Source organism: Centropristis striata, chromosome 18 (genome assembly GCF_030273125.1).
Source record: "Centropristis striata isolate RG_2023a ecotype Rhode Island chromosome 18, C.striata_1.0, whole genome shotgun sequence".
In the NCBI taxonomy this organism is placed as follows: domain Eukaryota; kingdom Metazoa; phylum Chordata; class Actinopteri; order Perciformes; family Serranidae; genus Centropristis; species Centropristis striata.
Window position 1 is genome coordinate 24,903,305 of NC_081534.1, and position 72,089 is coordinate 24,975,393.

A 72,089-nucleotide genomic window follows, 5' to 3' on the forward strand; every position below is an offset into this window, starting at 1 on the left:
TGTTATATGTGTTTTAAACTGTTGAACTTTGATCACTCATGGCTGCTACTTATAATAAAAAATCTTCAAAAGAAGCCTTAAACTTGGAGCAGTGAGAGAGTCCTTATAAGCCCCTTTAGGTAACATGATCCATGTTTGTATTTGCATTGTTGGCATTCCTCTGAGACTTTCACTTATGTTTCACACCAATGCTCACATTGTATGCCGTCCCAGTCTGATATGAGGCGGCTGTCTCGAGCAGTTAGCTTCTGTGTGTGTGTGTCAAGACTGATATGATTTATATTTTAGGGCAGCGGAGGACAAAGTGGGTGGAGAGTTTGTTTAAGCTGTCGGAGCTTTCAGTAATTTAGTGAACATCTCAGTCCATTTTTGTGTTGTTTTTGGGAGAAGTCAGTCCTGGAATGTCTTCTGCTGAAATTCAGCTACCCACATATTTGTATGTCAATGTGTTTTTCAGGCATTTAGGATTAGATAGACTCAGATCTGCTGCTCATCTGCACTTTTTTCCGCCTTTGTGCGTACGCCAAGATATTATGTTATTACTTTCCTGCAGAGATTGACACACTAATGACTAACTAAAATATTCCATTGAAGCAAAAAGCAATCTGCGCATCCTTAGGGTACCTGCAGCATGACTTCATGCATTGCAATGGGTAAATTCAAACCCAGATTAGTAGGAAAACAGGTACATCTTGCAGTGTTTTCCATGGCCTGCTGTGATAAGCCACTGGGGCTTCACTGACTGTTCTAAACTCAGAAAGCTGAGAGCAGTGAGATCATTATTCATCCACCATCCAGCAGCCTCGGTCAAACCAGAAGCACGTCTAAAGTGAACCAGAGGACAACCCGAGGTCTCATCCTTTACATATTTAAAATAGATCTTGTTTTTCAGGATCGTTATACAACACTGTGATCTGGTACTGCGCTTCTTCCTCTTCTTTTCTTTTTTTTCCTTGTTGCACAAATTCAAAGTACAGCTGTTTTACTAGCAGGAAGCGAGAATTTTAAAGGGTAAGCTGAGAATGACATCACTCTGATTGTTATACAACTGGAGAGTCAAGCTCGGCTAATAAGCATCAGCTAGATAACGAGGAGCAGCACATACAATTACATTGTATTTATTTATTTATTTATTCATATAAACCTTTATATAACCTTTATATATATATATATATATATATATATATATATATATATATATATAAATACACACACATTTCTGCAAAATGTCTGAAAGTACAACAATACAAGGAAGTACAACAGTGATGACATAGGGAAATACAACAGAGCAAAACAAGAGATTAAGAGCAAAAGAAATGCAGCAATTTTATTGAAAAGGTCTGGACCAAATAAACATGTGCCTGAACAGATAACATGGTTATAAAACAGAAAAATAATAGCGTGTGTTTTATGATTAATTCCAAGATTTTTAGAAGGAACCATTTAGTTTCACAGCAAGACTGGAAACAGGGAGTGGCCATTGGTCCAACAGAAGTTAGGGACCAATGGGTTCTAAGATTGACTATTCATAATATGAAGCATGAATAAAACAATACTGCAACACATTATTCAGGTTATACTTTAAACATAGTTAAAGACCCTGTTAAGTAATTGCTAAGTAAAGAGATAAGTATGTTCTAATAAAAAAGTGTGTGCGATGTCTGCAGATTGCAGCATAAAACAAGCAAACATTAAATTCTGGCAGCTTGGCCTGAGATGCCCCAGATTTAGAGTATAGCTGTGTTTCACAGTTTGTAGGAGGTTACAAGTTGTGAACAAGTTATTGCACTATACCTTGATTATTGCACTATACCTTGATTGTTTGCTTTTACTCTTCCTGCAAGTCGCTTTGGATAAAAGCGTCTGCTTAATGACTCAATGTAAATGTAAATGTAAATGTAAATGAACAGTGGTGGAGGAAATATTCCGATCCCTCACTGAAACAAAAGTACAAATACCACACTGTAAATATACTCTGATACAAGTAAAAGTCGTGCATTTAAAGTAAAATCCAAGTTACCCAGAGCCCAAAGTGACACCTTCACAATGTTTGTTTTGTCCAACCAACAGTCCAAACATCAAAATTTTTACAACTACATTTCAATCATTACCACTATTGTGAAGCAGAAATGTTTTACAAGAAAAATTATCTAAACGACCAAAATACACTTTTTTTTTGCTTCTCTACATGAAATGATTGTGACAAAGGGATTTATCATGGACAGATAAAAGTGTATATCTTCTCAAAACATATCACAATGAAAATGAAACCACAATTAACAGAGGATTGTGTCTGAAAACAGAATTATTCCAACTTTATGGGCGACCATGTAGTTTATTATTAATTTCCTGACAATCAGTTGTATTTATTGCCAGGTATAGTAGTTTATTTGATAAAAAAAAAAAAAACATATTTAATAAATTTTTTGTGTGTTCTGTTTGAAAAAATCTTATTTTTAACTAGTGACTAAAGCTGTCACATAAATGTATTGAAGTAAAAATCTCAATATCAGCCTCCGAATTGTAGTGGAGTAAAAGTAACACAAAATAGAACTAGTACTCAAGTACATCAGAATTGTACTCAAGTTCAGTACTTGTGTAAATGTACTTAGTTACATTCTACCACCGGTGGGACCATACAAAAATAATTATCCAACAAAACACATGTTGAAAGTTGGATTACCTGTAGAAACGTTTTTAAAGAGTTGACTCAACTTCAGCACTGTGGGAGAGTCTGTGATTGGCCTCTCATACTTCTCCCTAGATGACTTGAACTTTTAAAAGGTCAAAGGTCAGCATGTGCTGGGTTGAAGCTGAAATCCAATTATCATAAATTCTACACCACGCTTCGTTATTTTTGGGTGCTCCGACGTAAACCAGCGGACTTCCTGCGGGGAGGCACAGAAGCTAGAAGCTAAATCATGCATCATAACAGGGTGCCATGCTCTCTGTCCTCTCTTTATGTTTCATGACATGAGGCTGCTGACAGCACGGTGACGGCCGCAGTGTGCCCGGGTAATGAGCAGCCGGGTGGTCCACGCCCTCCGCCGTCCCATGGCAGCTCATTAGTGATCATTTTCCAATGACTGCAGAACATTTGATAATATAACTACGATACAATGTTTTAATGAACGAAGCATGGAGCCAAAGAGTGACATGATACAACGAGCAGCCAGAGCGGCTTTTCTTCTCCCGGTGGCTGTAAAACGCATGAATGAGGGCTTGTTAGCACAGTGTGTACATGTCCAGAAACATGCGAACATACACACAAAACATATTTCTTTAGTGTGGGAACTCTTTTTTTAAAATGATTGCTCTCATAAACTGCCACTCTTTCATCTTCTCTCCCAGTATTAACTATGTTTCTGTGGAAAAACGCTGTTTGTTGTTTATAGTTTTGGTTTAGATTAGGAAGTAAAGGCATCCAGTGACTCACAAGCACACTCGTTAAATGTGTGTGCTCTGGACATGTGTGTGTTTGTGTGTCGGACTCGGACATTGACCGAAGAGGAGAAGGGCCTCCAAATATTGACGATGTGTTACGTCACATTTTCTCAAAGGTCAGACCTCACAAAACCCTGGTGCTGCTTTTAAAAACCTAAAATAGCCCACGACTGCATTCCTGTCTCACTCCTGAGACTCACACACACACCAGACATAACAGGGTTTTAACTGTGCATTGAAAGAGGAGGGGTCACACTTTATCAGTGTGTGTGTGTGTGTGTGTGTGTGTGTGTCAAGGGCGGACAAGTTGTGGGTGTCAGTATATTAACATCACTCTGGGGTTTTTTTTCCCCCGAGAAGTAAGTACGCTTAATTATTGCTCAGTGAAAATAAAAATAGAGATAAAGCTGCCATTCAAACTGTTATTTTATTTCATTATTTTAAACACTGTTATCTTATGCAACAAGAAGTCATGCTCAAGGACTCTTGAGCATGCTACATTGTTGCTGTGTCTTAATGTTATGTAATTACAGTTTAACAAAAGGGAAATCCCATTCACATTATGTGGGATTTTTTACAGGCTTTAGTATCTCCAGCATGACATCACAAATTGCAGAACTCTGTCAACAAAAGTCATAAAAACAGCAGCAGACAAAGGTATGAAGGTAGGAAAAAAGGCTTGCACATTCCATATAAGTTTTTATTTTATTTAGATGATACAGATACCTGTGTCTGTGTCTGGAAGAAGGTCTGAGGGCTGAAAAATCGTCTAAATTAATAGAAATGTATGTGTAGTCAGAGTGTGCAACACCTTTTCGTCTTTCAATGATCAGCACATCACTACAAGCCATGATGTGTGTTACTTGTCTATAATTTTATATAGCAGTCAAAGATAAACTGCCTGATATTGTTTTAGAAGTAAATTGTGCCCCAAACTCCCCAAATTTCCCCAAAAGCTCATCATTAATGTTAGAAATAAATAATTAATTTTGCATTTTTATCCACACTGCAACAAACGGAATTAATGAGATCTAAGAAAAGACAATTGTAGCTCATTAAAGTCCTCAATTAATCCACTCTGCCCTATTTGAAACAGAATTGGGGGTGTGGTCAGTGGACTTTCAGGGGGAGATAGCAGGTCAGCAGTAGATGAAGTAGTCACATAGAGGTGGTGTACATTGTCTGAAAGCTGGAAACTTGAAGATCAATTTGAGATGCAGCTTACCACTGTGTGTCAAGTTGTTCTTGTCATTAATCTGTAATGGAAAATAATGAATGTATCAATAAATCAAGTGATTAAAGTGTATAAGGAATTAGAGCATGAAGATATGAGTATATGATGTCAATTTTCTTTCCTTAATTGTGTCTCATTAGTTGTTGTTGATACCATTTGTTCCATTTATGGTGCTAAATAGAAAAATCCATGTTGTGATTTGGCTTCAAAAACTTTTTGGAGATTTATTTTTTTTCTTTTCAGCGATTGAAAGCCGAACACATTAGTTATGGAAACTGCTGAGGAACCCCTTATTGTCTTATCCTAGAGGCCACAACAGATATTTTATACATGATATTAAAACATGTTTTTAATCCAATTAAATGGCTCCTATGGAGACTTATATTTAGGGACAATAGTATGTAGAAATATTCAAATACAATAGGGGAAATAATAACATATACTGCATTAAAAAGGGGAAAAAAAGGCATGCGTGTAAAGATATAAAGAGGAGACTTGTGGGTACTCATAGAGCACATTTTCATTTAGATATCTTGAGGTCAGAGGTCAAGGGACTATGTTAAAATGACCAGTGTCATTTTTTTCCCCTCACTTAGATCTTCTTGTTTCATATGATAGCAATATCATATGAAACTAGAAGGTTAAAGAAGGTTGAAACCACTTATATATAAATACAATGGAAATGTCAAAGAACAAGTCTGAAACTGTTTTTTAAACGCGTGTAACTGAATGATGTAACCTTAAACTAAAACGATACAACAATTCTTTTGTCTCTTTATACCTATCAATTAAGACTCTGTGAACATCTGTAGGTGTGAAGAGCAGGTGAATTCCTCTGAGGTTGTGTCACTGTGGCGGCTTGGTATCCAAAATACAGCAAAACATATTTATTTTATTCTAGAAGTCATCCTGGCTGTCAGCACGTCTTTATGTCGGTCCTATTGCGAGAAATCATTAGGTGGGAAGATAAAACAGCCACATAGTGACTGACAAATCCACGTCTGAGCTCAGAGAATAGAAGTTCAGGCCTGTCAGATCACGTCCGCTGACAGCTCCGCGCTCTCTCAGGTGAAGTTCGCCATAACAAACACGTCATTAACTAGTTTTCACCCAAAAATCATTAGCACTTTCTCTGTCTTTGCTTGTCTTCTGTTTCCTCTAGCTCTGGGGCGTGTGTGAAGCTTGTCTCAGGCGAGAGAAGTATCTGCGCCTCCGGGGGTGAACATATTTCTCAGATTTAATATCTCGCCCACAGCATCTGCGAGATAAAAGGCTATAATGAAGGGTGAAGCAGCTGGGAGATAATCTCCAGCACCATCTCTTTGCACGCTGTTTATGGCTGAGGGCATCACATCCAGGCTTGTCATTGAACACACTGTACAAATTAACATTCAAAGGCACACTTACTCCGGAATTCTGGGTAATTACTGATGTTACTTAGCAGCTTTGTACATCACATTAGTGCTCCAAAAGGCAGCGAGAGCACTTTATTACCTCTGTGTTAAAAGCAAAGTTGGCATGAATTTATTTTTTCATCTGTTTCTGCAAACACGGAGTTTACTTAATATTCTAAGATAAATTAACAACTATTACAGCACTTTCTATGACAAAATCTGCCTGTCTACTTGCATATGGACTCTTCTGCTGATCTGGTGATGTTTAAACCCTCTATTCTCTGCACTGTAAAACATTTTACTGGTTACATTTTACAGTAAATTCCTGGCAGCAGTTTCGCCAGTAAGTTACTGTAAAATTTACAGTACATCTACTGTATTATAGAAACACAGGTCCGTTTACTGACAAACTGTCGCGTAAAGAAGAAAAAAAATAGCGTGACGTTTAAATGTTTAACTCTAAATTATGTTACAACTAATCCATGAAAACTCTATATTAGTATTACTGGAAAAACAACACATTGTGATTATTTCAGCCCAGACAAAAATTAAATAAAACTTTTCTTCTTTTCGAAAATAACGGCTTTATTTTCCCGACATGCTCAGCTGAAATATATAAAATATAATTTTGACCGTTGGAATGCCTGAGCAATCACGATAACTCCCACAATGCATTGTTTTCACAGCAATATACTGTACAATCATAATACAGCAAGTTACTGTTAGAATTTGACTGTAAATTTACAGCAAAGTCTTACAGTGTGATTATAGGCTGTTTTCAACAGGTGTCAGTACCCCAACATGTTGTTTATCATGTTAAAATATGGATGAATGGAGTGCTTGTGCCATACTTCTTCTTTGCATCAATATTTGACTTTTTCAAAAAAGTTTTCCACTGGTTGCTGTTTTGTTCGACCATGCAATCACAGCCTCCGTTTTTCATTCTTTCAACCACCTTCTTGAAAAGTTTGGCATTGCGATATTTGCGTATATACAAAGACCTGATGATATCCAGGACGTTCATAGTGGTTAAAAGATGTGTATCTCCTCCTGATGAGAAATGTGGGGTTTTCCAAGCATGCATCTCTACCCCAGTCTTGCAGAAGTTTAGTTTGGGCTGATCGTAAATAGGCAAGAGGTCATAAAAACCGTGCAAACTGTGGTAATAAAACCAATTGAGTTGCATATCTGAATGCGCTGCATTATACATGTTGCTAGAATACTCTAAAACCCAAATATTGTCAGCATATCCTTCATGTATTTAAGCCTTTTTCATGCAATTAATTCAAATGTTAAGATTTTTATTTAGCTGTTCTCATTAGTACTTTCACACAGAATGCAAATATTAAGAATCAAAAAAGTTGATTTTTTAAGGTTGACAAAAAAAAACATTAAATAATCATCTTGTGTAGTTAACTTATGAGGATTATAAAACAATAACATATGGACAAGGTAGTAAACTTCGACTAGAATTTATTTTAATCTTGACAAGAACAACTCATACCAGGTCCTTTCCTATTATTCGTACCTTTCACAATAAAAGCCTTACACATTTAGACTGTGTTAATGTTTACCAGAGGGACCTCAAGTTCACTCAGAACTTTCTGGTAAAAGGAATCTCAGTAGCTGAGACTGCAACAATTATATGCAAATGTATTGAATAAGTGATGCAACTCTCACTAATTCGTATCGCTGCCGGGATGAATACTTTTATATATAATTTATAATATTTGCCAGCAAATATTTTCGATTTTCATGTTGTTTACTTGTCACAACCCTTGTGTGTTTAGGCCTTTAATTGTAAAATGCTCCGTTTGCAATGATGCTTAATTCAGAATATCCAAATGGAATTTGTTGTGTACTTCATCTGGATCAAATTGGAAATGTTGCAGAATAATAGTGGAGTATTAGTGTGCGTGTTAGCATAGTCACAGTGTCTTTGAATGAGGATTTCTGTTTTCCAGAACAGAACCCAGGAGTTCTGCTTGAATTTCAGCAGCTTTTTAGTGTCTCTTCTGACATTAGCGAGGGATGTTCTTTATTTCAGGCAAGGCTGCAGGCCTGCATAAACCCTGTTTATCATCTGCACAAGTTGGGTAATTTATTTTGCAACAAGTGGATACAGGCCCCAACAGAAAGCTTTGCATGTTATTGCGGTCACATTGCTTTGCTGGAGTGTTATTTTTATCTCTCTAAAAAATACTGCTGTCTTAATGATTGATTTTTTCTTTTAGAATTGAGAAGATAATAAGAAAACAATAATGAATATTATCTTTATAAACATTATTAAGCTGTTGTTGAAGTAGTCCTGCCAATGTGGGAAAAAATGGTTGTTCTGATGAGGTTTGTGCAACACTAGTGTCTAATTAGAATATGCAGATATATTAATTGTCGTCATCCCCTTGTTGCCATCATTTTAAGAGCACTTGTGCATAATGTTTTTACGAATCTAGAATAATTAGAGATACAGTTCTCCACCTGTAGTTGTTGATAACTGAAGTAAACATTCCTCCTGTCTTGAATACGAATCAAAGAGTTACCAGGTGTAACAAAACTTGCACAACTTTTTCTATATTCAGCTGTAAAAATAGATGATTTGTGTGTGTTTTGATACAGTAGTTGACTTCACAGGTGATAAAACTGTAAGACAAGTCACGCTGCTGCTTATACAATGGTGTCATCTGAAGATTGATTGATTCTACGTCAGGTCTTCGATTCTTAGAAGTTAAAGGAGCCGTTCCGGGCCGGTTCACTTTTATCACTAAAATGTCCTTGGCAATCCTCGGACGTTTCCAGCATCTCACAGCGAGGAGGTCCATGAATGAGCAGCTTTGAGAGCGTGCCAGCAGAAGATGGAAAATACTGTTGCGTAACATCTTGTTTTTCTTTGACCCTTAAAAAAATGTAGATTTCCACATTTCAGAAACACATTCATACTCCTTATCTATCTCGAGCCTGAATCTACATGACCTTGACAGTCATCTGAAAGCAAACTAATGAGCTGTAACACAGATGTCATGATTCCACCTCCCTGGTTTAAGGTTTTGTTTTGAGCCTGAATCACACGTGCACACATTATGTAAAAAAAAGAAAAAAAGAAAACAGCCGAGCAACACCTGTTCACCTTAACAGACATTTTCTTTGCTATAAATATCTCGTGGTGCACCTGTGGACATTTTTTGCAGTATTTTTTGATTTTCTGCCCTTATATTTCACCCAGTTTGCATTCTCTGAGGTGTTATCTGCTTGAATTTCTGCCTGGCCCCCTGTGAGACTGATACTCATGGGAATATCGGAGGATCTCCAGCAGATGAAAAGCATCATCATCCCCCCGTGGCATTGCTCAGACTGTCTGGCTCTGTCTTTGTCCCCTCTGACTCACTGTCATCACAGTCATCCAGCCTTTCCCCGTCCGCTGTTGCTCTCCAAGCTTCTGTCTGGAACCGTGCACGGCTAAGCCTTACTGGGGTTTGATACATCTGGGTTGTCACCACCCTCCAAAGTGAAATACACTGGAATCCGAGCGCCGACTTCCAGTTAACGGCCTTTAAAGCTTTCCCACTACTCGAGCCAATAAACAAACAACAACACGATCGCGTTTCACAGATGCGGCCAAAACCTTTTCTCTTAAAGTTGAAATATGATGCAGGAAATTCTGGAGCTTTTACACGTTTTAAACCAGCGCCCACAAATCCAGAGGAAACATGAAGTGTAGACAGTGTATAATCTGGGATGTCACGCTTCATGGAAATCTAAGTGAAATCTTGACATTTCCCGAACATTTTTTTCCATGAGGACTTTTCATTTTGACGCAGCTCTCCTCCATCATCTCCCAGTCGTGTTTTGAAGTGGAACTAACTGCCGACGGCTGAAGCTGCAGTGGAAAAGCTGCGATGCTGTTGCAGAACGAGCGTCTCCTTTCTGGTTACAATTAAGTGATTTATAATCTGGCTGCTCCTCTGCTGGGTGTCTGGGTTTCTTCGTCCTCTTCCCTTTTCCTCTCATTCTTTCCCTCGCCGACCACTGTAAAGTGGATGAAAGTGGATCTGTGCAGTTGCCAGTTCACAGACTTGTTTGTCAACTACACCGGGTCATTTTTTAGCTTTCCAAATGTCTACACCGGAGCACTTTGCAGTCCAGTTATTTGATCAAATGATTCAGGAATGTCCCAGAACAACAGATAATTCAGCTCTTTCTCCAATTCTAATTGGACCACATTGTTCAGATAGTTGAGATGCATCCCTTTAAACAATCAAATGCAAATTAATGGAAAATAGGGAAACATTCTCTTGCTGTTTATTTGCCAACCCTGCATTCATATTAAAGTGTTGGTGTGATTTTTCTTTTTTTTAATAACAAATTCCAGATGCAAAACACTAAAATTAAATTTATACAGTTGTTTTGGATGCTCTGTTTCTTCAGACATTCATCCTGTTTAGACAGAAGAAGTCTTTTCTTCAGAAAGACGCAGGAATGTTGTTTCCAAGACGTGTCCAAACCCGGTCTCTGCAAGTGTTGCGAGTAAACCGTGAAATAGCCAAAGAAACAAAGAAAAGAGCGATTTCTACAGACATTAAAGCTTCATTAGCAAGTGCAGAACTCACCTGTAATTACAGCTGATCACCACAGGTGTCGCCAAAGAAAACCAAAACAGAGATCATTCAGCTTTAATGTCAGCCCACATTAGGAGTTTGTGACAAAACGGGAAAAAACTGTTTAATGAATCTTAAAGCCACTGAAGGAGTATTATGTGATCTTAACATCGGTAACACTTTACAATAACCATAATTTATAAATGGTAAACAGATAGTTTATTAATGTTTAATCATCATTTATAAACGTATTTAGGCCATTTAGAATGGTAAATACATAATTTATTAATGTTTATGATTTTAACTAAATCCTTTATAAATGGCTGATAGATGGTATATTAATGTAAGTTTATAGTTACTTTACCATTAACAAATAATTGCATTATACTTAATAGTTTATTAATAGTTTTAGTTGCACTCATTATAATATTTGTAACACCATATTAAGTATGTTAATGATTTTGAAATTATTCATAAACCTTTAAGAAATTGGTTGAAAACATTTAAAGATTAAATATGTATATCACTTTGTAAATGGTTAATAATTGGTTTATAAACCATCTATAAACATTACTTAGTTGGTTATTGTAAAGTGTTACCTTAACATCTTTTAAAGAAGAAAGCGTTGCTGTCAAGGGCAATGCTTACAGAAAAATTGCACTTAACTTGGACATTTTCAAATTTTAAGTACTTTAAAAACATCTGAAATCTGTGATGTATGGGTATTTTATGCTCTTTTGTGAATTTATGATAATAATAAAAATAATAATAATAATAATAATAATAATAAAACACAGTTACAAAGTACATGTTTGAGATAGGAGCAAAAAACATTTCAGGATTACAATGGAATAAAATTACACAATTACAACAATGCAAATTAAAATGGGAATAAAATACCCAAACTAATATAAAAAAGGAGAAGGCAATAACATTAAAAAGATAAGACATGTTTGAAGTAAAATGATTTGCTTGAATTAGTATTTTCATTTGAATGGCCTTTGCAATGCAGGTAACACAAGTTTAATTTTAGCTAGTTGTGATAATTGCACGTATAAGCATCCTCAGCAGTTTTCTTATGGAGCGAGACCTCTGCAAACAAACTCTAACTTTCACCCTCAGACATTCTTGTTTTTCTGTCTATGTTGATTCTGTGCATCGAGTTGCAACCTGTCAATCATCAACCATGTTTGAGGTCAGCAGCAGGAAAAGAGGTCATATAGACGAGCTGTTATCTGCTGGAGGAGTCTGGCTGCCGGGCATTTTTTCCGTAGGCTGCAGAAGAGATGTTTAGCACAGCAGTTGTGGCGTTTAGTCAAAAACGGAAGCACTCTTCCTTGATCGTGGCCTGAGCACAGAGTACTTGGAGACTGATAAGACGTTCTCGCTCACTATCAGATGCAGCCTAATTGCTCTGGGGTTATTATTGTGTCTGAAGGATAACTGCTTTGTCAAGGCATACCGATGCTGATTTACCAGGGCAGCTTCGCCCCAAATATTTGGTCAGTAGATTCTGTCCGAGAACTCTAATGATAGAAATTCAGCCCGATGTTCCCATTGGTTTTTTTACAGTGACTGGAAGTCCAATTTTCCTGTCTTAATATCATAAAAATAGGCCAAATCTCACATTCTTTTACCTTTTAATAGCTGATTCTAATATTTGGTCTTCAGGATATCCAAATCCACCTTGGCCTAATTCTGTCAATTAGGATTAAAATGTGATGGAAAACAAATCCCAAAGAAAGTAAAGATGCATGCTTTAAAACTCCCTTAAGCTGTCTAAAGTGTTGTTGCATAATGGGCCCTAATGCATCACAGGAGCTGGAGAAAATCACTGTATTACTGCCCAGATTGGACAAGTATGCCTTTGATCCGTGGAGAGTGCCTCTGAGAAAACGAGAGGCTGCAGGCACAGTCAGCACTTTAACTGACCTGCCTGCTACTGTGTTGTAAAACTTTAGCATCCCTTAAGCTTTTCATGACTATCTGTGAAGCTAGTTTGAAAATCTATATACTGTTAATTTTTAATCATAGCCGAAAAAAGAAGTGGATTTAGCTGGTTGCATTGTTTTGTGGACTGTTGTTTTAAAGCTTCCAGCTGGAGCCAGAAATGGCCATATTTGGATCTGATAGAACTATAACTGGCCGTAACACATGGTACCGGCCCAGCAGTGCAATGCTGTTGTTCCAAGGGCCTAATAGTCCACCAGTCTTCCCAGTGGACCCATATGTCCAACGGGCCATTATGTTCAAAAGTCTCCAAAGCCCTATTGCTCTGAAAAGTATCACTCTCCCTGGGCTTTTCTTTTGCCCTCATTATTTTAGCATATTTAGACACATTTGATCATTTGAACCCAAACTTTCTTTCCCAAACTCATTATCTTTCCCTAACCTTAACCAAGTGCTTTTTGTGCATGTAACTAGGAACCTAACCATTCCTTAACCACAGCAAGGACACTAAATTAGTCATGGCTACTTTAAGTAGTAAGGCCAGCAGTCACTGGACTCCAACAATTTCAATGTGTTGAACATCTGCACTGTTGGGTCTTCAGAGCAATGGTTTTGTTTTTGACTATAGCTCATGTGTTAGATCGATCGCCTACTGATCGGAAGGTTGGTGTTCGATGGCAGTCTACATGTCCAAGTATCATTGGGCTGATGCTGCATTATCAGTTTTTGTGAATGGATAACTGACAGAGGCATGTGGCACCTTGTAGGGTAGCCTCGGCCACCAGTGTATAAATGTCTGTAGTGTAAAAGCCCTTTGAGTGATCATTATGACAAGTAGGGAGCAGACTAATATAAGAAATGTTTTCTTCTTGCTGCTCCTTTCCAATCATGAAGGTGTAGAGTGTGTCTCTGTATACATTTTGTTGTCCACCTTCATGAAAGGAACAAAATAAATAAATACAAAAATAATGATAATAATAAGTTCAATCCATTTACCAGTTTCAGTATAATGACCTGTTAACTAATAGGACTTAGGTTCAATGGTGAATTTGTCCAACTATTGGGCCACTGGAACAATGGAAGTTTAAACAATGCTTGGCTAGCAAGTCATCAGAAGGTTCCTGGTTCAAAGTGTCCTTGAGGCCTTAAACCCCTGTAATCCCTGCTTTTAATGGCCCTTAGACCAAGACACAAAATTATAAATGACAACATATTAAACAGTATTAAACAAGTAAACAAGGACTTTGTACACTGGACAAGATGCAGATGAAACATATAAAAACTTTGAAAACAAAACCAGACCATTTCAGATCAGGGTGGATTTTTTTTTTTTTGTCACTGGTGAGAAACAGCCATTGGGCTGCTACAACCCAAATTTCTGCCTTTCTTTTCTTCCTCACCAGTGGACTCAAACAGGGCTTGTACGTGTGTGCTGGCTGATAAAAAAGTCTTCAATAACAGGCTGGACTGTTGTGGTACTCCCTGTTCTCCTGCACAGAACAAAAGGAAGGAACAAGTAAACTTGATGCAGCTGTCCTGCTCTGCCTTGTAAATTGTACCTGGTTACGTAAAGGTTACTCAAAAGAGAACGCTGCAGCTCAATATAGTCATACAAAGAAAGTTATGTTGATTGTTTTTATTATATTTTAAGCATTACATCTGTGTTTTCTGCTATTTAAAGTTTTATTTATTATTTTGTTATCTTCGCATAACCTCTTATTTTTTTATCTTTGCTCTTGATTCTAAAATCTTTTCATGTTGCTGTAGTTTGACTTATACTTTTGCAACCAAAAAAGGTCAACCCGAAGCAAACAAAGGTTAAATATTACTTCACCCTTTATAAAACATGGAAATAATAAGGTTGAACTTAGTGGAGGTCGGTCAGTACAGTCTCCAGAAGGCTTGAAAGGATTGTTAACGGAATAATTGCATGTAGCCTGGTGCCAAATACTCCTCATAACAAGTTCATAAATTACTTGTTATTGTTTCTACATAGTTGAATTGAATAATTCCGACATTAGTTTATACATTAGTCAATTTAAACAAACGTGCCAATTGTGGACTGACATTTATTACGTCTCATTATCCAATAATAAAACACTGGATTACGTGTGTACATGCGACTCCGTGTGCGAGTTTTAAAATGGATCAAATTGACGTAATTCATTCCTTCATAGTTCCGAAATGTCAGGGTCACCGCAGAGGAAGTCAGCTCGCCTGTCAGCTCTCCAATCAGGGCCGCGGCATACAAGAAAGTGTCCATCTGTCACAGAGCAGACCTTGCAGAGCCACATTATGTTTCAAAATAATCTTCAATTATTTTCAGTTGAGCCAACAGCTAACATCTGTGAAAACCAGCAGACGGAGCTTCAGGGCTGCCAGACAAGAAGGTCAAAGGTCAAAAACTGATAGAGCCAGGACCTGCAACCTTGGAGCAGGTACAGATTAAATTTTTCCTTAGTCAAAGATAGATAGATAGATAGATAGATAGATAGATAGATAGATAGATAGATAGATAGATAGATAGATAGATAGATAGATAGATAGATAGATAGATAGATAGATAGATAGATAGATAGATAGATAGATAGATAGATAGATAGATAGATAGATAGATAGATAGATAGTAGGGTTGTCACGATACTAAAATTTTCAACTCGATACCGATACTCAGGAAAATATTCGATACTCGATACCATTTTCGATACCACAAAGATAAAAACAAAGACCCTAAAATTATTAACAAGAATAATGCAACTTGTAAAAATTAACAGTACCATGGGTTAAATATTTATAATAAAAAACAGTTGTGCAAATAGAAACTGCAACTATGATAACAAGCTTCAGGTCTGACGTAGTGCAAAACATGAATAAATACAATAAACAATAACAATTAGAACAATATTTTGAGGTTGTGTGCTGTGCACAATATTAGGCAAGCTTGATAAGTCGATTTTTCTCTGCTTCATTCTGGGACTTCAAGAGAGAAAATAACACTTTTAAGTCACCAACATTTATGTAAATTTATTAACTCTATGCTTATGTATACTGACACTGTGTCAGTAAACGTAATATGGGCATACTACGTGCATGATTTATTTTATTTATTTACGTTGTTAGAAATCATTAATGTGACGTCAGCCTTTAATTGCTAGCTCCGGCTAATGCCTAATAATAACACGGCCAACATTAATGCGGGCCACCGGCCACGATAACGTCAGTAATAGGTAAGTTTCAAACGAAAGGTCGGGGGGGGGGTATCGGGGGGATACTTTTGAAAATGAGTATCGTATCCGGATACAACGTTTTAATATCGATACTTTTTTGAGTATCGATACTTTTGACAACCCTAATACATAGATAGATACATAGATAGATACTTTATTTATCTCGAGGGAAATTCAAGAATCAAATATTGTTATAAATTATCTCAAAATAAAAACTTCTAACTTGTTGGATTACATAAAGCAACTTCCCTCTATATACGTAGGAAGCATAAACAGTTTTTGGACTACACTGTAAAGAACAATAGACTGTTTCTACTGCAGACATTTTGACTCATCATTGTATAAGCAAGCACAGGTGCAATTAATAACAGCAGGAACAACAGTGGCTCATTGACATGAAGTGTCCCAGTGAACTATTCCAGTGACTCAGCGCCCTTATTACCAGGCTCATTATTCAAAAAATCTAATTTATTTCTCATTACTCTTTCCGTTAGTATTTCCCAAAAACGAAAAACTTTTGTACAATAGTCCCAAAAACAATAGAGACTACAACGTCATTGGAGGAGCGCAGAACAAATCCAAGGCCATGTTCTGTCTCACAGTGTTAACAGCAGTGAGAAATGTTTTATGTATCTGCCTCGTGATTTCCAAAGTTTAATTTGTTCTTCATTGGACCACGCGTCACTCCTCTACTAAGTTGCAGGAAAATTTGGCCAACGCACAAACTGAACTGAAAACATGATCTCCATTGCGGAGGTAATGAACGGTTATTTTGGAGGCTGCAGTTTGTCGCACTGTGGAATTCTACTGAATTCTATATGAATAAAATTGCATTATTCAGAACTAAATGTGTGTAGCAAATGGTATCAACCCAAAACTGCTGCAACAATGGGACATAGTTGAACATGGAAATGGGCTTCAGAAAGCGTCCAGTAATGTTATGACCCTTAATACACCATAATAGGTTTCAATAAATAAATAATGAATTCATTATGTCATTTTTTATTTGATATTTTTGACCACAACAACTTCACACACAGTGCTGTTGAGCTGCTATCTCCCCTAAACATCCACTGCCCACAACCACCAATTCTCAACAAAAAAAGGACCCCGAATGGTAACTTGTTTTGTCTGAAAACAAAATTATTCCAACTTTATGGGCAAACCATGTCTATTACCTAAAAGCATTTTATGTACTTTTGTACTGTAAAACAAACATACACTTTCATTTGGTCTTAATCATGTAATAAACTTTGTCTACACTATAATAAATTGTTCTGTAGTCATTTCATTTTACTTAATATATTTGATAAATTGTATTAAATATAAATGCGTCCTTGATTTTGAGGCAGTTGTTTAAGTAACTTTAATATGAAAATGTTTGAGATAGAATCTACTTGTTTTGATCACATTAAATATAATCTTTATATGTATGTAATTCTAAATCAAGAGAATTTACACAACACAGAACACAATAGAATAAGTCTGTTTTTAATTGACAGGCACTTCCTGTTAAGTTGTTTTTAACTCAACTTGTAAAGTAGTTAGATTTAATAAATAAAATTGCATGCAATCTGTTGCCTTAATTTTATCGAGTAGATATTGTTATCTTTTTTTACAGTGTATATGCTCTGTTCGAATGTTTTCTTCCGGCTGACCGACTGATTAGTGCTGTATGTGAGTTTAAAGTTTTACCTAGAAAATATAATATAATTTTTACTTTGCACAGTCAGTAGATGTAACCTGAACTGCTCATAATTCTTTCCATTCGTCTCAAGCAGACATTTTATAGGTCTGTCCCACTGGGACTTCAGACATCTGTTATAGAGGACATCGGAGGGACAGATTTGTGACTTTTTACTGTTTCTAATGTTTTCGTGTCTGAGCAGACATGGGGATGTGCAGGCCCCTGGAGCAACACTGGGCCCCTCTCGTTTTCACTTTGCTTCATAGAAAAAGTGAGAGGTGGACATGTTACATAATTTTTTCCATATGGAAACTTATTTCTGGCAAATTTGCAGATCATCAGCTTTTTTTTTTTCCTTTTTAAATCCACCTCCCACTGCATCCAAAGGTTGGACAGCTTTAATGGGATTTTCCTTCGTAAAGTTCTGGACCATTTGCTCCTAATTTGATGACTTCTAGCACCTTCTGTTCCCACTTGCTGCACTCTTCGTGCTGTTTATCATGTACCGTAAAAGCCACTTTTCTCCGGACTGTGGAGAGAAACCCTGGAGAGGGACGTATGACTTCATTGCTCAAAGAAACAGATTGCCAAACTTGTACCTGGGTTGAAGATATTTTGACAAGCTGTGCTAAAATGCATGTATGTGTTTATTGTTACCATGCCACTGCTGTAAATATCCTGCTGTAAAATAACACTTTATTACTCATATTATTATGTATAAAAGTCAGGAAACATCTTAATCTTAGTTTTTATTTACATTTTCTTTAACAAAAATACAGCTGTCGTGTACAAATGTTTCTCCACAGAGGTCGAAAACAGTCTGAGGAAAAAGGAACAGTCCTATTTTAGTTTGAGACTCACATACCATGTGTTATTTAGTCTTTCTTTTCCAAAAGTGTTTGTTGTTTGAGCAGATCCCACGCAATGTGCCTGCACATCTGGCTCTTGTGTATGCCACTGTTCTGCTGCCTCTTGGCGATGGTTGCATGACGGGAGCTTTTGCTTTATGGCCAAACACGCACACTTTGTAGTTCTGCTGTTGCACTGTTATGAAGTGATAATGAGATGGTTAAATATTTTGAGATTGGGGTTAATTGGCACCATAATTATGTCCATATTCCCCCACTGTAACACTATAACAGCCCTGTACACATCTTTGTTGTACACAGGACACAGTTATGATTATTGAAAAATGTCTATTAATAAACATTTTGTCTGACTTCCTCCAGAGTGGATCTAAACACATTTACACTGATAGTGCAAGAAAAGATTGTTGGGTATATTGAGTTCAAGAGACGAAGGTAGTCTGTGTGAATAAGGAAGTTTTTCAGCTGCCAATTAAAATTTTGAAAAAAACCAACATCCATAACGTCCTGCTCATAGACTGTATATAAGAAGTGGAGGCAGCCATTGGTTTGTGTGCTACTGTTTTGAAGCTTCGTGTTGGGCATTTTGGCCATCGTCATTTTGTTTTTGGGAGCCAGAAGGGACAAGAGGGTGGAGCTAAGTTTTCAGCTAACTACTTCTCTAGCTAACCTGGTTAGTAAGGTGCACCCATAATTCAAACTGAACAGCTGACTCCTTTAAGCACAATTTTCAAGTACAATCAAATGCTGAATTAACTTTCATGAACTGAATACACACTTTGATGAACAAAAACATGAAAACATGCTATACTAGTGAGCTATCAATCACAAAGTAGCCACATCCTAGAGCGTTACCACCCTGCTTTATCGTCAATTTTACTCTAAAAGGGACCATCATTTGAGACCATGAAGTCATTAGGAAACTGTTTACTGAAGTAATAAATCAAGTGAGAATAAGGGTCATACAAGTGGACTTCTTATTGCAACCAGTGGAGTCGCCCCCTACTGGCCATTAGAAAGAATGCAGGTTTAAGGTACTTTCACAGTGTGGTAAGCCTTTTATAGATTATTTTATTATAGCTGCCTTGTGTATCTCCGTAACATTAATACTTAACTTATAAAAACAACTCTGCATTTTCCGCTTAATTTTTATGATAATGCAACAGTGATATTGTCTATTTTGCTTCAGAAGTAGAGAATTTTCACAAATCAAAAAGGAACACTTAACTCTCAGGTTTCTCTGAAAAATTGAAGATCCTTTTACTTTTGCTTTTACTATAAGGCAACAATATGGTGCTTGAAAATGCTAGATGTGTCCTTTTCAATAAGGTGCAGCAGCTGACAAATACTGATGCATCAGCAACATAAAAATGAAAACTTAAAAAAAAAAACATCAATGAAGACAAAATAATATTTTAAGATTATTATTATTATAGACATCACGTAAAGCAGGGCTACCGGTCATTTCTTCATGTCATCACTTTCTCCATCTGGTAGATTCAATCTCCTGAAAAACAGCCTCAGGTGAAACAGCTCACAGCGTTTGTGCCAGATGAGGATGCCTTGGATTACAGACAGCTGCTGCGTGAAAGACTACCGAGCGTCTGATGTGGACGGAGCAACAAAGGAAGGAAGGAAAACAAAGAGCACACTTGAAGGAACAGCATGAATCTTCTTTTATAATAGACGACTTTGGCTTGAGATTAAATGTGAATGAAAGACCATGTTGAAAAGATTTGAGATTAATGGCTTAAAAATGTTGCAGTAGTCAAATGTTCGGCAGAATCTGACTGTTATTCTTGTTGTGTGGGCAGACAACCATAAAGTTTAGAGGAAGCCTGTTTTCAATGTCTAGTTGAAAAGCTAAGAATACTTTTTAATCAAATTCAGTTACCTCTTTGGCCACAAATAAATATTTTCTATATTGACAATGGATCAAATGATGAATCCTACAGAAAACACCCAGCTCTGCAGTCCCCAATAGCTCTGCTGAGCCCTTTTTATCGTCTTTCAGCTTATTGTTTTGGTTGTACAGTCCGTAAATACTTCTCTTATCAACCCTGTTTCCAGTTGTAGCAGGCAGCTGTTTACAACTACATACCAGACAGCAGACTAACAAAGACTAGTGAGGAGCAGTTGGTGAGTAAAGAAAGAAAATAAATTATATTTTGTTCAGGAGTTGGTGGAGACAATAGCGGAGCTAGAAAGAGAAGGAATGTTTGACAGATTCATCATGTGGACAGAAACACAACTCTAAAAGACTGATAATGGAGCTCAATATCATCTGAACCCCGATCTCGCTACTTGTGATTTTCCCAGGAATGTCACCATAGACCCCTAGGTTTTTTTTACTGTAAATTATGCAAGGATTTTTATCATGGGGCCATAGGCTCGATAACCATTGTCTTTCCTCATATGGCAAAAGATAGTGACTAAACAGACACTTTTATCAATGAAAAACGGCAATAGTGTTACTTTAAACAAAAGTTAATAGCACGTTTGCTGGGCACTATAGTTTAAATCATGGATTTGTTACATAGGAAGAGTATTAATGGCAGTAGGATGGTGTATGTGAGATTGACACCCAATAAAATATAGTTCCTGTGTTAATTGTGAGGAAAAGCATAAAGATTTATGTTTTTTAGGGACAAGAATGGTAAAAAAAGGGCAGGCTTTGACAACATATAATTTACTTAATAGTAGAATCATCGTTGGTTTTGGTCTTTGGTCAAAAGATTTGTTGACAATGATCATCATATATTATCACCAGAATAATTCACTTTAAGTCTACATTGATGACACTAGCACCAAGGCCTATTTTGATTATGAAACAATGGACCAAGCTACCAAGGTGTCATTGCAGCCCCTCAAATTCATTTTCTTTTGATCAAAGAGTAAACCAAACCAAAAAAATCAGGTTCCATTCATCTTGAGAACACACTCTTCATTACTTCAAAAACCAAGCAAACACGTCTATTTCCCCATGCTGAGATAATTGGCTGTGGGCTTGCTGCGTGGAGCCCAAAGCAGGAAACTGCCACGCTGCTACCAGAATCTGACAGAGTTGGGTTTGTTTGGCGGTGCTGTGGGTGGCCTGAGCAGGCGGGCTGAGCTCTGAGGCATGTGTGCAGGATGAGAAAACTGCCAACCAACACAGGCAGGAGATAAGAGCGTACGTCCAGACAAACAGTGTGTACCAAGTCACAAAGAGTACTTTAACCTGCAAAATGACACTTCTGGGGCACATTTGGATCTTATCGGGGTGTGTTTGTGTACACACTGTACCTGAATCTATCTTTTGCTCGCTGATTTCAGATGGTCAGTGGTGACTTTAGCTGTGGCTATTAAGCCGAGGCTAGCGGCCAACAACATGTGATGTCAGCATTAAATTACAGCAATTCTAAAGATGAAGCAGAAGACTAAATTGCTTTAAGCAGAAAGCTGCAACACTCGAGGCCAAGCAATCGGCCCGTTTCCAACAGGCACTGCAGTAGTTATCCCAGTGATCAAAATAATTGCGATTTGATTGCACTTGACTCAATCAGCCTGACATTTGTGGGGAATATGTTGTTTTGATTTGCCCTGATCAATCAGTACTCAGGCTACAGCGTGGGTCCTCTCCAGGTCCTCTGGTTTCCTCCCACAGTTCAAAAACATGCAGCTTAGGTTTAATTGATGACTCTAATTATCCCGTAGGTGTGAATGACAGCGTGAATGGTTGTCTGTCTCACAATATCAGCTGGGATCGCCTCTAGTCTCCACGCAACCCAAACTCAGATTAGCGGTTAAAGATAATGAATGAAGGAATTAATGTATGCATAGCAAGTCGATTTCATTTTTAGTAAGAACAGAAGTTGTGAATATCACATTTTCTGTATTAATTTACAACCATTTAACCAGTTGTGCTGATATTATCTGGTCTTGTCACCATTTTTGTAGACATTTTTCTGTCACAATCTTCCATGCATGGAGCTATGAAGCTCTCTATCTATAAAGGATCATTCTCAATCTTGTCCACAGCACTTGAATGGCCTTGAATGTGAACAACAGCTGATCTAAAAATCACTGAGACTAGGGCAGTGATTTATCGAGTGAATGAATGAGTGACCTTGTGTACTGCTGAGTATTTGATACTGAAAAGATAAATATTCAGCTATTTTTTGGTACAAACAGTTACATGACAAAAGGGGGAGTTTGTCAATTTTGCTTTATTGTAACAGGACAGTGTGTCGAACTTTTTCCTGGAGTGCAAGTGTAATTATTTGTAGTGTGTACTTGAACTGTGTAAGTGTCAGTTTACTATTGATCTCCATATTTGTCCTGCAGTTAAATATGTAGTTGTTGCGTTATATGAAAACATTTCTCTCCCTGTTTTTTACATTCTGTACTTCATGTCCTCAGACTGGATGTCCACTTGTTGCTTTTCCTTTGCTGAACCCGGGCCTTGTTTCCTCTGCGTGAGAAAGTGAAAGACTCTTTCTGCAAACGTCCGGCGAGGCTACGCAGAAGTTGGCAGGACTTTTTACCTCGCTGTCCTCATTCGGTCCGGTTTCCACTCGCTGCACTTGGCCGCCCCTCACCGACAAGGGGATGGAAAGGTCCAAACTCTTGAGATTGTCAGCGTCTGTCGAAGAGAAAGGAAACAAGCGCTGTTTCATACGTCTCTGGCCCACAACGTGGCTCCACTTACTGTCAGGAGAATTTCCTCACTGCGCGTGATGAATTCAAGGAGGATCAGTCGTCTCAGTCGCAGGGATGGAGGAGGCCGTCTGACTGCTGCTACCAAAACAGTATTCCTCACCCGGAGAAGAGAGAGATCAAAGACACGAGGAGAGAGGAGGAGCAGACTTCCCTCCTGCTCACTGAGTAAATGCAGGGAGCTCTATCTCTCTGAAGGGATGATTAGATTGTGCAGGACTCCGTCATCTGAGTAAACACAAGTTACTATAGTGACCTGTATGGAATCCACACTGCAAACCAAGTGTTTCTGTGAGACTGGAGCTGTTTTTCAGAAGGTCTGAGTACAGGGATTTTGTAGGCGTTCAGCAGTTTATTGAGTTAACCTTTGTTCATGACAAGACGGTCACCAACAAATTCTCACCGGATAGCCTTCCTAAGCTATTTTTGGTTCTAGATAAGATATGAAACAATGAAGAAAACCAAACACAAGCTTTGGTAAATGTCAAACACTTTGACATTGTCAGGCCTCATAGGTGCCATTACTTTCTGTAGGACACTATAGCACTCAGTAATGCAGCAGTATGTCAACAAAGGCGAAACAAACCTCACCTCAACATGTTGTGCAGCCAACAAACATGAAATAAAAAGCATGTTTATTAAATACACTCCTTGACTGCTGCAGCAAACTACCCTCCAACAATTTTCTGTCTTGTAGGAATGACTACTTGTTGAAAGCTACTGTCGTCAATGCTCATGTTGTTCGGTAAAGTTAGCGATTACGTTGGACAACTTGTGCTTTTCTTTCTGTGCGGTCCTTAGTTATATGCTGGCTCCCAGAATTTGCACTCTGTCATCCAAAAAAATGCTGTACGAGGAAGAAATTGCACTCAAGACCTTTGAACTGAGGAATATGTTCAATGGACTTTGGTGTTATAATTAAACACCTGCAAAACGAATGACATCCCCCTCAGCCGCATCAGTTGTATTTTGTGTTTAATGCTAATAAGCTAGGGTGACCATATTTTGATTTCCAAAAAAGAGGACAATCGGCACGGCCTCGAGACACAAATTCAGACAGGCTTCTCGGAGGTTGATGAACATGCTTTATTATGCTTCAATGGTGCAAAATTAACTTCTGTAATAAAATAAAATGTAATCTGTAAAAACTAACAAAATAATAGCTCTCGTAGACTCTTTTCAAATAAATGAATAAATAATATGAAATAATGTTCTAAATATGAACTCTTCTGTTAGAAAATCTAGCTTCAACAATATATCTCTTAATAACTGCAATAACAAATAATGGAAGAGTCTCACAAAGATACTAACTTAACAAACAAAAATGATCTATAATTTTCATCTTAAGTTGTCTTTGAGCTTTGAGATCTCCAGCACATTTATTAGACACTGATACATATGTGCCAGCATTGCACACGGTGCACTCCGCCTCCCACCTGTGATGGTACGTCGGAAATTTTTTTTGCAGTTAATCTGTGAAGCTGCACTTACGCTTTGGCATTTCCCGTGCAATGCTGCTCTGCTGTTCGATCTGCCCTCTGTCTGCTCTGCTCTCTGTCTCTGTGTGTGTGTGCGCGGCGCTGACCCGCCCACAAGGCAGCCTCTTGGTAATTACGTCTCGCAAAATTGTGTGCAAAGCGCCGGTCAATTTACGTGCACGTGTACTGGTCCTATGAAAAACAGTGAACACCGGACATTTTCGTGAATTTATAAAACCCGGCCAGGACGTAAAAAGTGGACATGTCCGGGCAAAAGAGGACGCTTGGTCACGCTATAATAAGCATATGTTAGCATGTGGAGAACATGGGAAACATTAAACTTGGTAAACATTACCATTCTAGCATTGTTATTGTGAGCCTGTTAGCAGCCTGATGTTAGCATTTGCCTTGAAAAGATTGACCGAACTTTTTTCTTTGTTTGGTCCAGTTTGCGTAGGTTCTCTCAGGGTCCTCTTGATTCCAGAGTCCAAAGACTTGACTCTGAATTGCCTGTAGGAGTGAATGAGAGTGTGAATGGCTGTCTGCGATAGTCTGGCGACCTGTCCCTGGTGTACCAATGTCAGTTGGAAAATGCTTCAGGTCCCGCGAGATCAGATAAGCAGTTAAGGATAATGAATGAATGGTCCAGTTTTAACGGCTTAGTGTTATTGATGTGAATAATTCTTGTGTCTCTTTTGCTTTGTGCTTTTATTATAAGATCCAAGGACATTTTTAAGACAGGTTATTTATCTTATTTAAGGAAAAGCTGTTGACCAAATTAAATTGTATTGCCTTTTGCATAATCTTGTTTTTCTTTCTAACACTCTCTACAGCACTCGATATTTAACTGCTGCCAGAATGTAATTAACACAAAGTACAGTTTTACTTGAAGTCAAAACCAGGAAACAATTTGGCACCGACCATAAAGGGCAGCCAAAACATTATGTTGCTCATGATGCTTGTAAGAAACCCAACAGTCATCATCAGAGCTTTATCTTCTGACAATGTGATTAGACGTTTGATGTGTGCGTGTGCTTGTGGCACATTTCAATGTATAAACAGCATAACAGGAAATGTGGGTTTCCTGCCACATGGAGATGATTGGCAGAGGAAGTTCCTTCAGAAGCTGACAGAGCTGCAAACTGTTAGCTGGCAGTCAGTCTATAAATGCTGAGTAAAATATACAATAGTGCAGATAAGACTGCATGTGAGACAGCAAAAAGGCCATAAACAAAGAAAGAAAGAAAGCCTGCCCACTTATATGTGGAGTTTTTCCAACTATATGGCCTGAATATTAGCCCACCACCCTTTCATGACAGTCTGCATACAGTAGTCATTTAACATTTATTGGTAGAATTCAAATAATGGTAATTAGCCTTATCTTTGGGAATCAAAATAAAGTGAAAAAAAGTAATCATCATGTTGCAATTTGACGGTTCTGATTAATTGAACAATTATCAGTATCATTATCAAGTAACAATGCAGTATTTTGTGTGAATAAGATTTCCCCGGGGCGAAATATCTGGAAGAAAAAGAAAATAAGGATGCAATTTACTGTTCTGGTTTGTTTAAAATTCAGAGAGGAACTGAGTAATCATCATTAAATGCTGATAGCTCCCATGGCTAAACAAAGAAAATTGCTCAAACTAGAAAAAGTCAGACATCATCAACAGAAACTTGACAACAAGTAAAGATGTAACATTCAGAACATTATGTTGCTATAGCAACCGATACTGCTAGCTGTCTGATGCTAATGTGTTGCTAATACAAAATTCTAGGTAACTGTTAATTTATTGTCAAACTAACTAAAACAGAAAGATTACTAGACTGAAAAAAATGTGACAGCACCCATTGGTTTGAGCCTTGAGTTTGACATTTCTGGCCATTACCATCTTGGTTTTTTTGTGGCCAGAAGTGACTAAATTTAATCATCACGGCCAGGAACCGTTAGCATAGCCAATGCTATGTCACCAGCTAGCACTGCAGTAGCTAGCTAGCTTGGTTAGCAAGGTGCGTCCGTAATTTACTGTGATATTTATTGAGATGCTAATTTGGGTTAACAAAAAACAGATTTAATACAAAATGTGCTTACCAGAAAAAATGAACAGCCAACTAATTAGAGTGTCTTTGGGTAGAACCAAACATTTAAGCCAACCAAAATGTAACAAATAACTTTCATAAAGTGAAAATACACTGTTAAAAGGTGAAACTTTGACAACAAACCCTTGGACAACACCCCAAAACAAGTCCACAGCTATTCAACTGTACCCTACAAAGTGCCATCTATATCCATTGCTACACCTCTATCCTGATTGACATGTTTCTCTGTGGTAGAGACTAACAAGGTAGCCACGTCCTAAAGCATATTGTGCTTTATCATCTATTTTTACAAGATGTCCAATATTGTTAAGCTATTCTGTTGACCCTGTGTGAAATAAAGCTTTTATTTTGAGCTGAATTTGTGAGCTGTCAGGATAGGAATGATAAAACTGTAAAAACTGTATGGTCCTTTTTATTCCGTAAATAAATCATGTCTTGAGTTGTTGCTTTGTGTTCCACAGAAGTGTACAGAAGTACATCTTGTGTCTCTCAAGCTTTTATATTAAGGTCAATAATGTAACAACAGTGATAGATGACAAGTGGAGGAAGTGGTGTGGGATGTCTCATAGACTTCTATACAATCAGACTTCTTGTTCTTGACACTTTGGCTAACACTGTGTGTGTAGTTAGTAATTACAACAGATTTAGAAAGACAAATGTTTTGTTGAAGGTTTTTCGTCTCTGAACTGTAAAAGTTTGACGTCAGTAATAACTAGTTAGGCCGCTGGCTTCGCTTGTTCTAATCATTAATTTGATTACAATTAACATGCTTTGCCATAAAAAACTCATCTGTGGCTTTCCTTTTTTATTATGACCGTGGCATTTACTTGACACGTGGAGGTTTTGTGTGGAAACGTGTTGCAGTAGTTCTGCAGGAGTTATTATAGGACCTGGAGAAGATATGGCATTTTTTAAATTTTCTCTTTGGTACTGTATACTAATACAATTGTGTTTTTTAAACTGTGGTTAAGTTATAAATTACTGTGAGTCAAACAAATAAACCGAAGGGATCTTTTTCCAAGATCTTATTGCATTACATTTAAATGTCATTTGATTTGAGTCAGGCAGAAATGGAAATGATTTCCTCTTTTATTATGTTGGTTTTCCTTCCATTCACTTGCTAGGAGGCCCAGTCTGTAGAGCCAAGCTTTTGCATTAGTTCCCCCTCTATACACAAGATCACAATGAAATTGCATTTAAAATATTATTTATGTTGGTGTATGAATATCAGCTCTGGAAACACAAGTTGGTTTGTATCCCCTGTGTATTCCCTGGAATGTTTGGCTTGCTCAGACAGAATGATGTCTCTGATTAATCTGTTAATCAGTCTTCAGACCATTTGATCTTCCTGTGCGGTTTCCAAGAACAAAATCCATATCGCAGACTGGGATTCTTGTATTTCATCACAAAGATTTTCTTGGACTCCCTGGTATGGAAACCCAGAGAAGCGCTGCTGTTATTTTGTGATACATGAATCAGTGAAATATTTTGCTAATACAAGTCAAAGAGAAAAAAGGCCGACATTTGGAAAGAAATCAACACTATTCCGATCATCATCCACAATGATATCCCAGTTCGCCCCCAAGATTTGTATTCTTATTCCCGAAACTCCTGAAAATAATGATGCCGTCATGTTGATTACTCTGTTGTCCGAGTACAAGCAAAGTGTCTTATTGCTAGTTTTCTGTCCATGGGTTCAGGGACCTGAACAACCTAGTTGCTGTTGTCTTTATTGTGTATAATTTCCAGTAAAATCATTATATATAATGTATATTTTCTGTTAGAAATAGAAATGTAGGAAGACAGCAAGTAGACTTATCACCCATCTTTTTAATGTCTTCAGTCTGATCTTGAGCACACATGTTACATGGTTTGTTTGCATGACGTAAACATTTAACAGATTCAGGGGTTAATTCACAAAGGAAGGATTGCCATTGATAGCATCATGAATTGTGCATCACGGGCAACTGATATCTGCCCTGTCATAAGGTCCGATTCACAAAAGATATTGCTATGCCCATGAGTCTGACCACCCGATCGGCAAGGACCTTATATTAATTAATGTTCTGTGTTGTCTGCACATCCAAATGAGGGTAATAATTTCACTCACATCTAACTGCGTGTGGCGATTAGCGATGGTGCTTCTGAATTTAACTGTTTTCTGCAATGAGGCTCATTTGCATAGAGAGTGACCAATTTTGCACAACATTTAAGCATATTACGTCATTAAATTAAGTGTGCAAATAGCAGCGAGATGCAATATGCTGGGCAACGCAGTAAGGGCTGCAATTTGACCTTTGCAGGTGCTTTGAGAATTACATGGTTTGTTTTTGCATTATTTGCACATTAGGAATTGCAAAAGCCGTGCAATCCTTTTGTGAATTCACCCATCAAGTGCTGATTCGGCCCTATAGTTGAAAGCTCACGTGCTGTTCGTGTTACTACACTGAAGAGTGGCATAACACAATTTACATTCAAAACCATTGACTTTCTGTAGGAAAGTTTGCCATGGCTGTGTGCACGTTTCCCAAATGATAGTCATTTGGTAATTGTAGCTAAATGCATATGACCAACTGGACCCTTTTGTGTTCTTGTAGTGTGAGCAGTGCAGTGATTTCAACATCTTGTAGTCTGCACAAGCTGTAAGACATTCTGTATGTTTATGAAAACGAAGTTAAAAGTTAGTGAAGTGGCCCATGTACCAATGCCACCGTATAAATTTGCAGCTGTGCCCACAAAAACAAGCCGAGGAGGATCCAATTCCATGCAGTAGGAAACACAATGCAGGATCATATTTTACCCTGGCATTGGGGAAAGGTCAGATTCCAGGCCCACTGACCTGTGAGTCCCCGCTGCCAGCTGCTAATCAGCCTCGTCCAAACCAGCTGCCGGTGCCAGCACATCAGCAGCAGCGATGGGAAGCGAGGTTTCCACCACGTTCTGTCTAAACGCTTTCAGATGAGAAAGCCCCTGACGTAGGCAAGCCCGAGCAAATTAGTCTGCACTAATTCCTCATGAGCGTTTTCCATGTGCCTGAGTACACCACTCAACTTCTCTATTTGCTTTCAGGCTTTTTAGAACCCACCCACAGTGGGTTTGTTGAGGTGAAATGAAGCTTTTATTTTCAGCTGAATTTGTGAGCTGTCAGGACAGGAATGATAAAACTCTGAATATTCTATGGTCCTTTTTACTCCACACATAAATCATATTTTGAGTTGCTGCTTTGTGTTCAACACTCTTCAGAAAGTACATCTTGAGCTTTTTTATTAAAGCCAGTAATGTAACAACAGTGATAGGAAGTGTGGTGGGAGGCCTGGACTGATTATTCGTCTTTGTTGCGACTCAGCATGCCTCTCTGAGCCGAACAATGTATGCAAATTGTCCGTTTTGTATGGTGATTTCGCACGACTGTGATTAGTGCTGATGTGATAATTAATAATAATTGGGAGCAACACTCGGGGCGCTCTCACTTTTAAACAAAAACAGCCTGTTCCAAAACAACATGGGGAGTGTGGAAGGCAACGGCGGCTCGGATCGCTGCCACAGAGAACAATAGTCACTTTGTGGTTCTGGTTTAGCCTGACCAGCCTCACTGTGGGCACCTCCTGCAGCTCCTGTCTGAGGGCATTCCTTACATACTGCACGTCTGAGGTTTGGGTTATTCATCTTTTTCATATTAACATTGAACACAACACTTTCCACAAAGTTCTTGCACTCCAGAAAGTCTTATTCAGAGGACAGGTGGGTCAGGTCCACACAAATATAGAACATTATATCCATGATTTTAATTCTTTGGTACAGTCATTAACAATGGTGCCATGATAGAAATTTTTATTTAAGTTCCCCCTTCCTACTGCTACACAGTCACCAAACCACTGCCATTTATATGGGACTTAAAGGGATAGTTCAGATTTATTGAAGATCTGTACCGGTATATCAATTCAGCAATCAACGATCCAATATTTTCAGTGCGAAGTGAAAATATTGATATCATCATCATCATCATCATCATCATCATCATCATCATCATCATCATCACCATCATCATCTTTTAGATACATCTTGATTTTGAAATTCCAACTTTAATTGTATTTTTATATAGAAAGAATAGTTTATGTTGCATTTTAATGTCTTGAAGACCTTAGTAATAAAAAGTGTCAAATCATATTTGAGGTTTTTTTTTGTTGATATAAATGTCATTAATTGTGATATATTGGCATATGATATCATCTCATATCAATAGCAGGCCATTGAATTGAATCAAATGAAAATGAAATCTTATTGTGGCAGACTTATGATATCATTTAATACTTTATTGATGTCCAAAGAATCAATATCACATTGTGTCTTGATGAAATTTGTGATTTGCACCCCTGTAAGTTCAGCAATATACTGTCTAAAGCACCAGACTTCATTGACAAAAACATGAACTTTTACGTCCCAGAACACAGGAGTTGCTGACCTACTTCTGCCCTCAATTGGTCAGTTTGTTTGTGATTGCGTGAATTTGGTGAAACAGAAATAACCCTTTAAAACACCAAAGTCACACAAAAACACAAACAAACAAACCAATCTAGGCAGCAGTGGGCAAACAACTCTTGTGTACTGTCGGCTAAAATTAAGGTTTTTGTAGATGGAATCTGGTAGCTTTAAAGAAATAGATAACAACTTCTGCTCACCTCATGTAGACTTAAAGAGATATTGATTTTTTTTAAATAGCAGAATATTTCTTAGCTTCTGTGTCAGTACTCCTGCCTGCTTCTCCAAACTGGGGGTGTGCCAGCTGACACCTACCGTACTCTGACAATTGATAAGTACCTCATACAGCCGCACTTCAAACAGTCCGGACTATCCCTTTAAGCCTGAATTAACAAGTGATGTGTCTGCTTTTAAGCCATCACACAAACAACAGCCGTGTCACAAAGAAAGCCGCATGTCTGTATTATGTTCCTGTGGTCAGAGTGGAAGCTCCTCTTATCCGAAGAGACGTGTCTGACTGACATCCATCATGTAATTACAAGGGCCTGATACTGTATATCCGTCTAAAAGTAGATCAGACACACATTGTATCCTCCCTCTTTAACAGCTGTGGCATAATTGATGTCTTCTTCTCAGCGCTGTCTGCCAGCTTGTTTGATGACACTGACACTGCACTCATTGCTCAGCACAGCTTAATGTTTCTGTGAAAGAAAACCCTCATGCCCATATAAGGGCAGACCGAGCCACCAAAGTAGGAGCTGTCCGTTTGACCATAAAGGTCGCTCAGCTGAGGTGGCATTTACAAAGAGGGACCTGAACAAACAGAAACAGAAAGAATCACTGAGCTGTACAGCTTTTTTTGGTGTTTGTCTTGCAGTGATTGTTCAGTATTTAGCAGAAGTTTACAGATATATTAGTTGACAATTAGAGCAGAGATGAAAGAGAAGACTGTCCCTGTGATTAATTATTTTATTTTGAGTAATTTGTTTTTTCTTTATTTCTCTCCATCTTTGCTTCTTGATCTTCATTAAGTCATACAAGTTTTCAGTATTTCAAGTCCAAAATAAAGATGCAACACATTCCCGATCCCAGCTCGGCAGATACCGTCAAAGCTGCCAGACTCCATTCACAAAAACAGTAATTTTATGTCCAAGGACACAGGAGTTTATGTTGCTTTAGCTTGTCAGATACCAATGCTTGGTCCTTGCTTCTTGGCGTCAGATCTGTCAGAGACAGCATGTCAATTTTTATGCTTTCAAAATAAATGTCCTGTTAAAAGGAAACGGTTATGTTCTCGTCAACAAAACTACCTCTAAATGTCATATACCTTTTAATACTGTTCTTATTGGGGGTTTTTAACAATAGAAGACAAAAAATGTAATTAAAACAAACAAACAAAAACAACTGATTAATTGAATAATTGAATTACAAAAAATGACTATGATAGTTAGTCAGCTACTTATCGATGGCCTAATTATAACTATAATGACAATTTATTTTTATAATCATTAATAATTCTATTAATTACACCTTAGAAACCATTTATAAGTGCTGCCTTATCAGAAGGTTTTGTTTTTTTTACAAAAAACAACCTCACCTGCTGGCACCTGCATTAATGTTGCACTGTTTTTAATTTCAAAACAGTTTAAAACAACTTTGAATAACCATAAATTAAACAACAAATCCAGTTTTAAGAAGTCGTGGTGGTTTAAAACTTATTAAAAATAGACTTTTCCAATATTGAACTTAAAACTAGAGTTATAACAACAGTAACAGTGAAGGACTTTTTCTCTTTCGGTCCAAACCTTCTGTCTGCACTTTAACTTTTTTCCCTCTACAATGACTCAGTCCATAAACAGTCAGTAACTAGTTTCTGGGTAACACAAACCCCCACATACACAGTTTGTTTGAACATGAACATGCAGGAATCAACCTGAAACCAAAAACAATGCAAGTATTGTCTAGAGCTGGCTTTTTAAAGTGTATTTATTCACATTATTCTTTCGACTTCTTCTCTGGAAAAGCCATAAAATGTGCAAGTGCCTTATAAGGAAACACTCTTGCAGGTTATTTGGGTTTCTATTGACAGCGAGCACCAAAGCACGACCAAGATAAAGTTTAACAGGAATGAGGAAACCTGTGTTTGCAGGTTAACCCCACAGCGTTCAGACGTCATGTCGGTGTTTCTGCTCCACACAGGGCTCCACATTCCTGACAGCTGATTCACGAAAAACTGATTCATCGAACTAAAATTTTCTTCATATTTGGCATGAGTCAGTACTTTCCCCCTAAAGCAGCAGTCAAATAGTGCTACTTCAAGCATGTAACAAGCTTAAATGTTAGGAAATGATTACACTGATGGCTGTCTGGAGCTCTCTTTTCACTGTTTTACTCATCGGAGTCGGTTGTATGTGGAAGCCTGTAGAAAAAGTGATTCATACAAATGATAGCATCAGAATCTGCCCACGTTAATGCTCGGTTGAAGCCATATCCAAAATATATCCAAAGAAACTGACTTTCAAGTCCAGATAATTGCTTTACTAATTTCATTTTCTTACAATATTCAGATGGTTGGACTGATTTCAAGAATGAAACCCAAATGAAATTACTGGAAAAATATATTAATATATTTCATGGAAGAAGCACTTCATCATTCATGATCATATCTCATCAAATCCAAATGACTCAATTAGACAACACTCAGGATTCACTTACGATTCAGGTCAGAGGATTCACTTGGCAAAATTTGAATTTAAATTACAATGCCTTAGTTTTCAGGCAACTCAGCTCCTGAAATGAGTTTCAAAGGAAAAAAAAAATTAAAAGCAGCCATGCAGATTTTTTTTTCCCAGTGTTGTTCATCAAACATATTGGGTGTGTAACTTAACATTTTCTTCCTTTTACAACACTTGAAAGTCGATATTTCAAATATTTTCAAAAACGCATCATTTAAATCCATGCTTACATCAATTAGCAGTCTTCTTCTTCTTCGTTGGCTCATTACTACATTTTTTGTTACTGGCATATCTGTTGATCAGTAGCACAGATACAAAAACTACAAGGACCCACCCCACATTGCATCATCGCATTATTACTGCTTCTAAACTCCACAGAGTCCCTTTAAAATGAGCTCTTTCAACCATACAGAATGCCCAAGAGTCTTACTGTATTATATATCTTTATATTTTTATACCTTGGATTGTCACCTAGCACTTCAATTCAGTGTTTTTCTTAACATATATAGGCGAAAAACAGACAATTCCACCATCCAAAGATCTTTAGATTTTTTGATGTTAGTCTTAAGTGTTGAAGTTTTTGTTTGTAGCCTATGGAAGTTAGACAAATAAGAATATAAATTGATGGACAGTAGGCCCTACAGTTATTATACACCATTTCTTAATTGCTCTATCGGTTTTTGAAGCACAACCTTATCACAGCTGAATATTTGATGACTGCAGTGTTAAACATTTTATATAGTTGAGATTTGGATTTTAACAGTGTAAATCTAGTTGTTCGAGTAAATTGTAGAACACCACAGTCAACTTTTATTAAATAAATTGTCATTTCCCAACAAAAAAACATGTAGCTAGTCAAAATGCTGAGTGCTTAGTAACTTAGGAAAAACACGAGGCTGATGAGCAAAATAAAGCATAATAAAACTATGCACCAAACTTGTTGTCATTTCTGAAGATAAAAATGTTCCCTTGGATTTGGTTTTATCTGAGATGCTCAGTATATTTCAAGAGTAAAATTTGCCATTCAGTTATTCAACTCCTGCCAGTTGTTTCCAGGAGTCTGAATGATTGTCTTCTGTCTGAGGTCACTAGTTGAAAACATCATGAGTAAAAAAAAGTACTTCCACGTGACATGCTCACATACATGCAGATAAAAACAAGCCTGATTTACAGCCTCCCTGCGGGTATCACTAGCCGTGTCTCTGACTGCCTGGAGGTCCATCTACTGCAGGTAAATTCCAGGAACCAGGAGTCTATATGAGCTCCATATTGGTTTTTATTAGCAGTAAAGCCTTTAACAGTCCTCCCGGACAGACTCTGCTTTAGCAGATCTTGCTCGCCATTTAAATCAGGAAATAAAATGGTGGACTGACGGCGGCGATACGCAGCATGAGTTTCATGATGCGGTGGTGGACTTTACTGAGAGTTTGTAAATGTATCTAATTTGATGACTTACACTCCAACATATTAGACATGACTGTGAGATTAAATTATATTCATGAGGTAATGTCATCTTCAGTATGCGACCTGTACTTTTGAATTATTCCAGCAAGGTTTAAAAGCACTTATTTACAGCAAAAAGTAACTTTTTTGGTGCCTTGTGCATTAGTTGCACCATGTGAAAAACAGTCCAGGCTTTTTATTTGACATGTTCCATGAAAAACCACCAAACTTGCCGAATTTAACGCCAGCCTAATGACTTAAAAGCAACATTTGAAAGCATTTTATTGGGAAGATTACTCCGGCCAAGCTGGATTTCTGCTTGAACAGTTTCACGCCTTCATACCTCACATCACCACCTTCTGGCGTTCACAACTCCATGGAGAAGTGCACCTCACCCCTGCTAAGTGATCCTTCATCTCATTTATAAATCATAAAGGGGCACTCTATGCACTTTCAGCTACTTGGTCCCGCCCGGCCCTTCTCTGACAGTCTTTTTCCTCTCCACCGGGGCAGGGTCACCTACAGTGCCTCCCGTGTTCTCTCCCCTTTGATGAGGAACGGTGTTTTCCGTGTGTTAAACATTTCAAAGCCGGGGTGGCGAGGGCGATCAAAGCAAGTTTGTGGGCACATGCTCCTCCAGCCTCGTAAACCTGAGAGGAAAATGTTTTGGTCGGACGCCTCGGCCAGCTCTTCCTGCTTGTTTTTCAGTGGCTGTGGCCTGATCCAATGTTGATGAGACAATAGAGATGACACCTACTCGCCCCGCTGCTGTCTTTTGATAGTAAAGTCAGGGCTTTCCTGAGGAATCTGCCCAGGCGGGGCTCTCTATCCTCGTCTTTGAACAGGCAGCAGGTTCCCATTAGTAAGACTTGGGGGGAAACGACTAGGGCGGGGGGTGAGCTCTTAACTTTATGAGGCCCACTCCTCATCCTATTGTTTTAAGAGGAGGACAAAGAGGAGCGGGGTATAATTTAGAAGATGCAGAGACAGAGCAGATGCATTTAAATCCTGGAGCCTAAAGATGTTTGAACCCTGACACGTGGGGGGAAAGGGAAAGGATGGGAAGAATTCATTACTCACAGAGAGACACAGGGAGGATCTCTGCAGAGTGCCGATTACAGTAGAGGAGGATCCACATTTCAGAAATTCTCCATGGAGATAAAGTATTTGAACCACTGCATTTATCTTAATCAAAACATCCTTAATGTCTTTTTATCTTGAAATATGTGAAGGATACACTCAAAGCATGCTTAACAAGTGTTGGACTATTTTCTTCCTACACCTCCTCACAAGCACTGAGACGTTTGGAGATTTATGCGTTCACATGGAACCGTGTATGTTTAAATAACTTTATATTAATAGTTTAATATTTATGGGAAATACACAGATGCTTGCTGAGGTTTAAATAAAAAGATCACCACTCTTATATCAGTATGGCACACAATGGCCCACTGAAAGACATCTTCTCGAAAGCAAAAAAATGATGAAATATTGCTTTGAAGTTGTATTCATTGATTTTTTTTTGTTTTAAGGGCAGCAGAACAAGCTGTAGAGACGACATTGACATAAAATCACCTTATTAAGTTGATATGTTGAATAGCGATGGGATTTGATAAGACTTATTTAATTCCCTCTATGATTCCTGATCAGTTTTCTGTGTGGGAAAAAAAGTAGGTTTTCAGCGTATTATCTGAAGTCTATAAATCTAAACACAGCGTAGATTAATTAGAGAATATTCATACAGTTTTTAGGTTTTCTTGAGCCTGCCTTTGTTGCACTCATGTTATTATAACAGAATATTTGCCCTCTGCTGCTGATGTGCTGCTTGGTTGGGAAGCCACTAGAGTGTCAAATACATGGCATTCTTAGAATTAAAGCCCATGTTGTGTTATAGGATGTCACCATATTGCTGGTCTTTCCTCCTTACTTGAAATTATAATAATACAAACATTACATGTAATCTTTCTTTGTGAAATGAAGCCATGCTTGTTTCTTGCTCCCTGCCGTGACTCCTTCTTGTTGCAAGTTTTCAGCAATGTGAGTTTGATGCCATTGTTTTGCACAACTTTCAAAAAAATGTGCCGCCATTGTTCAAAGGCATTAATAAGCTTGCCAGCATGAATCAGATTTTCGATTTTCAGAATTTCGCACTAGTTCTTTATTCCCAACCAATCCCAACATGCTCTCATTTTGATTATGAGGTAATACTGGATGACATATTGGCCTTACAGGCAATTGTTCAACCAACCAATGAACCTTTTTCGAACAGCCTTTTGCCACTTAAACCTGCAATGTGGAACTTTCAGTCAATACTCAAATACCAATACTAATGCTTGACTGCAGATGAGCTCCATTTTTGTTCAATCTTTCTTTCTTTCTTTGACTTTCAATCAATCCTCTGAATGCCAGCTTTCTTTTTTATTGGGAGCATCCAATCCAGAAACTTTTTTTTGGATGCTTCTTGGGATTTCGGGCCATATCTTCCCCCATACTCCTAGCTCCTGCTCTGTCACTTTCCCCCTCCTGCTCCCATTTATGTGGCTGGTTTATGTAAATGTTGCACCTCCAAATCACCATAGACACCACAACTCCAGTATACTGTGAAACACAGAGAGCTTTCCCTGGCGGCAGTAGCTTTGATTAGCATTGTGTGAAGTCATTCGTCAAGGCTTGAATGTAACGGATAGTTGGTATATATGTAAAAGTTTCATACTCCAGCTTTAAGTCATTTTTCCAATCATAGCTTAATTGACAACTTTTAAGTGTGTCTTTTCCTGAATGAAACCCCATAAACTGCCACACAAATGTGTTGAGCTTTGACCCTGCAGGCGAGACAAAAGTGAATGTTGGATAAGCCATCTTCCACCAACAAAAACATCCCCCAAGGACGGGCAGAGAATGTTCTCCAAAAAAAGCCTTCAGGACAACTAAAGTCTCCTCACACAAAAACACTTTTGAGTGTGAGAGTGAAAACAACTGGTGAAAGAAGGCTCAGCTTTGTCTGCATATGATAGAGGTTATCCACCGTTCCTCCCACAGCAATAATTACCATCAATAAGAAATTGATGAATAGACTCCAGATGTTGAATTAAACATTCCCAGCCTTCCCTTTGTGTTCGATTCACATGCAGTATTTTGCCGTTTTGCAACCTCTCGTTGTCATCCCCGTTCACCGTCTCCTCCCTGTGGGGACCCTCACGCTCCTGCTTAGTCATAGAAGAAGATTACTTGATGCTGCATGAGTTGGACCGATAACACACGGAGTCTGGAATTCACTGAAATTATCCGCAGCCGTGAAATCAACTCATTCTCTGTCTGTAGATGAGCGGAGAAAATGTTCTGCATCTTTCTCCTCATTTATTTACTGTCATTTCCTGTATGATTTTATGTGACAGTTGGGTCCGCCGCACAATAGGCGTCACGAGATGACACTGTTAAACGCCTCCATGCTGTCAGTTGCAATGTCTGAAGCTGTCATGAGAACAAACACGCTGAGTTTGTGGACCTCCTCACACTGATTGCATTAAGTAGATCAACACGGAAACAGTCGCAGTGTTGTGATGTTCAGCTGGATCTCATGAAGTCCAAATTCGTTAAATCAGTGGTTCCCGACCCGGGGGTCTGACTCTCTATTGGCTCCATGTCTTTTATGTAATCATTGCATTTTTATTGTGAAATACAGAATAATTTTACCACTTCAGGCATCAGAAAACTATTCAAATGAAATAATCGAAGAAGGAAATCACTTTTATTTTTGTTTTGGCGGCTCACAATGTGCAGACGTTGCCTTCAGCTCAGGAGGAAGAACAGGTCGGCTATCAGTCGCAGTTCATCCAGTCCACTGCTTTACCCCTTCTTTTTTTTCTTTTTTTAAAAGCATGACCACAGTCGCTCCCAAACCACGACCACGTGTTTATTATTGTAACTATGACGGCACAGGTCACCTAACCTGAACGTATACTTATTTGAACCCAAACCATCACGACTCCCTAAAACTTACAGAGTCATTTTGTCCCGAAACCCAACCAAACCTTAACTATAGTGTTGTCACATCATAAAGCTATAAATGTATATATTTAACTGTGATCTGTAACTGTTTTGGAAGGTCACAGGCACATGATATCATCCTGCTGAAAAGGGCGTAAGAAAACGTGTGTTGGTCAATTTTGAGAGAAGAAATTGCTTTGAGTTGCTGGATGAAAGATAAGCAAATAATATACAACACCTAAATTGCTTAGAAAAAAAATAGGAGAAAAAAAACACCTTTACACATGATTCTTTTACTAAGAATGATTTCCACTATCTATTAATACATACACACTGATTATTTTCTTTATTCATTATTTAAAATGTCTTCTCATGCATGAGGTAATGTCTTGATGAAATAAAACATTTTGTGTGACCAAATACTTCAAAACCAAAATATATTCAGTTTACTTTACTTTGAGATGAGGAAAACCGAAGAAAATCCTTAAAACTGAGAAAGTGGAGCTACCTAATGTTTGTAATTTTAGGTTTAATAAACAAATTAAATTATTTGTCAATTCTGAAGACTGTCAAATAATCAATTAATCAACTAATATGCCAACATATCCTCATACAACTGTTCCTACAATATCTTACATAATACGGCCATTCTGTTTAACATTGAGAAACAGTTTCAGTTTTAAACACAATAAATGTTGTTCTTCTTGATTGAGTGTAGATAACAAGATCATAGTTGGATCATAACAATGCCAAGTATGGAAGTTAATTTATATGTAATAGCAACTTCTGGTTCCACAGTGTTTTTTGACCCTGGATGCACCCCAAACTTGTCCGATGAGAGACTTTGTCGCTTTACACTTCTCGCCTGACTTCCTACTTTGCCATTAGAAGTCACAGCCTAACAATGAACGTCAATATAGGTCGTTATACACCTCTTAGCTCAGGATTAAGTGGGTTTTATGTGAATTACAGTGCATTACATTTCATAGTTATAAATATGGATGGTGAATAAGAACAGCCTGGCATTTTAAGGGGTCACGAGCCAAAATCTTCTAAAAAAATAAAAAAACAGATGGGAAAAGGGAAACAGGGAACCACCGACTAACATCACTCTCCTCTTACATTTACAGGAAGCCAATGAATGAAATATGCCACTTCACAGTGAGCACTTGATGCACCTTCTTTGCTTACTCATTAATCTACAGCAGTCCATACCAACCCAGACACTCTGTGTACACTTAAATTACTCCAAACCACCTGAGTGAAATTCACTAAGTCTGAAATGTGGCTTGTTTGCATCCAGCATCCTGTCGATAAGCACAGAACCATCGTTGTGAAATGTGAAAACTCGGCTTTGCAATCTCGACTGGAAATAGATGTTTACTTTAAAACAGTTGCCGAAGGTTAGCTAAATACTTTCCATGAGCTGCAAAGAGAGGCGCCTGTGAATCTGACCGGGAACGAGGCTCAGTCTGTGAGAGTGGATTTAACCTGCCCGACATCAGGGCCCGCGGAGGACAGACTTGATAGTGTGTGAATGAGTTTACTGCTGAATAACATCTCACAGACATCTCCCTCTAGTTATAGATGCTGTTAAATAATGAGGCATTCATAAACATACCTGCGTGCATTAATGAACTCCTGGCAACAAGTAAAATTAGCTTTTTAATTTCAAATGACTAAATCAACCTCTCCACATGGCCCCGAGGGGAGATTGTGCTGTTGTGTGTATGCAGTCCATAAAGACTTATGCAGATATTGCAAGGTAATGCATGATGTGAAGGCCAAGAGCGGGTTAGCCTCTAGACAGGACATTATTTTATACGACTGAGTGGATTATCCTGAATATCTGAGGGCCACCTGCCAGCAATCAAACACACGGTATTTTGGGGAAATACGTTCTTAATACTTGAAGCATTGTCAACCCTTGAATTAGCTTTACTTTATTACCCAAAAGCCCAGTAACAGCAGACATGAGCAGCCCTCCAGCTATGAGTATTACTTTACAACAGTAATCTGAAAGTAATGAATGTCCTCCAGCCAATCAGAATCAAGTACCATCCACTGTGATGGACGCCAAACTGCAGACTCCATGTTTACAATGCACAATACAGTTTAAACTTTATGTTTTTGTTACACAAGTGCCAGTGTTTGTTTGGTTAATCCCAGTCATCTGCTATCATTCAACAAACTGTAGCGAGAGCCAGTGTCAGGGAGCTACCTTCACACATAAATGATTATTTTCCATGTCACTTACTGGGCAACAAGACCTTTGGACTTTCTCAATTACCTCAATCAAAGTGTTGGCTCAGTGATCCTGGGGAAAGGTAGAGCTCCTCCACACAAACGGGCAAATGGAGGTTTGTTCTTTCCCTCAGTTACTGGCCGATGTGCTGTCACTTTTGAGGAAAGGACAAAGGAAGAGTGAGATTGAGAGCAAGGACCAAAACACACACACACACACACACACACACACACACACACACACACAGATTCAATTAAGCACTGTATTTACCAGCCATGATGCTGGTATTGTTTTTATCTTGTCAGTTTGTGTGTGTTTCTATTATGGCAAAATGTGATTGTAGAGTACTTCGGCAGGTGTTTATATGTCATGGTTTTGTCACCGCAATATCACAAGCGTGCAAGATGCAGTCAAGAATTGTTTCATGTGTGTTATTGATTTCTCAGTTAAGGCTGACTTTTAAGATTGTTGTGGTCCGAGCTAGGGTGCCAAAAGTACATGGGTAGGAAGTAAGAAGAAGATTACTTTATTAATCCCACCATGGGTAAATTCAACCTCTGCATTTAACCCATCCTTTTTTTACACACAAGTGAACACAGCAGTGGGCAGCACATTACTGCGCCCGGGGAGCTGTGCGTGGGGGGTTAGGTGCCTTGCTCAAGGGCACTTCAGTCCTAGACCTGTCAGTACCGGGATTCGAACCGGCAACTCTCCAGTTACAAGCCTCAAGGCCACAGACTGCCCACGTTGAGCCCCTGGCCCAATTTGGCCTTGTCGCTGGTGTCCCCCATCTCAGAATGGTCTCTAGTTCTGTTTAATAACAGCCCTTTTCGATCAAAAAGTTCCAGGAACCCTTCGCACGCTCTCATTTGTGCTTTGATTAAATCTGAACATCATGGCCAATGCACAAATTATGAGGATGACAAGTTAAACTAGAGGGGCGCCTGGACAGTGTAGATATCCAGCAAGGCCAAAGGGTCTTTCTCGCAATGTTAACAAAAGTGACAAATGATTGGTGTATCCGCCCTATGATTCAAATCCGAATTCTTCCCTGGCCCATGCTTCATCTTTCCACCAATTTTCATGAAAGTCGGGTCAGTGGTTTCTCTGTTATCCTTCTGACAAACAGATAAACAACAACAAAGCGAACTGAAAAACATCCTTGGTGGAGGTAAAAAACATTTCACACAGGAGGAAACAATAAAACACAGTCCTTATATTGATTATAGCAACCACCACTGCTCGCATAGTGCGTGACTGAAGCTGTGCACAAGCTGTAGCAGGCAGTGAGTTCTGTGTTTGATCAATCAGCTACAATTAGCACTGAAGATCTTAAGTACTACCCTCAGAGACAGACCCTGGTTCATCCAATTAAAAAGACAGATCAAAGTTGTACTTTCTTCAATGGTTCCTGGTCTTATTTAAAATGTAAAATACTGGAAATTGGCTCTAAGTGTGTATTCAGGGAAAAATACCTTGAATCACTTGACCAAATGGTGTTTGGTTTCTTCTGTTCCTCAGTTTGAGGTTTCTATACTGTCACTTTTTTTAAAGCAGGGGAGAGAAATCGAGTGAGAGGGCTGGAAGTCAGCGTGAGATGAAAATGAAACAGAGAAGCCAAAAAGAAAATGATAAAAACAAGACAGAGTCAAGAAACATTTTCATGAGAGAGCTGTCAGTTCGTCCTTCGTCCGCCAGCAGAGTGTGTTTGACTTTACACAAAGTATCTCTGCAGCTGATAAATCAATCCTTCACACCCTTGTTACGATACATCACTGCTCCCGGTACGGGGAGTGTGCAGCTTTTCTGTTAAAGAGAACCAAACCAAACACAACCTCCCTGTATTCAGGTTTCTTTGGCTTCACAGCATCGACTCCAGCGCCCACATCCAGCAGAGGTTCCTGTACGCTCTGCCAGAGACATGTACTGTAGGTCCGGACCTCCGGCTCGGGCCTGAAAACCCCTCTGTGTCAGGTTTACATGCGTCGTCAAATTCCCAAACCTACCCCCTAGATCCTAGAACCGGATCAGAACCTCTCTGTGGAGCGCTAAAGGTAGATGTGACCTGTGGGAGGTCTTCCTTGGTGTTGGACCAGCGCTGGGAAAGCAACGGACAAATTGAATTTCCATATGGATATGTGAGGTTTGACCTGCTTCCTGTGAGTGGTCTCACAGAAGTTCTTATTCACCGTTTCTGAGCTCCACATGAGGTAGAGCTGCGGTAAACAAGTCTAAACGGATCCATTCAACAAGACGGATTACTGCTCCTGTCTCCCACGTTATCATCCCCTGATACTTAAAACAAATTGGCTTGTTCTCATCTGAAAGCTCTTGGACTTTTATTGGCTGAGATATGGTTTATTGTTCTTTCACCCGTCGTTTCCTGCCCCCCAATAAAGCAGCCATTTTTTGGCTACTGTTTTATATGGATTTCTTGCCCCTGTAGAGGCAGCAGCCAGCTTCACAGATAACTGATGTGGTCTGTATTTACAGCTGGGGCAGCTGCGGTAGTTTTCCAGTCAGGAAAATCAATAAAAGATGATAATGTTTTGGTGCTGAGAACGATGCAAAAGTTTGGTCCTGCAGCCTGAAAAGAAGGAGTCACGTGTTGGGACACATGAGTGTTTGTGTCTTTATGAGCAATTCAATGTAGTTGATTTACAGAATTAAAACAAAACTATATGTATAAATGTATTTTTCATGCAAAAGGCAACATTTTGGTCCAAGCATTGCTGCAATAGCCGTATTAGTAGCACTCTTACAGCAGTTGGTATTAATGACTCATTCAAACATGTAGCTGTTTAAAACATTAGACATTATTTGGCAGTTTTAACACAAATTTGTGACCCCTACATCCAGGGAATTCTGAAAATCTCAAATCCATCTGAACAAAGCATGGAGGATTGATGTCAAATGTAGTTACCATCATAGACCTCCAGGTCTAAAAAGTGAAACCAACGCAGAAGTACTTTAAACCTGCATTCTTCTGAATGACCAGCTGGTGGAGACTACACATGTTCTAAAAAGAAGTCCAATTATAAAACCCCAATTCTGAAAAAGCTGGGACACTGTATAAAACAGTTCACTTCAGATTTCAGTGTATATTCACAAAAACAAAATAGTATCAGTTTAAACTATCCGTTTTGAATTGAATATGTATCAAAAAGTATTAGCAAATGATCACATTCTGTTTTATTTACATTTAAGACAATGTATAAGTTTGTAGTCTAAATCATGTTTTCAAGTCCTCAATACAACACAACGTTCATTTTGTAAATTCTGTGTGTTTTGTGTGTGTTTTTTTTCTTTGGTAGCCTAAAAATGTCTTGTTCGGTGTTCGGATGTCGTAAAAGACAATCTAAGTAGTCGGCTGTTCATTTTGAAATATGGATATGCCTTGTGTACAAAACTAGCTCACTAGTGCAAAACTTTTAAAAAAAAGGGATGGCAGTGACTAAAATGCTCAAATCAAGGCTTCAGAACAGCATTCCGGGTCCACTTTCTAAATACAGTGTATGGATGTGGTTTAATTATGTTTTTTAATAATGTTGACACCAATGGGGCTCAATGGCACCAGTAAAATAAGCCAGGATTAAGATAAATAGGCATTAAAGTAAAGTATTTATTTATTGTTGGTTTTGGCCTTCTCCTTGGATTTGCTGACTATAAAACAAGGAAAAATGAGGAAGGGATCCAGCTTGTCCTCAAATTGTGAACTTGTTATCGTTTAACCACAATGTAACTCAAGCCGCACATAAATTATTTCAGTGTTAGAAGACTAAATCGACAAATACTACCTGGAGAAAAGGAGATATTGCCAATTTCTTCCATGATTTCTTCCACATTTTAACTGTGAATTTATCATTCTAATTTCTTTCCAGACCGTTTGACCTGGCTCCATTTCTAGATTTCTGTATTCTCTAGATTCAACATGTTGGACTGAGTTCTCTATCACAGGCCCATCAACCTCCAGCAGGCTGTTCCAAAACAAAAGAAAGCCTGGAAAATCTGTTTAAAAGCCATAAATCTCATGACCTGGTAAAGTACTTGTTGGGTCATTGATAGTGATCAACAACCCCGTTAACCATCCGCAGAAATATCACAGAAAAGTCTAATCCGTCTCATCATCACATCCAAACTTAACAGCTATTAAAAGAGCAGTTTAGAGAGATCAGGTAATCTTTATGAAATATAAGTGTGTTTTAGACATTTTATTCTGATTTATTTTCTATTAATCCACAAAGTGAGGAGTGTTTATGGCTAAGAGGAATCGGAGAAAGTGACTTCATACGAGTTGAGCTTTGCCAAATCAAATAAATCATAATCACTTCATCCTTGGTTTGTGAAGCTGCTCTGATGAAGACGTATTGATCTCCAGAGGATGATTCTGGGAGGGGAGGCAGATTACCGGAGTCTCCTCCGGTGTCTTCACTCGGCCAGCAGACCTCTTAAAAAACGACATGAGCACAAGCCATGAAACACTTCTGGTAATCAGGAAAAAGAATTTGACGACAACTCTGAGAGATAAAAAATCATATTGTGACCACATCTTGTATTGAGGCTTTAAAGAGGAAAGTAGTCCTTCTACATTATTGAGTGTTTGGTTAAGCCATTAGTTACTGTCAAGCTTTTCGGTCTCACAATTGTTACAGTGGCAGATTTACCACTTGAAAATCTTATTCATCTTCAAAACAATGGGTCATTCATTTCAGACAGAAGTAAACAAAAGCAGACATCACATTTCCAGCTGGTGACTGTTGGTTTTACCAGTTGAAATGACAACAGTTGCTTGCGGATTTTAGCATTGTTAGCTCCATTAGTTGATTAACACCATATAGAGATGGAAATAACTGTTTAACCGTCATCAGATTAACTGATCACATCTATCACACATATCAGTATTTAGATTTATAATTATAAATCAATTATCAATGCAGTAGTTAGAGGGCTATGCAGGTAGGCCTAGTCGTAGAACTAGAGTTACATCCAGTAACCATAACGTTTTTTTTCCCCACTGGTGCTCAAAATAATGGTCTGTTACCCCATTCAAGTTTATGTTCAATTCAGTGGTGGTTATTTCAAGCGAGCACTCGTCTTCCACAATGTTGTTTGATGTTTCAAGGCTAATTATGGTACTTAAGACTACATGTACTCAGGTGGAAACTTTGTTCACATTGACAGAAACTGCAAAAAAATAAATAAATATATATATATATATATATATATATATATACTGGTTGCTGGTTGACTTTGGCCGACGGGTTATCATAACACAACCTTTGATAAAAGGTCAAGACAATTAGTGGAGTTAAAATGAATTTGCATTCACATTTTAATATTGCATTAACATTGCCATCCCTATAAGACAACACAACCTGTAACCTCAGAAAAAGTAGTTATCAAATGAAATGTGTGGAAGCAACAGTTACAGTTGTAGTTAGGAAGACAATCACTGTTTGTGTACCTTTGATTGTGTTTTTTATTTTTGATGCAACCCTGTCAAAGTCTTAGAATGCCAAGTCTTGATTTTACTACATCCTCTTCACCACCTCTACATGTAGAGAGATCCAGACCTTTACAGGCCTGCTGGGCAGCTATTCGGTTTTAGCAGACGGTCAGTTCACCTCATAAACTGAGCGAGTGTTGCCCATCACTGAGCAGCACCTGGGCCTGAACGTACAGTAGCCGCTCCTGTGTCCCGTACCGAGAGGGGGAATACAGGTCCACTGTGGCGGGATGTTGACCCCAGTCTCCTCCACCTACTTCCCCTGATGGACAGTATGTCTCCTCTGCAGGTGTGCATCAGCCTCATAAAGAGATGTCTGTGTGCGTCATGTTTGCCCTCTGCCCGTTTCATCATTAAGGTATCGGAATGAGAAAAAAAGCGCTGTGGGGGGAAAAGCGAGCGGCCTTCTAGGTTTACCAATTTATGAAGCAGCTTTCATGAGTGAGGGGGCCCCCGCCGCAGTTCCTGTCGAACACACGGCTGTCTGTTTGCAAAGGGAGCGCTCGCGGTCTGCCCACGCTGGCGTGTTGCCCCGTGTCCGTGCGCTCCCCCTCCTTTGCAACCCCCTTATACATACCACTAACTGCACATTCACTCTTTTTTTGTCTCTCACGCCTCCCCGCAGCCCTACAATCCCTTTAATTCTCCCTCGTCCCCAATCTTTCGTCCGCCTTCACCCTCGCCTGGAATGTTTTTACACAGAGGGAAAATAAACCGGAATATATACCAACGCCCGGCACTCAAATCTCCTCCATTTAGAGCGCGATTCGGAGCATTAGGGATGAAGAGGGGAGGCGAGGAAGAGTGCACGGCAGCCGACATGCAATTGTAAACTTAGCCGCCTTGGAAATGTTTACCTGGACATCCCGTGTCATACTTTCCTTGGGTGTTGCTGTTCCTCTCTCTGCGCCCGCAGAATGGTGCCTTTGTGAGTGAGAGTTCAGCACCTTCCTGGCCCCTCGGCTACTCTTTCAAGCAAATGCTTCATCATATCACTGCACGAGAGGAACACTTCTTACCTGGGCCCCTAAAAGTCCATGTGACGATCACTACCCCCGTGAACCCTTTAGGAAATGTGTTTTTAAGTCATTCTCATACACCCTTGTGTTAAATTAGGAGGAAGTGCATTTCAATCACATTTACCTGCTCAGTGTAGATTTGCTTTGGCACCCGCTGAGCCGGGCCTTTTTATTTTACAGCACCGGTTTTCATGTGTTACATAACGACATGACAGATGAAGGAGTGAAAGCATAGTCAGAAAATGGAAAAAGAATATATCGTTGCCAAAATAATTTCCACACTATATCCATCTAAGTTCAAGTCACAAACGGTTCCAGAGGGGGTTCAGTATTTTCGTCACAAGCCTTTGGCTGCACCGCTCGCTGTGGTTCACTTTGGCTCCATCCGCATCTCTGTTCTGCTTCCAGTTCTTGGACTGGCATGTATAAATGTAAAACGTCAATGTAAATTTAGCAATGTTTTTCGTTGTACATCTGATGTCGCCATGTAATCAGAAAAGGAAGACGTGCAGTCTTTCTGTTCTGAAGCAGAGGTCTGTTGGGAGTTTACTTTTTGGAGTAGGGTTGTTTCGGTTGACATGTTCACTGTTGCATTGGTTTGACTGCTAAATTACATTTTTGTGGCATTTTTCTTGCTCTTTTTACATTTTGCTCACTGTGGCGTTGTATTTCAGATTTGTGGAATCAGCACAATCATGGCCAGAAGTGGGTACAACTCAAAAAATGGCTTTTGTGCAGACTAAAACAGTTATATATAGCTATACAGTTCTAAGTTAAATTTCTCTGAAAAATATTGTTTTTTAAATTGGAATCAAATATATTCTATAAATACAACACTCTTCCAAATGCCCACAAGTGTCATGGATATTGAAAATGAAGTAGGGTCTCCACATGTTATACCTGTTGAACTATTTGCATTTTTACAACCTCTCCTGCCCTCTCCTCTCAGCTCTGTGTAAAAAGCCTGCAGTTCTGTCACGTGACAATCATGGCCTCACAGTGTTGCTGAGGAGTGCCGAATTTAATGTTTTTAACAGGATCTCGTTATTCCAAACTGTTTATTTTTTGTGACATTTTAAATGAGACATGTAGAATAAAGTGATTTTGACAGAAATATCACAATTTTAAAGAAACAGAAACGACGAAAATGGCTGTTTTTACAGCTGCTTTTTATACTAAACAGTGTATTTTGGGGGATTTTTTCAAGAAAACCCTCCGTCAGGTTGGTGGGGTTCTTTATAGAGGGTTAAGTTATAAACTTTCAGAATAAAGAATTAAATGTCAGTTGCACCTCTAGCTCACATGCAACTTGGCGGTTTATGTCAGCTCTATATACTCAGTAACAGAGAGAGAAACCTGAAGTTACATAACGAGAGCTGACAAACAGTAGCCCCTCTGCAGGTGGGAACTCTCTGTGTGAACCGTTAAAGTTGTCGGGACCCTCTGACTGCTATTAAACTCTCTGACGGATGCTGGGACCAGAGGGGGGCCTCAGGGGCACAAAGTGTCCCTTAGGCCAGGGCCAACCGGGGTCAGTTTACCATGCACCAGTGCTACAGACCCAGGGCCCATCAGATAAGATGTCCCAGGACATTCCTGAGTGGCGGGCCCCCTCCTCCAGGGCCCGAGCAGGGATTCCTCCGGAGCGCTGGGGAAACAGCTCCCTCTGGAATGCCGGGATTTGATTGATCCATCGGAGGATCAGGCTAAACCTGCAGAGGCGGATCTGGACTCACAGAAAAACTTAAACATATATTATGAGAGATTTATTGTTCTGTGTTGTCAGCACTGGAAATTTGTCAGACATGGTCTGATTCATATAAACTTATGCAACCATATATGAGAGGAAAGTTCTCAAACTGTTGCACCTCTGACAGATTGTCTCTTGTTCTCTTGTATTCACTATTTTGCAATTCACTTTCAGATATCTGCAGTCATTCAAACCGTACACTAATGTCCATTCTTGGAGATTTTCTCCTGATGTGGTCTGAGTTTCTGAATGCACCCTTCAACTTGTTTCTTGCATGTTTAATCCAAACAGTCCACTGTTGCTGCAGCTGGGAACATAAAATGCATAATGAGCGCTACACAGGGACTCATCTTCTGCCCACAAGTGTATGGCTGCAGCCCAGAGAAGTTGTGTTTTCTTAAAGTGTGTGCGTGGTGGTAGAGCTTGTTTAAGTTATATTGGCTGACTTGGTACCAGTAGCAGAATAGGAAAGACTTTGTACTGAACATCTATTGCATAGACAGGTGCATAGGAAAATGATAAATATAGACCAAAAATGCAAAGAAGACTCCAGAAGCTGAATAAAAACCTGGATTTACAGCACAGAAGTACCATCATGTGCAGCTGCAGGTGTCTTGACCTTAGAAACTATCCTTGCCAAATCAATAACTTCATTTTTTTATATGATAATATAAATATTTCAATTTGGAAAAGTAAATGCACTGTTGCAGAACCCCTACTGTAAAAGCTCTCTCTCTCTCTCTCTCTCTCTCTTTCTCTCTCTCTCTCTCTCTCTCTCTCTCTCTCTCTCTTTCTGGTACTGTTTTTCCATCTTTCTCTTCACATTTCTTCACTTTTCCAACTTCCCCACTCTCCCCATGGTGTTTGCAGACACATTTTATAGATGTTTATTAAAAATACCTTCCTAAACATAAAAAGCTTGCAAATTATTAAAATAAAAACATAAACATGCTTCTACCGATCCAATTTAAGACAGGAGAGGGCCAGTAAAAACACTAAAACATCAAGCCAACTTAGACAATTTTACAAAATTCATAAAAATAACAAAACTGCTCCATCCTCACATGAAGGCTCTGTTCTTTTAAGCGGCCACGGCTCTTTTGTGCATTTTTCCTGTGCCAGAAGATTTAACCACCAGACACTGGAAGTCTAAAAATAATAAATGTAAGATTTCATGTGCTGGATGTGATTTGTGTTATGTAATGAGCAATAAAGAGTCAAATTCCAATGAAAACATCACAGATTATTTATGTAAAAGTTAACATAAACTGCCACAGACTCCACAGTATGACAGCCTTGTTTAAAAAGTACCTTGTTAGTATTCAGATGCAGCACATGTCATGATAAAAGCAGCACTTGAACTCTTGGATGTCTGTACAGTGACAGGACTCTCCGTCGGCTGTCTGGCTTCTCCGTCTCCCCTGAGCCCGGGGCTTTACAGTCTGCATAAGAGTATCTTTGTGATACCGTGAAACAGACTGATACTGTGCTGCACCGGAGCTCTCTCCCCAACTTACTATCTGTCTGTCTTCCTTTTCCTGCCTTTACTCTGCTCTTTTCTGTTTCTGTCTTGCTGCAGAGAGATGACACACACTGCAAAAAAGCCAATTTGTATTTTTTGGCCTAAAACAGTGATTTCATTTGGTAAAACTTGGAAATATAAATTACTGACATTTAGGGCAGTAATGTAAGTTAGCACAACAAAGGAAGCCAGTTGTCTGCTCAAAACAAGTTGGTGAGTTGTTGTTACTTATATCTTTAAGTCGGGGTTCACAACAAGGGACAATAGTTCTGCTAACTCTTATTTCTTTGTTGTGAAATTCGGTCATCAGCGAAAGCTAGCGGCTAACTGATGCTAGCGGCTAGCTGATACTAGCGGCTAACTGATGCTAGCCGCGCTGCTCATTACAGCTACAAGAGTAGCCATTAGCGTATCAATGCTAACTCAAAATTGTGGTCACAACATTAGCTGACATTTCATAGCGGCGTTACAATCGTGCCAGAGAAATTCAGAGTTGAGCAAACTCAAAAACAAAACTTAAAATATTTAGTTTAATTGTCCAACTTAAAATTTTATCGAAGTTTGTTGCCTTGAGATTTTGAGCTCACCCAACTTTTCTTTTTTTGCAGTGCAGGAATATGTTTATCAAATACTCTAACCACTGAATTTGTGTGCTGGAAAAGGTATTTCAGCATTGATGTGTGTTCAACAGTCTAAATCCCCCAAGGGAGGCAATAGGCATGCAAATTGGTATTTTTTTCCATCACATTTACTGGAAAATCTATAATTCCTGCAACAAAGTGGGTGAATGTAAATATTAGTGCAACCCAAAGCAGTGACATCCACCTCCATCCCTCCGCTAATTGTCCCCCTGCATGTCAGCACGGCCACAAACGCCTGGAGGCTCTTTCTCTTTCTTTGTCCTGCACATGCCACAGTGAAAACAAAGCGGAGCACAAACGTCCAAATAGATCTCCATCATTTACAGCGTCTTGTGGTTCAACGCCAGGCAACAGCTTTGAGGGTTCCAGACGTCGAGTCTGTGGCGTGAATGATCATTCATGAACTTTCCTTTTTTCATGAATGATAGAAATATGATGGGGTATTTTCATTATCTATTAATTGTTTAGAATTAATGAGACATCATCAAACTGATTGTTCTGTCTGTCCAGATACCCAAAATAGTCACTTACGAGTCAATTAAAAGAGGGTGGTTAGTGGTGTTATGTTCGTGAACATTCACTTTGAACTAATCTTTTATATGTCTAATGAGTCATCTCAGTGAGTGATTCGTTCATTTTCACGTAGGGCTGGGCGATATATCGGTACAAAAAATATATTGACATATTTTTTAATGTGATATGGAATTAGACCATATCGCATATATCGATATAGTTCAGTTTTTTTTATTTCTCTATATATAAATGCTGCCCTTACTAGGTTTTGTCATATTTAGTTCATTTGTAATGTTCGTTATTCTTTTCTCATATAAATATATTTATTTCAGAAAAAGATTGGCCTATTTTATTTCATGGGCTGTTTTTATTTAAGATTTTTTTTTTTTTAAATGTGCACTTTATGGAGCTTTGATTAAAAAAAAAAAAAAGAAGGTATTTCTGTTGTTATACAGTATTTATGTTCACTTAGATAAACGGTTTCATTAAAACTACTTGTGACATGTCATATTAGGCTTTAACTGAACATTTGCTCTCACTTTGCGATTAAAAATATCGGGATATCTATCATATATAGATTTTCAGCCCAAATATATCAGGATATAACTTTTGGTCCATATCGCCCAGCCCTATTTTCATGCAGTACGCTCCCTCGTTACATGGCAGAGCTGCATCAGCTGAGTTTGAGTCTCTCGTTCATTTGTCACGTGACGGCTGTAGAGGCGTCTCATAATGTATTGTCAGGTTTGTGTCTTTCATTACTTCGTCACGTGACTAATGTGGTGTTCACAGCGTGTTAGATTAAATGAAATTAATGTGATTACTTAAAAAAAAAAAAAAAAAGTTTAGTCCAATTTACCAGTCAGTGATCCGAGTCAGTAAAAAGACTTGAACTTCCCAACACTGGAGGGAATATGAGCACATTTTACTGTTCTACCATTTGGTCTTCTTAAACAAGCAAATATTTGTACTTTTCATTGGTAAATAACTTTAACAATAACTCAAAATAACTCAAAAGTTGGTCAATCTACTAATGACCTCTGCCAAGGAGGTAAAATTATCGATTGAGTTGGTCCGTCTGTTGGCAGAATTATAGAAAATCTACTGGCCTGATTTTCATGAAACTTATTGAATAATTGTTATTTACTTTTGTTAACACTGAAAGATTTGTGCTGCATTCATGTTGTGTCGGAATAATCAGAAAACTGTGTTCCCGATCATATTTGATTACTCACCTTATTCATTTCATTTGCTCTGCCTGGTCACACAAATGAGCATTAGAGTACAACAAGTCTTCTTTAGTAGCATCCATGTAGTCTCCACATTACAAGCTCATAAACACACCATATTTGAAGAAACGCCTTCCAGACACGGGACATGGGACCATCCAAGGAGCATGTGAATGTGCCTTTGGTCTTGGCCTCTCCGAGTGCCATTCTAGTTGATTAAAATTGTTTTAGCAGTTATTTTAATACTGGATACTTTTGGTCAACTGGATGAGATCTGAAGAACTGTGTTTTGCACAACACAAAGCAAAACAAACCGATAATCCGGGACAGTCGACGCTGCTGGGAATAATTCCTGAAAGCATTAAATGCAATAAAGTTCAAGGTTTTCAGCACCTCAAATGCACACAGCTGTTGAGGTTTTTCTGAAGGCATATTTTTAGGCTCCAGCTGGTAGAAATCCTTTAAAACTACACATAAGACTCGGTGAAAACCTGTCTGGGCCGGTTTATTTTCTTTGCCCACCCATAAGACCCAAAACGCCTGTAGACATAAAGTTATTCTTTGTGTGTGTAGATTAGCATACTTGCATAAGACAGCATTTTGTTCAAATGGGGTGTTATCTTAAGTCAAAGGAAGTGGTATTGTTCCTTTTTTAAGCTCAGATGCTTGTGATATTTCTAGAAAGCCTCAAACTAACCTGAAACAGCCGAGACCTGTTTGGTGGGACTGTGTGGTACAAAACGTGAAATTCAGATTGGCATGTCTCGCCACAAAATTAACTTCACCTTGGATTTAATGCTGCGTCTGCAAGCATTTTGTCTGTTTGTCTGAATTTACAGTAAAATATTAACAAATGGGTCTTTTTTTAAACAGAATCTGACCCCACGTGGCTGGCAATATTCGTCTGTTTTACTTTAGAAATAAAGAACAAAGAAACAATGGAATCAATAATGTAAGAAACAAATTAAATGTCTCCATGTTCTTGTTTGGTAGAACTAATGAAGAACTGAAGCCATTGTTGAAGAGTAAACACTAATTTCATGTTTTCACTGTTTCATTTGACCCTTCTTCATGTCCTACTCCAGTTATTGTTGCTTCGCCTGTCAAGCTTTTTGTTTTTCAACTAATAATTATTGGTGCATTCAGATAACCTGGCATCTCCTGAATAGCATTTAGCAACACCTGTTATCAGGGTTAAAGCCAATAAACAACTTTTCTCACTAACCTGGGTCACTCTACATTGACAACAACTAACAATTACAACCTAACACCATATTATACATGGCATTCAAGCAAAAAATGTACATGCAATATGTAAAATTATTAAAAATTCAACCCAATATTCACTTTTGTCCACCATGTTTCTGCTGAATAGATGTCATAAATCAAATAAAGAGCATAGACTTATAAAGAGAATTGACTCAATATTGATTGACGGGCCCCATTCACTCCTATGAAAGTTGGTCAGTGGCACATAAAGCCAAAAACATTCTACTTCCATGTATGGAATCACCTGAATCTTTCTCACTGTTGGGCCCATAGAGCAATAACATCAGAGACTTATGTTTGCAGAGCTGGTTGCTTTTTCATTAAGACTCTGCTCACTTGAAATGGGGATAAAATTATTCAATTGTGTGACTCTTCTAGGCTTTTAAATGGAGACTGGTCTCCCCTCAAAAACGTCCCCATAGGTCGCTTATAGAGCCAGCAAAATACGACTCATATTTATGTTTTAGACTCTCTTCCCCTGCCCTATAGCGGTCGTAATAACTATGAATGACAGCGAGGCTGATTATAAAAAGCAAAAGCCACACTTGTGGTTGATGGGAGGGTACACGGGTCGAAAAGACGCCAGACTTTCATAAGATAAGATAAAATAAGATATCCAAAAGAAAATTCTGGTTCCAGATTGCTCCAAAGTTACAAAAACAATCACAATAATACGATAATGTAAGAAAAACAATGAACAAATTAGGTAACAATAACAATATATAATATAAATATAAATATAACAAATAAAGTGTCTAAGGTGAAAGTGAAGTGAGTAGAGTGAAGCTGACATTGCAGGATGATATATAGAGATATATTACACATGATAATGAACATAATATAGTGATGATGTTCATGCAGGAGAACAGGGTTCGTGTACAGTGTGAAAACAAAAGTGAACAATGTGATTTAAACATCACTGACTTCCATGCCTCACGTTTTCTGTATTACATTTTTACGTAACAATGTCACTTCCGGTTGTCACTTTGTCCTTGTAACTGTGTCACCTCTGGCATATACATACTTTTTTTTTTACTGTCCTTTATAACGCCTTAACAGGACATTTTTTGCCCTTAACCTAGATCAGTGGTTTTGTGTCCTAAATTCAGTGAAACTGCTGCATTTTTTCTCCCCAAATGACTTATTCTGTCGTTTACTTTGGAGATATTTTAGTCCAAATGTTATCAGAACCTAATGGATCAAATTCTGATACTGCAACAAGTCATTTTGTGGCGCTCCAAAAAAAGCATCCATTTAGTTAGTTACAGATGTCTCTTTCACAGTGTAAGTCTATGTAAGTCTTTCTGGGCCCCATGGCATCACTTCCCAGCAGAAGTTATTTTATTTGCCAGTTTGGCCACGATGTCAAATTGGCAACACCAGTCCCTATCGCCCACCAGGGGCCAAATATCACACCAGTGCTGTGACTCTTAATGACCCGGTCGCGTCATATCTGAATGAAGCTTTAACAAACATTTACATAACAAAGACATGTGTCTGGATCCATTACTTTCACAATGTCACATATTCCATGCGTGTAAATGTCTTATATAAATGCAGAAGGTTTCCATCAGATAAATCTCTAAATGGCTGTAGCATCAAGCCCTGATGTAAAAGATTGTGTAATATGGCAGCATTAACTCTGGTGTCTCATTGTTAGAGACAAGTTCGTCTGGTCCCAATGTGGAGCTGCACGTTTAGACAAGGCCGAGGACGGAGGCAGCGTGATCTACTGCGTCTCCAAGATCAGACACAGAGAAAGTGCCAAAAACACTGAAGTTGCCAAAATGCTTGCTCTGTGTCATCATAATCACTAATATCCATTCATGTGTCAGATGGCCGAACATTACTTTTAACAGACGCTGATATAATTTAAGAGCAAATCCCTTCGGCGTATCCGGCAGGGAAATGGGGAAACTAGTCATGCATTGCTAGAAATTACTTTGATGGAAGATTTTCCACATTAATGCAAAAGATACAGAGTCGGACTGGATAGTGTAATATGAATACAGAGGCCTTTTATACAAACCTGCAGGATGTCTTTGTGGATGGCTGCAAAAGGAGAATACATGTATTTTCTCCAGCACCTGGAATCTCTACAGTAAAAATTGAATGTAGAAATCAAACGGCACATAAGAGGAGACAGAGCTCGGCATTCTCCTCAGGCCAAACATCCGTCTCTGCCAGTGACGTCTGGCGCTCGTGCATCAACAGCAGCTTTGTGCAGTAAAGCTGGCCCTCTGATTTGGCCTATTGCATGTGCAGCCGCCTGCACGCTGCAGGTAGGTGTTCCAGGGTACACCAGCCTCTGGATATGACGCGTGTGTCTCTGCAGGACCTCCTGAGCTGTCTGCGAAAGGTCAAAGTGGCCGTGAACAAGCTGTGCGATTGTCAAACAGCAGCAGCTGCTTGCAGCGCGACACGCCAGCATCAGCTGAGGCCAAGTCTCAGAGGGGGTCAGATAACTTAGAGGAGGAGGAGGAGGGTGGAGAGTCTTCTGTTAGATGTGTGTAAAAGCCAAGTCAGCCTTTGCTTTATTAGGAAGTTCTCCTTTGACACGTCGCAGGCCACAGAGCTGCTACCACCCAAACATTCGGAGAAAGATTTTGACCTCGCAGCCTGTTTTTCATCGTGTGAAAGCATCAGCTAAGTGCTACGAGGCATTAATGAGTGTTGAATAATGCAGGTTACGGCCTCTTACATGATCTCACGCTATAATTAACCAATTAACATGTGGGAGTGCACAATCACAGTGTTTATCATTTTAGTTGGTGTTAACAGGAACCACAACATTGCCTACAATAGTTAAATCAAATGTAGGGCAATTACCACATTAACTAATTATGTTCTGGGGCTTTATTGCATGTTTTTTTTTGTGATGCAGTGCAGTGAAACTCCTGCAAATGTGTGTTTGAGAGAAAGAGTGAGACACCCAGTCACAACAACATGTTTCTGAGTACGTTGTGATTGGTCTGCTGGTATGAGGTTTCTCCTTGTGGGCCAAGGTGTTTATAGGCTGGTGACCAGCGACGGCTGATCAACTGTTGACATTTTTATATCTCAACCAGAGTTAACACATAAACACACGCAACCAATGTTGAAGAGAGACCCTGCTGTGTGTATTATATGAGTGACTGTAAAGTCTTTACTGAAGTATGAATCTGGTATGAAATTACAGGCCAATAGTTCCCAACTTAAAATAAAGTAATGTCTACTTGCAACTTCTCGTCACTTGTTTCATCCAAGTTCACCCAATCATTACCTCCACCAAGGAGTTATCTGTTTGTCTGTCAGCTGAATGACAGAAAAAAAAATTAAAAACCACTGTATTAAAAAAAATGGACAAGGTAATTGTGTCGGCTTCCATATTTTATGGATTAAAAGTTTTCAAGCCTCCAGTTTGGCATCACCATCTTGTATTTGTGCAACTTGTGGGTGCAAAAAAACGTATATGGAGCCAAAAGTACATACAGTTATCAGCTGAAGAGCTTGGTTAGCAAGGTCTTGTTCAAAATGAACAGCTGACTCCTTTTAGTATAACTTTACACTGATGTTGTAAAATGTTTTTTAAAGCAACTAAATTGTCAGCTAAATTATCAAATAAACTTTGATGAACTAAAATCATACTGTGAAAGAGTCAGAGTAACAAGGGTGGAAATGCAAGGTTTCCACTACCAAAGTAACAATGCTGTATTGTGTATTTTACTCTAAATGGGTCCTTGGTTTACTAAATGTAAATCATGTTGTATTGAGGAAGACTTAAAACTTACAGTTGAGACCATAAACTAATTAAAATAATATCTTCTGAGGTGATAAATCAAGTCAGTCTTCTCATAGACCTAGACTCAAATTCTGACTTCTTTTTTCACCCAGTGGAGTTGCCCCCTGCTGGTCATTTGAAAGAATGCAGGTTTAAGGCACTTTCACACCTGCTGCACTTTAGGGCTGCAGGCTATGTGCACTACTTAAAAATGTGCACCATGAAAATCAGATCTTAACTGAAAGGTTCCAGACTGACAGGCTGGTTTGAAACAAAGACTCTCAAATCAAAATAGGATTATTGAAATCTTTAATTGGTTCCTTGAGGCAGGCTGATATGTTATATCCCCACATGGTCAGTGGACAATCAGTTGGATAAAATGTTCCCAAAGCAGTTTAATTTCATTTTACAGAATGTTTTATTATTCTGCGGTCAAAGTGGAATTTCCATCATACTGAAGGTGACCCACATTATCATCAATCAGCTCAGCATTTCTGCATCAGTCTGATCAAGTTAATTTATTTTTGTTGTAATTAGTGAAATTCAATCAGCGTTTCACCTCTTCAGCCAAAATTAATACCTATTTGATTTGATTTGAGTCGATCACATCCTTGTGGCGTGGCAGCGACCCAGACCTTCACATCCTCTTCCTGCGTACGCCGTGGACAGCATATGAATTAGATTCAGTGCTTGTGAGGCTTTCTGTCTCTGGATCTGGGTCAGCAGCACCGTTACTGTGTCTCATATCACTCAGTCAGTCGTATTTGCGAACTGGAGCTGTGCCAGGCCACATACATACTAAAACACACCCATAGTCCCAGTCTGGATCGCTGGCTCTGTAAGTCCTGGTGGTACTGACACCACTGGGTCAAAGCTGACACCCAGCGGTTTGTGTTATCTGCCAAAAATCAGCTGCAAATATTTGTGCGTCTTATTATCGCAGCAGTGTAGCGAGCGGTCGCAGCCTCCTGGATGCTACAACGCGCCCTCTGCTCCACACAGACACACTCAGTGACTCGTTCATTCGCTCGCTCACACCCTGCGACTGTTTGGCAAAAGTCCCTCTGCCCGCTGACAACCACAGGCCTGTCTCGCAGATTCTCCCCAGGAGCCCTCTCCTCCTCCTCCCTCCAGATTTGTTGACTTTACCCACTTCGTTTGGGAAGGAGGAAAGGAGAGCAGTGGGCCAGGGGGCCTCCAGAGAGACGCGACCCAGCCAAAGGCCTCAGTGAGGCAGCCTGAAGGCCGGCCTCTGTTCCCCTGAACCCTCACCCTGACAGGAGAGGCACTGAGGGACAGTGGATAAAAGAGAGGAGGTTATATTTAATGGAAAAATGTTCATTTAACTTTCCAATGACAGGTACAACCACTGATACTGTCACAGAGAAGCTTTTTCATCTACTTTTAGGTGTGTGAGTTCTATCAGTGAAGCTAATGTTCTGAATTTATCTTAACCTTAAACACTTGGACACATTATCACCTATATGGGGAATGTGTTCGCAAACAGTTGCTTAACTACACATTAGCAGTCATTTGCATTATAAATGTGTGCAGTAAAACTTAAATGTGCAATACAATCAATATGTGCAACACGCTATTTACCTCTTCTATACCGTTTGTAGTATTTTCAGAGGTAATTTATCTATTTTTATTTATTTATTTATTTCTGACATCACACATCCTTGTTTTAGTCCCTGTTATTGCTCAGTGTTCCACCATATTTTTAAATGTTTTACCTATAATGTTTGATTTGTTGTTATGATTTCTTTAACTATGCACCTTAAGCAGTGGCACTCTCAATTTCTTTGTATAATTGACTTTATAATGACAATAAAGGCAATTTGATTTGATTGATTTGTCCAATATTCACTCTCCTTTTAGCTCTGTTTTGGTCTCCACCATCTGCTGATGGAATTATCTTGCATTGTAGGTGCTGAAGGCTCCACTGCTTCCTGTACTTTTTTTCACTTTTACATGTCATCAATTGCGTCACTACTGACACTACTTTTTTTGTTTTATTGTTGTTTGGAGGTACCTTATAGTGCTTAAATTTCAGAAACCAGACACTCACAAGTAGCACATTAGGAGTGATTCTGGATAAACCATTTTCATTATATAATATGGTCAAATTCGCCGTTGGTATCACCACTTAAAATTACAATCATCATCAAAACTGTGTTGGATTATCATGCTTTGAAAAACTCATGGTAATGACGAAGTCTGAAGTTTGGTCACATTTTGGTTTGTATAACAGTGCTAAGGGAAATTTGTCCTCATCCAAAGCATCACAGAAATTTAAGTGAGCATTTCAAAAAGTAAACCAAAATTAGAAGTCAAAACTAGAAATTAAAAGTTAACCCCCCAAAAAAACAGAATATTTTGAAGTTAAATAGTGTAAGTTTAACGAAATGAACAAAATAAAATGCAAACTGAGTTTTCAATATAAAACTACATTTTTAACATTTGCATTTTGCAAAATTGCATTTTCATACTGGTTTATCTCTATTCACAACTTTTCGGGTAAATGCTTTCCTCAAGTTCCTCGCCATCTTTTTTGTGCCTAATTGGGTTCAGCATAGGCAAGCTTACTTTTTTCAGCCCTGCCCAATAACTTGTTGCTGTTGAGCTGTGCTTGTATGGCAACCTAGCAAATGTACACTTGAACACAGACTGATTCCACCAGTTCTGCTGCACTCTGCACTCGAGTCCAACCGTATAGTTTTCCCACGGGTGATCAACAAAATAGCATAAAAAAGATTGTTGTATATGGCGCTAAATAGTAAGAAAATATTAAAGCCACTGTGTGCAGTTTTTGACAATTCCTTACTTTGGTGCCACCTAGTGGTGATATCAAGAATGTGGTACAGTCGACAGCCACACACATGGACGACTGCACCAATTTCTCAACTGTTTGGTTTCTCTTTCTGCAAACAAAAACTTCCTGCATTGGATTAATTTAAAAGATGCAATAACCAGATTCAAATTCTACACATTTTTCAACTTTCCCAGCACTGATCCTTCATTGTATCCAGTCCAGTGTTTGTGTCTGTCACGTTTGTTTTTATACTCTCTCAGACGGCCTCCGAGATGACCACCTCCAAAGTCTGTTTTCAGAGCCGCAGGGGTTGAGTGCACATGTGACATAGACACACTAACACACACTGGAGGGCTCTGTTTTTGGGAGGTGTAAATTAGGAGAGTACAGATGAGTGAAGTGAGCGCTCTTTATGTTGTAAGTCGACTTTATTCAGCAGCTTACTGCACCCTGCGGTAAAGCCTCCTCTGTCTTTTATCATGAACATAAACAGGGAATGTGCACGTGAAAACACTTCTTTAACAGCACAGCAGAATGCTGAGTGTCACACTGTGCTATCTTAAGCTGTTTACAATAAATCTGCACAGTTGTATGTCACATTTGACATGGAAGTGACGGCTTTCTCGTCTTCACACAATGAGGACGGCAGTCGCACACTGCAAAAAAAGCCAACTTGTATTTTTTGCCTAAAACAGTGATTTAAGTTGGTAAAACTTGGAAATAAAAAATTATTGACATTTAGGGCAATAATGTAAGTTAGCACAACAAAGGAAGCCAGTTGTCTGCTCAAAAACAAGTTTGTGAGTTGTTGTTACTTATATCTTTAAGTTGGGGTTCACAACAAGGGACAGTAGTTCTGCTAACTCTTATTTCTTTGTTGTGAAATGCGGGAAAGCGGTGAAATTCGGTTATTAGCGAAAGCTAGCGGCTAACTGATGCTAGCGGCTAACTGATGCTACCGGCTAACTGATGCTAGCGGCGCTGCTTGTTACAGCTACAAGAGTAGCCATTAGCGTATCAATTCTAACTCAAAATTGTGGTCGCAACATTAGCTGACATTTCATAGCGGCGTTACAATCGTGCCAATTCAGCACATTCTAGAAGTAAGGATTAAAAGTTATTACAATGTAAAATTATAAGTTCAAAAATCTGAATTCAGAGTTGAGCAAACTCAAAAACAAAACTTAAAATATTTAGTTTAATTGTCCAACTTAAAATTTTATCGAAGTTTGTTGCCTTGAAATTTTGAGTTCACCCAACTTTTCTTTTTTTGCAGTGCAGCTCTGAGGTTTCTGTAATGTGGAGTGCAGAAAAATCAGGCATGAGATCTGAGCTGCAATGATAGAGACAAAATATATTTTTTTAAACTTTCACTGATGGAAATTATTATGGAAATTATTTTGAAGCAAAATCTATCTCCTGCAATTTATCTAAATTTAACTGAAGCATAAAAACCCCAAGAATGTCCACCATTTGCCAAAAATAAAAAAACATTTCGGTGATAGGCTTTCTTCTCACATTTCTTTTCTGGATTTCTTCTGTGCAAATGTGAAAAACCACTGGATGAAAGCTCACATGCCATCATTATGGTTCCCTCTGACTGTGTTGTGTGATCTCGTATGGCATAAACTGGGCTATTCAATCAGCGGCCAACCTCTGAGTGGCCCCACAGAATCAGCTGATATATTTCATATAAAACATAGGCTATCTATTTTATAATTTGTTGGAGATTATCAGTGTGTTTTCTTAGCAGATTTGCTCACAGCACCAAAAAATTTAAGAAACAGACACCAGTGCACCAGATCCGCAGCGCATCTAGTCAGCCCAAGTTACCTGAGTACACTGAGGCTGATATAATATTTTTTCTCAATAATAACTTCCATTGTATAGCATTATTCCCTGAGCATCACAAGCTGGTCCACAGATTGCGAGTCAAGTCAGGATCAGGCAGACGGTTTCCTCGTCATCTTGCATCATCTGGCAGTCGAGCTTCTGGATATTTGTATCTCTTTGTTTTTTCCTCAAAACATGTGCTTTAAACAAACCAAATGATATCAGTTAAAATCACCCACGACCACTGACTGTTGGGTTGCAATTTGATACCGTGTGCATTATCAACAGGTCACCATGTGAGTGATTTGGTAAATGGTGGCATTATGGAAACTAACACACATGCATGAGCCAGAATAAGAAATCTACATCTGAGTTTTTTAAGAGCAAGCAGACTAAAGTGGTGCCACTAATCCAGATTCTGTCTGTACCTCCGCTGTGCCTTTGGCCTTGACCACAAATCCTGGCGAGGTTCAATCTCAAACTGATGCTATTCCACCATCAGGGGTGTGCCAAGCTGTAGCTCCTCCCCTGCAGGCCAAACTACGTGTCTGCAAGGAGCACACACACCAAAACAGATGAAATTATGCCACCTCTGTTCAATCCATGGCTTACACAATATAAGACACACTAAAATCCCTCAAAAAGTTACAGCAATTGTCCTTTATTAGCCCTGTAACAGCGTCTTATGACCATCTCACTGTGTTGGACTCTTCCTCAGTGACTTTGGATAGCCGTCTGCTGATGACAGCACCCCAGGGCTCAGAGGCCTGGACCAGTCAGACGTGGTGTTATCAGTCAATCTCCACTCCAGGGAAGAGACCATCTTCCACCGAACAGGAAATCTGTCACCACTCAGAGAGGAGGAGAGAGGTTGTGGGAAGATAAAACAGAGAGAGGAGGGAAGAATGCTTCGATGTTTTAGGGTAATTAAGCACCTATGAAAATACTGTGTGGTTTCAGTGCTGTGCAGAAAGTCTCAGAGGTGCGTATGACAGGCCAGTACTCCTCCTCCGTCCTCAGCACAGCGCTGCTCTGTCAGGAGGCCAAACCCGAAAACCGCAGCCTCATTAAAAGTTACATAACAGCTCAACAGATGCTCACTGTGACAGTCCTTTTACCGAGCGCTGCTGCTTCTTTAATAGACACTGATGGATGTCCCTGGAACGGCCCGATCGCATGATCGCCTCATGATCGAGCACATGTTGGGAATTCACCGAAACTCGACGTCACTTACATCTCCACGTTTTCCACTGAGCTGCCATCACGTGAACAAATCTGCACATTAAACACCTGGTGATTACAATATCTGTAGTATATATACCCGACATCATCATCAGATGGCATGCCAAGAGATACTTAATACTGAGCAGCTGAGGTGTGTTCAGCTGCCACAATGAGGGTAATTAGCCTTTTAGGCATCATGCAGCAGCTGTAGATATCTTCTCAGTCTGCAGCTAAAGAAAGGAGAAATGGTGGATGTTCGCTTTGTTTGCACACCTGCAGAGGTAACCTAGTAATAGTTGATGCAGCCTACACTTTCATTTAAACACCATGTAAATATAGAGCAAAAATGAAGTTTGAAGAGGATGTTTGAAGCCACATTATTTTGTGAAAAATCGTTTTCTGATATCATAAGACTCTTTTTTCTAGAGCTGTTTTTAAAAAGAAGTTGCAAACACAAAAGCTGAGAAGTGAAAGTCGGTCAGGAGTGAATTCATAATGGAGAAGGCTCCATCCATTAAAATTATGTTTTTAAATCACCTCGCACTACACGATCATCTGGGCAGATACTTGGTTCAGACGAGCCTTAAATCTGGAACAGACCATGAATGTCGGGAGGGGCGATTCAGACTCGAAAGAGAGTAAGTTAAAATAAGTTGACATTTAACGAACAGAAACAGCGGCCTCCTTGATGAAAATCCTTTTTTTTTGACTCATCCATCCACCCTGAACTCTTCCCGCTGCGGCCTTTATCGTTCTTTTTACTGTAGCCCTTTATGTCCTGGCTCATTAATACATTGGTAATCTATGAAATATAGTGCATTACGTTTTCTAGATATACGTACAAACAGAGACTTAGAACAGTCTGCTTTCTGTAATAGTTCTTTCTAATAGTTAATTTCACTTCAACAAGAAGAGACTTTGCCGCATCAGTATAAGATGATATTGCACCCTGCAGAAGGGCACAACAGAGAATAAGAAAGGTTTATGAATAGAAAGATGGCACAATATTGGATGAATGAGATGAAGTGGGAGGTAGAAGGAGAACCAGAGTGAAGGGTGAGAATTTATCTGCCTCTGTAGGCTGTAAGAGAAGTATTTTTTGGGATTTCTTTGCTTGTAGAAAAAGGAACTTACTCTGAATGCACAGGTGGCACTTAAATTTGAGAAAATCATCTGGTATGTTCCACTTCACTTTGAAAGCAAAGATCTGCCCTGGATCTGGGTTATCTATAACCATCACTCTGACTGGCTGCTTGTCCACCAGACTTCTTCCCCTTCTCCTAAATTGAGACTCTTTAAGATCAAGGCAAGCGTTAACATAATAAGATAATAAATACGATTAAAAAGGCCCATATGACCAGGGCTTGTGACATGTGTGTCCATGTGAGCATCCATGTGCGCTGCATGTGAGTCTCCGCACCGAGCACAGGTGGATAATGTTCATTCTCGAAAGGATATAGCTGTGATTGCCAGAGCAGGAAAGGTAGATTTGACCACAAGGTCACCAGACGGGCCTTCTCTCTGAGGAGAGTCCCGCTTGGAAAAAAGAAATATGCGGAGGCCCGGGCCCCCCTGTTTCTGTAGCCCTGGAGCATATCTGGTGGTAAAGGGGGTGGTGACGGGGTATGTGAGGGAGTATCGGACCATATCTGGCTGAGCGGTCCAGACAGAGAGGGGCATTGTATGAGTGGACTCACACAAACCCACACCACCCGACACCCTCCCGCTCCCCCTCGTACTGTACCTCAACGTCTGGCTTCTCTTCATTACTCAAGATAACATTAATTCAATATTAAATAAACGTGGAAATGAGGCCTCGTTTGAAGCCGTCTTCCTTCTCCGTTTTCCATCATATTGAATCCCGTCTCTTCAACAAACCTCCCCGCATCCTGTCTCTAACTTTATCCTTTACATCCTCCTTGTATCCACTTCACTGCGAGTTTCTGTCACTGAAAGGGGCAACGTGTGAGTCCTCGCCACGTGATCCCAAAAAAATAGGGGGTAGCATTTCACCCTGTTCAAGAACGTTACAGTCAGGCACGCAATTTACCTCGCAATGTCCTCCAAAATGTATAGCAAACTCGCCAAACTACAATTAGATTGGGTGAAGAGCATTGAAGAGACAGTTGCAATGGATGGGTCCCTGGAGAGTCTTTCTCCTTTTGGTGGAGATTACTCGCTCAGAGAGGACGCACAGGTGCACTGTAAAAAAAGATAAACAATAACTACTCAATAAAATTGAGGCAACAGATTGCACGCAATATTATTAATTAAATCTAACTACGTTACAAGTTGAGTTAATAACAACTTAACAGGAAGTGCCTGTCAATTAAAAACGGACTAATTCTATTGTGTTGGATTCATTCAAAATTCTCTTGATTTAGAATTACAGACACATAAAGATTATATTTAATGTGATCAGAATAAGTAGATTCCATCTCAAATATTTTTATATTAAAGCTACTTAAACAACTGCCTCAAAATCAAGGACGCATTTATATTTAATACATTTTATCAAATATATAAAGTAAAATGAAATGACTACAGAATAATTTATTACAGTGTGGATGCGATGCAGAGTTGAGTGTAGCATCTGCATTGTAGACAGTGCAGCCTGCTAACTCCACAGCTCATCTAAGTCAGGGATGTTTTTGTGCAGCCAGGTCTCCGTTAATCACATAACACACTATCCAAGTGTTGGGTTGGTAATCTGCAGTCTTATGTAGCCAAGTGGCAGCGTCCTTGGCTAAACACAAACCCAGGACTTTTACCCAGGAGACCGGGGTTTCTGTCTCATATCAAAACAAAAGTTGACAATGTTACGTAACTATGTCACTTCAGGTGCTCTCCTAGTCCCCGTAAGAACTTTATATCAGCATTTATGTACATTTATTTAACTTTTTAAACTATCTTCTATAATGCCTAATCATAAGCTTTTTGCCCTAACCTTACAGAAATACACCTCTTCCCATGAAATGATTGTGACATTGTGATTTATTATTGACAGATAAAGTGTATATCTTCTCAAAACTTCATTAATCAATATCTTCCAAACATATCACAATGAAAATAATCACAATTACCAGAGGATTGTCAGAAAACAAAATGATTCCAACTTTATGGGTGACTGTGTAGCTTTGTAGCGTAATCGTAAGGAAACTGCAGCCTTTTAATTGAACTTAACCGCTTTGTTTTCAGTGAGCATCCATTGAATGGGCTGATAACAACCTTCTCAACCTGCCAGTGGGTGGAGCAGGCCACTAATGGCCCATTCAATCATCTGATAACATTAGAAACAGGTGGCTAGACTCTTTGGGATACCACCCATTTTATTTTACAGTGTAGCTGCATCTACTAATTCATCATCTCTGAGAGATATTACAAGGCATGCTTAAAATCATGCTTATTTCAGTAGATATTTCTGCAAGACAATACATAATGTTAAAACTGTAACTTATTTTTTACATTTTTATTTGTTCTGGCTTTTGATTAGTTGCTTTGGGACTGCTATGGTTGTTTAATTGCTTTTAATGGCTGTTTTGGTCTTTTAAAACTTGTATGTAAATTTTTATGTTATGTTTATGATTTTTATGTGAAGCACTTTGTGACTTCTGTCTGTGAAAGGTGCTATATAAATAAAGTTTACTTGCTTACTTACTTACATTGTGCTCATAATGTTTGTTCATTTTTTATGGTTTAAGCTATAATTTTGGCCTTATCTTACACATTGCACCTTTAACTCCTCCTCCTCCACTTAAATAAACAGCTGCCGCCTCAGACCACTGACCTGACTGGGACACCATGGTTTAACTGTAACTGATCACTTTAATTAGTTTTGGAAAGATTTCCTTTCCTGTTTTGGAACACCTGAGCGTTGAGACAGCGCTCCACAGTCCAGACAGACTTTACCTTTCTGTTCAGTTCCATCGGGGAGTCGTCACTGATTTTTTTGGACAGTTAAACTTTGATCCCTGGAAATTCAATATTTTCGAGCTACGCGGCCCTTTACAACACTTCGGTTTGGACAGAGAGGCTCGGCTGCAGATTTTATATCCAGAAGCCCGACTGCCAGATGATGCAAGATGGCGAGGAAACCGTCTGTCTGATCCCGACAGGATTACATCACGTTGACTGGCAATCTGCGGACCAGCTCGTGATGCTCAAGAGAATCAAAACCCTGCTATTTAAAATCTCATTGCAAAGCTCTCTGAGCCACGAGCTTGGGTTTCTTGGTATTAGTCATTTAATTCAACCAATATTGAAATTATCACAAGAGCTGGGACATCGCTGTCTCTTTTCCACAACAGCTGTCAGTTGAAAAAGCTGCTTGCATCTGGAGGTTTGGGTATAAAACTGCAAAACAAAATGTTTCAACAGAAACCACACACATGTGCAGAGTTATAAGGTATTTCTTTCATTTCATACCGATGCAAATGACAAATATTTTCCAACCTGTCAAATATGGGGAGCTTCTGGCTGAAATGATTGAAAGATGTTTATTATGCAATTGTACAAATAGAAACTATGAATGACCTTCTTCATTTAATTAACTTGCTTCCTCACACATTGCTCTTATTTTACTTTTATTTATTTCTTTGCCAAAAAGCCCTTTTTGTTCAAGAAAGCAAAAGTGATCAAAACCATATTTGATCTTGAAAGCAGGAGTCGTCTTGGAGTCTGACTTTAGTTTTTGGTGCAAAGTGACACAAAGTATGAATAATTACTGCAGTGAGGTTGCAAAATCAACATCAAGTGAGAAATTCCTACAATAATCCAAGAGCAATTTTAGCTCCACATTTGAAATCAGTCACAAGTTTGAGAGTTTTGTAGATTTAATAACCAAAAATTACATAAATCTAATAACATTTGTATAATTGCTATGAATGCACTAACTATACATAGAATTACTGATCTATATTAATCTTTTTGGGGTGTTTCTGTCAAGATTGAACTGTAAATATTGTGGTCTGACCACCATGACTCAGCCTGAACAGCCACTGCTCACATTTCCTCGTGAAAAACAGCCTGTGAACATCTTCTATAAACTTTCCCGACTAGATGGCGTGAAAATACATCACATTTTCCACAATATTCTCTTTCTCAGTTTTCTCTCAGACTGAAACAAGCTGCAGGATTCAGTGAGGAGGAATGCTGATTCCCTCCCAGCCGCCTCTCTGATGCCGCTGCCATTTGCATAAAACAATATTTGAATTACCAATATCAAATGAGGCGTATGAATGATGCACGCTAATTCAGCATAAATCGCCTTTCGCTATTAATTTATAACCCAACTTTGCTGTAGGAAGTCGCTTTAAATAATTCCGTTTAGCTGTGTGGTCACAGGAGGTGGCAAGGTAAAATAACTGCAGGTGTGTGAATGTGTTTGATTTATATGCATGATATAAAACTTTATTGCTTTAAAGTAACAAGAAAAATATGGATTTTGAATGCTGCTTCTAGGGCAAATGGTGCAAAAATAACATCTCAACTTAATGGAACAGGTTAAAAGGGATATTTTTTTGAAGAAGGGTTGTATGAGGTACTCATCCACAGTCAAAGTGTTACCTACAGGAGACACTCAGAGTTTGGAGATTCAGGCAGGGAAGCTAAGCAATGTATTGCTGTGGACATTAGGGAGAAGTGAAAGGTGTTTTAGCCCCTTTCAAAAGGTCACAGCTAAAAGAAAATCAATATCAGCTTAAGTGTACACTATATTAAGAATATGTTCGCAGGTTTACTTCCCATCAGAGAGCTCTTTCAACGGGGAATTGAAGCTGTTATATAAACTCTCTTGAAAGCCACCAGACTCCATTGAAAAACACCTGATCTCAACGTTATCACATTTTTAAATGGGTGTTTATCAGCCAATCAACCCATAAGTATGGGCAGGTAAGGGTCTACTCTACCTACTAGTAGGTCCAGTAGGTTGTTATTACTGTGTCCTTACATTTCACTTTCACTTTTATTCGGTTTAGACAGAAAAAGGCCGGCACTTTGTTCAGTTTAGGCCACAAAACTAATTCTCTAAGGTTAGGGCTAAAAAGTTTGTTGTTAGACATTGTAAAATATAGTTTAAAAAGTAAATAAATGCACTTAAATGCCAAAAGTTAAGTAATTATGAGGACAACGTAGTGTCATAGTTAAGTGACGTTACTATAAAACATCCGAAACATGGAGAACAACAAAACCCACAACACTCAGGCTGCAAACATTCATCAACACCTGCCTCAGAAGGATACTAAACATCTGGTGGAAAGACAAAGTCAACAATCTGGACCTATGGAAAAGAACAAGCCAAGACACCGTAGACTTACAAATCCGGAAGAGAAAGTGGAGTTGGATTGGCCCTCAGACCCTCAGAAAGCCATAAACATCACCCGACAAGCCCTGAGATGGAACCCACAAGGGAAAAGGAACAGAGGTCGCCCCAGGAACAGCTGGAGAAGAAGTGTGAAGGCAGAAATGGCAGAGTGGGCTCAACTGGGGAGAGCTTGAGCGAAAAGCCCTAAACAGAGTCAAATGGACGATATTCGTTAGCGGCTTATATACCCAAGAGGAGCAAAGGGCTAAAGTCAAGACTATAAAACAACACTGTTTAACTGAATTTCGTTGGTTTGTTTGGTGCACCAAACTAGGAACTTTTCATGCTTTACACTTTCCTTCTTTTCTTTCACACTCGTAACGTCACTTCAACTTTGGCGTAGTTCATAACTGCTATGGGGTGCCACCAACAATACATGGTAATATAGACGAACATTGAATAAACTGATGATTACCTGCTGGAAGGTAGAGTAGGCCCCTACTCGCCCATACTTATGAGATGATAAGTGCTTATCAATACCCATTCAATAGTCTGATATCGTCCGAATCAGCTGGACAAAAACAGGAATTTTACCTCACACAACATTGGAGAAGCTTGTCTACTGTTGCCTCGATCGGTTTGTTTGTTTGTGTTATTGTGTGACTTTGGTGAAATCCATTAAAACACCAAGGTCACACAATAACACAACATACAACTTCGCTTCAGAAAATACAAACTATCCCTTGAACTAACTCTAGAAATAAAGTGGAAATTATACTTTACACTCTGGATTTAGATAAGTAACTTTCTCTCTCATGGACCAACTTGAATCTCTTAACTCAAAAATCTTTGGCCTCTCTGTGCATTCATTTTTTGTTATTTATCCGCCTGCATGTATGCTGATACCAGTATGTGTGTGATAAGTTTATATTGGCCCAATTTCAATATTTATGTGAAGATTTAAACATACAAACAGTGAAAAACATGTCTCCCTGATAGCTTATTTGTGTCTTTGCCTGTGTTTCTAAACCAGCAGGTCAACAGCAACAAAATCACGTAATTTCAGTACATGCTTTTTCAACTCCATGAATGCTGCAGTCACTGGGGAGTTGTGCAAACCACCAAACAAGAATGTTTACACAAGAAGA